We start from the raw sequence: 70,186 nt of genomic DNA on the forward strand, positions 1-70,186 counted from the left end.
GCTTCACGCGTAGCATTCTCTACCATTCCACCCACACAGCGCATGTGAATACATAGGAGATGCTATTATTTTAAAGTAACTGAGGCGGACCATTTAGTACCGGGCCATGACCATTTAGTACCGGGCCATAACACCAACCAATATTAAATGCCACCATTTAGTACCGGATGGTGTTATAGCCCGGTACTAAATGGCTAGGGGGCCCGGGAGCTATTTAGTACCAGCTCGTAACATCAACCGGTACTAAATGATGACATTTAGTACCGTGTGGTGTTACAAACCGGTACTAAATAGTCCCAGGGGGCACTGTGCTATATAACCGGTACTAAATTGACATTACTACCGGCTCAAAAGCAACCAGTATTAATTGAACGTGGACGAATGACCTTTTTTTTTAGTAGTGGCTGACCCTCCCACGTGCATTTAGTCTCTTTTTCTAATCTTAGTAAAACTCCACTTTCAATTTTCAAAAGTTCCAAGTAGTTCCACGCCCGGCCATTAAAAAAACTCTTCATGGTGTCTTTGCAGCCGCATACAGTTTGGTATTTGTTGCTGCTCGCCTGGCCCCACCTTGAAACCTCCGAGTTGACCCGTCTGGGCTCTGTTGGTGCTTGCTGGCCACCCATCCACACCCATCCTCCCAACCGCCGCCATGAATTCTCCAGCCCAGCCGCCGCCGCGCCCCTGCTGCCGCCAAGAACCTGCAGCCAGCCAGGAGCCGCCTCTGCTCCTCTGCTTGACTCCTTCCCGCTGAGGCGCGCGCGGAAGCCGACCTCCTGGCCTGGCCCCCGGTTAGTTGGGAGCTCGCAACCAACCGCCTCGACCTCGACCGATCCGGGGAGGGGTCGGGGGCTGCTTCTGCCTGCTCCCGCGTTCCGACCGGCCGGAGCCTGTCGTCGGCGTACCACGCGATGGGTTCCAACCGACGTGGAGAACCGTGGAGCGGTGGCGTGACCATACTCACCGAAGTTCCCGGATCGAGAAACGAGAAATACGGAATGGGGTACGGCACTTGGATGTATTTTTACACTGCGGAAACGAACCGGAACAGTGCTTCCGAAGCATCGTTCCCGTTCCCAGGTGACTATGGATGGACCCGACCGGTGTAGGTTGGCTGGTGGTATTTGGAGCTGGAAACGCAGGTTTCGGGCGATGGTGATGATTCGGGAATGATGGGTCGATGAACAGTGCACGTGAAGGGTCGGAGATGGCTTCAACTTCAGTCTTCAACTCCTCACTGATGCCGATGGCCATGGGAAGGATTTAATTGAGCACGCATCTGCTATTTTGAACGATAAAACAATTTTGAACTTGAAGTGGTTCACGGTACGGTGCGTATCTCACCTCGGAGGCCGTTTGAGGTGCCGTCATGTGCTCTCGCAGTCTTGCGCTTGGATGAGTGGCAAAGCACATGCCCTTGTTGTTGTTTTTTTCTTTTTGATAAAAAAAATAAGGCGGTAATAAACTATCACACGTGCTATAAGATAGTTTTTTTTAGCAAGTGCTATAATATAGTTAGATGTAAGAACATGTATTCCTCCCCTCTTGCGTGTACCGCCAAATCCAGTAGAGGTAGAATCTTTTTGTAATTTTCTTTTCTTGCAAACACGAGAAAAGATGGAATCTTAGAATCAGATTGTAAATCATATCAGACTTACTTCGTACTATAACAAAGAAAATTTATTAACAATTAAGTATGCAGTGTTGATTTTTGATAGACTCTAGAGGGAAAAATTTAGAACTTTATTACACGCGTTCATGCCGACTTCAGGTTGACTCTGTTTTCAAAATGATTTAATGTAGTAATTAATCACATAAGAGGTTCTAGCCATTAATTACTACATCACTTATGGTATCACAGGGTCAAAGGATGTCAGATTAGAATGAGTAAACTTTGATATGCTTAAAGGTATCATCCAATTTTCATATGTTGAAAAAGCTATCAGCACGTAGATTATATATGTAGTATGATCTAGCATCTTCATAGGATTGTGAAGGATCCTAGAGTCCACACATGGATTATAGGATTATAGGATTCTAAGGTACATACTCTCTCCATTCCAAATTATAAGTCATTCCAAAAATATTGGAGAGTCAAACCATCTCAAAGTTTGACCAAAATTATAGAGACAAACACAAAAATTTATGACATCAAATAGATATACTATGAAAATATAGCTAACAAAGAATCTAATGATATTTAATTGATATCATAAATGTTATTATCTTGTTATATAATTTTGGTCAAATTTAAAAAACTTTGACTCTTCAAAATTCTTGGAATGACTTATAATTAATTTGGAACGGAGGGAGTACCCAAGCTCTTGGTGGGAATATAAGAAACCGAGGGCTTGTGGTTTGTTGGGCATCTAGAAATGTAGGACACCCCGTGTACACAATGAATGCCACACCCTGAAATGCATGTAGTCAAACTTGGGCATGCAATTTAGATTTGTTGTGCCAGGATAGTACATGGCAGTGATATATCTCATCATCAAAAGAACACTCATTTACGACCCTTTACTGTTCTACTTAGAGCAAGGCTAATGCATTTCGCCGACCGCCGGCTGCAACGCACGCCGGGCCCCGCTAGATTCCATGCACAGCAGCGGGCACAGCGTCTCTCAGCCGGCTGAAGCGGGCGCGTCGCCAGACGCCTTCTCTCTCTTCCACGGGAGATTCAACCGGCTCCCAGCCGCCTATTATACTTGCTCTTAGAGAAAACACAATGGCTGAAGATTTGCACTGAAGACTATACACATGTCCTAAACAACTAGTAATCAAAATGGAAGCATATATTGAACCATAAAGGCATGGTTGGTGAGAATGGACTTGTTTTTGTTACATGAAGCTGTGTACAGAAATGGTACAAACAAACGAGATCAGGTGTGTAACCCGCATTTTCGTGGGCAACATTTTTCTCCATCTGCTAGCCACCTAATGCATATATAAAAATACCCATAGCTATCATGACTTTGACTCTGATATTGTTTCATGTATGTGTTCAAGAAAAGCAGCCATATCACAGTCGTTCCTGAATCCTGATATAGATGGCCAACCACAAACTGATAACCAATCAGTCCAACTGATCTCCAGTTTTTCAAAGCTGATATCAGTTACCATCAATACCAAACTCTTTAATACAGAGGAAAAAAGTTAATCGAAACGATTCTATAAATTCAGAAAAACAAGCAACATAAGACCAAATCAGGTCAAACAAATGGCAAAAGAAAGTAGAATGTGGTGTATTTCGTTGAAAAGATGGGTATGGAAGCAAGTGATCAACTGATCATCCCTGGGTATAGTGGTAGAAGAAGAAAGTCACATGCACATGGTGCAATTGTTGCAGCTACTACACCAAACTTAGCAGCTGCTTTGAGTGCAAGGCATATCAACACTTACGTCTATGTAGATAAATAGCCAGATAATGAAAGGGTTTACATAATGATGAGGTCATAGTTTGGTGAGAGCACTATAATTGCCACAATAATTTCATAACCACAACAGCAGCAGATAGATACGGTTATTAATGCTGTAACCACAGGCTGTTGAAAAACACGCAACAAAAGAAACATTTTTTGCATACACTGCGTGAAAAACACAAAAAAAACATATATATGTATAATGCTCAATTGTGACACAGTATTTACACGATTATAAGGCACCCCTCCTAGAACATAAGTTAGAAGAGTTTAGAGGGTTGCACAGTAATCATACACTCAACTCCTGCAGTGATGGAAAATTGCAAGCTCGGGCAGCTTTGGTATATTGGAAGCTTGTTTGCTGAAAATGCTTCCATGAGATGTTTTTACTATCAACATTTGAACAAATTTGTTTCATCTGTACAGCTTGGTGTATCCATTAACACATTCTTCACTCCAAAAATTCCAATGTGAGGATCCAGGGGAATGTCATTCACAGTCCCAAGTAGGGACCACATACAATAAATGATTGACATGCAAAATCGGGTATTTCCATTAGAGTGGAAATGATAGTATTTGTATCGTATATTTCTATGGTCCATTTCTTTCTTTCTTTCTTTTTCTATTAATAACAAAACAGAGCGCCCTGGGTGTCATTGTGTGGGTATACCAAGCTGTTGCATTGCAGACCTGATGTCAACACTGCTGAAACCCTCAATTTCAATGATATTTGAGCTATCAAGAGCAACAACGTCCTGTAAAGGGTATCTTCTGACTGTATGGATCCTATTTGCAGGAGTATTGAATCCACCCTTAAGGATGATTGTCTTATGAAGACCTCCAAACAGTTCTTCATAATCAGAATCACCGGATTCGCCAACGATAACAATAGCATCTGGCAACTCCATGCCCCAGCGAATAGACAAATACCTATAATAGAAAATTGTGTTACTAGGTTTGCACACAAGTTTCGCTGCAAGGTGCATATGGAAATTAAATACATAAAACATTCACCAAAGAGACCACACAATCAAAAAGTACTGACGATTTTTGGTCTGCAGCAAATATAGAAAACATTCCTTTTTTAAGGGGAAAAAACCCTTGTACCATCAAGGTCTGCAGCAAATATAGAAAACATTCCTTTTTCAAGGGAAAAAAAACCCTTGTACATCAACTCACTCAATGCAGCCAGTAGCACTGGAGTTCTTTCTGTATTCAAGGTTGCACTGATAGTTCTTTTTTTTTTGCAGGTAACACTGGTAGTTCTTACTTAGCTAGGCTTATAGTCGAATTGCTTTTCACCCATCTGAATTTTAAACTGGTTCACATATTAAACACCTATTTATTTCTGATCCTGACCCATTTTGACCAAGTTATAGGTTCCCTATTATATTCTTGTAACCACCCAGTTCCCGATCATTTTCCATCAAACCGGTGGGTTATGAGACTAAGTAGGTAAGATCCACCCCCAGTTTTGGTATAACCTTGGTTATAGATAATCAGCTGGAACCCAAAAAAAGCGCTAAGTTTAGGTTTCACACTCCCACTATATCTAATCTTCTATTGAAAACGTTTATCATTGGAAATTTGGAATACACCATCCAATGTGGAGAGTATTGCTCAGTGCCATCACAATGGTCACCAAGTTCATAAATAGAATCCAGTGTGGCCTTGAAATGTGGTCTCTGGCGCTATAGGTCATTGTCACAGTTGGTGCTATCTTCAATTGGCACCTTTTATGATGGCAATGCTTCAATTTTTCTCATAAAAAGGAAATAAGAAATTCACATCTTGAAACAGATTTTTAATAAAAAAAAGTCTTTGCATTAAATTATATTGCAACTAATTTGCGACAGAAGATGATTCCTCTAGAAGAAAAGGAACATTTCAATAATAGAAGAATGAAGAAAAATCAAGCACCAAACCTTAGAGCCTGAGATCGTGATGCATGAATTGGAATTACGGATAGCCTGGTAGCACCATGGTTATACAGAGCATGACAACGTAGTGACTGTATTCTCATCAACTTTTGCAGCTCTTTCAAAGGAGGCAACTACAATATATAAACAAAGTTAAAAACAAAAGGTTGTATAATGAACCTTAATAAAGCAATGAATCTGAATGGCCGAAATAATGAATGAGTAAATTTGAAACCAAACAAGAAAATTCTGGAAAGAAGCTTACATGATTTGGATTAACCACTCTAAATGCTAGACAGTATGTTGAAGAGTGTTCCGAATCTTCAAAGATGACTTGTTTTTCAGTTCTTCCCCTTCTCTCTACTACTGAAGAAGCCCACTTAACCAAGTACTTCCTTAAACCCTCCCCTCCCCAACGATACTCGATATGTGATCGGTAATTATTGTCCAATGCAAATGTAACAAGAGAATTATTTGGCACATCACTAGACCGTGAAGGATAATATATATCACTCCCACAGTTGCATATGAAGGCATCAAAATCTGTAGGGAGCATGCCTGTGTATTTTATTAGCGAACGTATCTCTGCTATTGTCAATGAAGTTGACAGCACGAAACCTGTCGAACCCGACAAAGTTCCGGTGCGAGTAGCCTCGATAGAATTTCTGATAATTTGAATTAAATCTTCCTTGCTAACAGAGTCCACAGCAATAACAATGATATGCCTCCTGCTGTTCACACGTGCCTTCTGGTCTTCTTTGTTCCCAAAAGCAGGATGCCTTGGGCCAAGAGTTAATATCCTTGACAAGTAATTTTTGCAATATTCAGGCCAAGAAAATTGGTGTATATTTTTCAGACCATTCTCTCGACATCTTGACCAAAACTGCTTTTCAGAAAGCATCTTATAGAGGGCATCTGCGATTGAATGCTGATCATGGGGATCAACGAGAAGACCATTGTCCAGAACCTGCGAGAAAAGATCCAGTCTGTTACAGCTGTAAGTTGGTAAGATATTAATTCAAGAAATGGTGCAATGTTATTCATCAACCTGATGGATTTCAACAGGAGCCCCATTTTTTGTTGCAATTACAGGCAACCCATGCATGGCAGCCTGCTCACCAAATGAACAGATAGGTGGTAAGGATACAAAAATGATATGGGGTACAAAAATGAATTTCGATTTCAATAGTTATGACCTCTATCAATGTGACACCAAATTGCTCAAAGTAAGCAACATTTACAAAAGCGCCCTGCAGATGTTCAACAGATGATGTCAGCATTGACATACATATAAAAAGAAAACTTGTACTGGTGAATGCCATTTACAATAAGAAAATACCTACTGTATTGCACAATTGTGCATAATCATGAATACTTGTTGGAAGAAAATTTTAAAAAGATAGCTATCAAAGGCAACTACTTCAAGCTTTTGGCATTCAAAAGGAGGAGGGAAAATATGGCACCACCAATTTTCTTCGCTAAAAACAATATACCTTTGTTCTTGCTGCTAAACGATAAATATCAGGAACTTCCGAGTGCTTGTGATGCTTTGGGTATGCCACTTGACCATATAAATCATATTCATCAATCAATGTAAGCACCGATGTCAAAACAGCTGCACTGACTTTATTCATTTTGGAAATTGCCTCACGGTTACCCATTATCAATGTCTGGAATGCAAAATCAAAACGTGAAGGAAGAGAATGTCAAAATTCTAGATAATTGACAGCTTTAATACTTATGATATTGGAACATGATATGTCCGAAACACGAAAATGTTAGGTTCTCAGTCTTATCTTACAAGGTTAGCAAGCTCCCTCAATGGATGGCATTCACCAAATGCCTTCACAAGCGTTGTAATATTCTTTTCAGCATATGGACGGGCAATAGCCAGAATCATAGGTTTCCTAGGATTTGTGAAGAATCGCATTATCTGCCATCACAAACATATCATCAGCACACAAGCTTTAAACATAACATAGGATTAGTAGGAATAAACAAGTCACTGCTAATATCAGTTATTGAATAAGTCAAATAAAAAGTGAAGTCTTGCGAGTACAAATCTGAAGATAATTTCACAACCTCAAACCAAATAGATGGATCCTCAGAGGCTGGAGATGGGCTATCTTCATCTCCGTACAAATCAAAATCATGAATTATGTGGCCGAATTCAACACCTGGAGGAATTATCTGCAGAGCAAGTAATAGAGAACTGAAGTGTTTTAAACCTCTATAATAGATAAAAACAACAAGCATCGAAAGAAACACAGTTCGCGTAAGTGCTACTGTGCTAGTAATAATTGATTGTTCAAGAAAACATAGTAATAGTGTTTACTCACAACCATACGAGGCATGTAGCGACCAAAACAGTTAGCGCCGCGCTTGACTAGTGCACGGAGCTTCCTTGCAAGCATGACCTCAAAACCGTCATACAAGTTCCACTGCTCTTCTATCTCTTGCCTTGTGCTTGCGATAACTATTTCGGAAGCATCGAGAGACAGCTCCTCTGCCTCAATTCGGCGCATTATTTTATATGTCATGTTTATTTGTTCCCTTGTTTGTCTCCCTTGCTTGAGAAGCCCTTCCAACTTATCTTTCCCAAGAAAATGCCCTGTAAACACCATAGGAACATTAAGTGCTCCAGATAGTAGAGTAGCAGCAACTCCTGCACTGGCATAATGACCATGGATCACAGCAGGCCAAACAGGACACCCACTGCCAATTTCCTCGCCTATTGTTTTTGACATCCGCACTACATGACCCAGTGCACCATCAACAAATTCTTGAATGAAAGGCCAGATATTTTCTTTAGCTAGATGCTTGTCTTTGGGGCCAAATGGTATTCTGATGATATGTGCACCACTGTTCTCTCCTCTTTCAAATTTTAAGTTCTTGAAGCTTGTCGAAGCCAGCATCTCATCTGGCTCACTGTAGCCACGATCGAAATTTGGGGCTAAGATTTGTCTTGTCAACAGATCAACCCGGTAAACTCCAGGAGATGAACTTAATGCTTTAGCAAGTTCCACAACGTATTTGACCTATGAAAAAGCACATAGTAGATGCAAGTGAAATCAGCACATAGTGGATGCAAGTGAAATCATGCCTTGTATGATATTCTTTTAGTGGATATTTTCGAAGCATAAAATGCAAGTGACAGCCGCTCCACTTAATTATAGGGTATGGCTTGAGTTACTCATTTTGAAGAAAGGAACAAACATTTTACTTGATTCCATAATTAAAAGCATTGACAATACTATTACCTGGCCACCAGTATCTGAATCACGGCCAAGCTCCATATTCTCTCCACGAATCAGGCCATGAAGGCTACAGTGCAATAGATCATAACACAAATTTAATGGCAAATAGATTACATTAACAATACCAACTAGCCAAAGGATTACATCATATTTATACCAGGATATAGGGACACCATGTGAAACCAACAATACTAATAGTATAAACACTGTGCACTATTCAGGTTAGGAAGTTGGTTTCCTTGCGTGTTCTTTGGGGCCATAGATGGAGGATCTCTTGGCGCGCAATAGTATAAATTTATTAACCTTCTTCAATTTACTGTATATCATTTTGCAATAATTATGAATAGCATCTCGTTAGATGATGAATAAATCACATGCAACTTAATCAATCTTCAACATGTACTTTACATAGAAGTACAAAAAATATACAGTAAAAAGTTGCTAAATAAAATACTCCATACCTGATCAGCACTATGTATAGCTTGTCAAATGAACTAATCTTAGGTGTGTTCCCAGTTGTGCTATCACCATAGGCAACAGAAGGATCACCAGCATCCTCTCCCTTCACTCCTTCAAAAAGATCTTCAGACATATCTGCAGTAGCATCATTTCGTTGCTTCTCAGTCTCTAGACGGCGTTTTGACAAGCGACTGGCTTCCTCTTTCTCAAACTGAATATTTAAACATTTATGTAACAAAGAAACACTACATTAATTGGAAGAGATAGAAATTCAAATATAAGTGATGATGTAATTATCATATAAGGTGGAAATGTGAAAGTAAACTGGCATCAAATCTACATTTGATGCAATATATCCGATTACAAGTCAAAATACCCAATGCGCCAAGTGCACAAAAAATATCATGCTAATAGTGCTTAATAAGGTTGTCATCAAGCCATCGGATAAGAGCACAGGAACAATAACAGTTATCTTGTATCTATCAAGGTTTTAAATAGCCAGCTATTGCTGCTAGGAAGGGCAGCCACTATAGTGTTTAGAGCCCGCTAAATGCCGGCTATAGCCCGCTAAACGCCGTAACGGCAGCCTGCTGCTAAACGCCTTAGCCAGCGATTTAAAACCTTGGTATCTATATAACCCAAGAATTCCAGACTGCCCTTGGTGTCTGTACTGCAGGTAACTACGAGTAACTGCAAATTCTAAGAAAAAGGAGGGAAATGGCTTTGTAGCGTCTGAAAATGGACACTTCAGTCAAATACCACAAGAAAGGTTTGTTACAGCATTGAATTTTTTATTCGTTTGACTCTTCATCCTTTCTACAAATATTTATGCAAATAGATAAAACTACGAGTTAAATATAAATTGCTTTTGATGATAGACGTACTGGTACTTATTTTACCTTTTTTTTAACTAATTCATTAAATAAATATCGTTGGTCAAAGTTTGAGTTAAAAAGTCAACAGTGCCATATATATGTTTGTGCGTAAAAGATAGAAATTTAGTCTTGAATAGCTGAACTTCTTGGCTTTCGAGTTTCGAGGTTGCAGTACAGAAACAACCTAAATGGACCCTCCACCTGACAAACACATTGTCCAGTGTTTTTCTCCGCCATTATCTATTAGCAAAAGAAAATTTTCCTTTTCAGAATATGAGGGAGAACACGTGGCCTGCACTCTGTTAACCAACATGAGTATGCAATTATTACAGATTTTCCAAAGGAAAAGCATATCATTCCATCGCCCCTACCATTTTATCGTGGATTTTATTGACACCGATAGCAGTAAAACACACTTTTGCTCCATCTTTCTAGCTAGATCTATAGTGTTTTCAAGCTAACTTTCACCAGTCTCACTTTATCTGTTAGTATTGTCGCTGGTGAAAATAAACAGACTAATATGAGTGGCTGCTTAGTAGAAAACTTTGCAGTCAGTGCATCCATACATCTATAAGGCAGGTGATGTATGCATTTATGTTCTTCACATTATACCACTTTATCAAGCAAATTAGATAGTGTGAGAAGTTACCAAGGGGAGAAGATGACGAACAGGAGGCCAGGTGATGATAGAGCTAACTCAAATAATCCGATTACACATGAAACTTGAAAGGCTGGCATAATGTTCCACATCATTGGGGCACTTCTCAGTTCTGGCACAATACCGCTCATGGAGAAGGACCATAGCTGGATGAGTGTTTGATTGTTGCATTCTATCGAACAGATCCTGGTGCTCTCTAAAATGCACCACTAACTGCTAATCGAACCCACTGCTCCTCTTTCCGGAGCCCAACGTGTGGATTGAATTATCGAAAACGGATGGGCACACATCCTCTCGTACCGCATCAGAAACAAAACAAGCAGCACGAAGAGAGAGAAGAAACGAACCAAGAGCGAAAAGTCGCACCTCCTTCTTCTTCCTGGCGAGGTTCCAGATCCTCCAGGTCATGTTCTCCAGGCGCGTGTTCTTCTCCTGCGGGCTCCGCATCGCGTTCGCCTGCGCCCACCCACCACGTGCACGCGCGGTCACACACATCGCACAGATCAATCAGCACATCCCGCGGATCAACAGCCAAGTTAGAACGGCGGCGAGCAGGGGAGCCAAGTATTCGGAGCGCGTGCCCGCCCTCCGCCCGCAGCGCACGCCGTGGGGGAAGGAGCGGAGCCGCGCCGCGCCACGAGCACGTACCCGGAGCCAGGTCTTGTAGAGGTCCGTCTCGTCGTACCCGGTGATGACCTCCTCGACGAAGTAGCGGGCGGGGGAGAAGTGGCCACGCTCGCGGAGGAGCAGCGAGGGCCGGTCCCCGAACCAGCCGCCGCCGCCGCCGCCCCGGCCCCTGGCGGCGCCGGCGCCCGCGCCCGCGCCCGCGGCGCCCTTGCCGGCATCGAGGATGGCGTCGAGGTAGCTGTTGATCCAGTTGTCGTTGCCGTACATCGCCGGCGAAATCGAGGTGAATGGGGGAGGCGCGCGGCGGGTGCGGGCGGGAGGGGAGGGGAGGGAAGTGGTGGTGGTGGCGACGAGGGCGGCGACGAGAAAGAGAGAAACAGAAATGGAAAGGAAATGGGCAATGGAATATTGGAATTGGAAACGGGTTGTGGTTATTGCCTTGCCCCCGACAGCTCCACGGGGCCGGGCGCGGGGCGATCCTGGCCGTTGGGTCCAGATCCAACGGCGTACCCCGGGTCGTATTCGTATCTCAGTGGCAGCCTTTTTTGTCACCGTGCTGTGTGGCGCAATTTTTTTATGACCGTGAAATTCTATAGCCGCATTCGTATATGTCAAAATCAAGAAAAATTTGTGCAAAATTGTCATGCCCTAGCCGGTGTTGTGAGAAATTTATGTGATGCCAATAGGGGTGCCAATGGATATTCATTAGGTGCCCCTCCAACTCTCCCTAGTTCAAAATTTTGTACTAAATCTCCAAAATAAAACCATATCTCAATTTGGAAAATTAGTACAAAATTTGGAACTAGGGAGGGTTGGAGGGGCACCTAATGGATACCAATTGGCACCCCTAGATGCCAATATGTTACTCCGCTTACTCTTCATGCTAATGTTGAAAAGATTCACATTTCGCCTGTAATTCTTAGTGTTTTCAAGCAAACAGTTATTTCTTTACTCAAATTCACAAGAAAACCAAACAGGTGAAAAGATTACAAAAACTCAGGTTTGGTCATAGCTTTTGTTTTTGGAAAGACCGGCCGTAGCTGGGTGGCGTCCACTCCACACTCAATAATGCATCCATATGCCATACGATCTCCACTCGATCTCCTCGAGCAAAAGAGATTCTTGCGTTGCTTGCTGGGCCAGCTGGATTGGTCTAGCTACTATACTAGACGAACATTCATCAATTCATACCTTTTTCTATTTCACAAAAGTCTATGCCCTGCTCCGTAGGAAAAAGGCACCACTTGCTCCTCTGCATAAACATCACGATATATTCCGAAACGGGAAATTCAATGCGCGCCTGGCCTTGGACGCTTTCTCCCCCAGCTTTGTACGGATTCGGAAAGGTATGAACCAATGGGCAGTGGGCAGCACCGTTTTCCTTTCCCGCTTGCCAAGGCAATTGAATTTGACCTGCATGCAGCAGGAGCAGGAGCAGGGGCTCCCTCGCCGTCAGAGAGACCCAGACGATGCCACCAGCAGGCAACAGGGGGATGGGAAGACAAGTCCGTTCGGCAGGGTACACAAGGCCCCGTTTGGTTGCGGGTCTAAAAAATTTTGAAAAGACATTTTTCTATATTTTAAGTATTAAACATAGACTGATCACAAAAATAATTACAGAACTCGTCTGTAAATCGCAACACGAATCTAATAAGTCTAATTAATCCGTCATTAGATGTTGTTTACTATAGCATTATTGTAGCAATTTAGCGTCTGATTACAGCCTAATTAGGTTCATTAGATTCGTCTCGCCATTTACAGACAGCAGTCGCAATGCGTTTTTTATTTCGTCTAGATTTAAGTCTTCATGCAAGTGCCGAATTTTTTTTTGGAATTTTGAATTTTGGAACTGAACACGGGCCAAGCAATTTTACGCGTACCGAGTGGTCAACTCTGAACGACTAAATATACTTAGACAATACTAAGGCCCTGTTTAGTTCCCACTCCGTAAACGCAAAAACACAAAAACGCAAAAATTTACGAAGGAATCTTGCTAATTTGAAGTACTAAATGAAGTCTATTTACAAAACTTTTTATATAGATGGGCTGTAAATCGCGAGACGAATCTAATGAGCCTACTTAATCCATAATTTGCAACAGTGATGCTACAGTAACAGTCCGCTAATTATTGATTAATCATAGATTAATTAGCATCATTAGATTCGTCTCGCGATTTATAACACATCTGTGCAAAATGTTTTGTAAATAAACTTCATTTAGTACTTCAAATTAGTAAGATTCCGTCGCAAAATAATTTTGTGTTTACACGGAGGAACTAAACACGGCGCACATAGTTTTTGTCTCGTTGATGTTCTTTCGTGGCTTGAGAGGACGTGTTGTTTTTTTAGCTCAATTATCATTCCATGGAAAATATTTTTTTCAAAAAGGAAATCCTTGGAAAACACTAGGGCAACGTCTGCACATCTGTCAGCAAATCAGTGGACTCGGAATACTACCATGCAGACGTTAAAGGGAGGATAAAAGCTCGAGAAATTTTTTATAAAAAAATTAAAAAAAGGGTCAGAGCAATTGAATTGTATCCTGCCGTAGGATTCCTACGGAACAAAAACCACACTCTTCTGCACGGCTGCATGCAGCAACCTGCCAAGCCATGATCCCCGCCGGTCGCCGTCGCCGGTCTCGTTTATTGCCCCACTTGCCGTTGTCCGGGCGCGGCCCTCTGACGCGGCAGCAGTCGAGGGCTTGTTTAGATGAAGGCCTCACCCAGGCAGCAGCTGCCAGGCATCGATCGTGGCCCCAGGCGCACGAAATCGATGGCCTGGATGAGTTGCCTGGCCCAGGCAACTTTCCCAGGGTACCATCCAAATAAGCCCCCTGTCCGCCTGGCCCGCGGCCGCGGCAGCACGGCGCCCTTACCCGTGCGCCAAGCGGCGGCGGAGCCGGCCGCCGCTGTCAAGTCCGCCTCGCCGGTGACGCGATGCTCCGCCCGCGAGGGCACTCGGCTCCTCCGGGGCGCGCCGCGGCGAGGTGACCGACCGTCCCGGCCCGGATCTGAGTCACCATGTGGACCTGTGCGGTGGTACGAGCTGAGCTTGGCTAGACCACCGCCTGACCAGGTGGGTGATTTTGTCAATGCCGGGGCTTATCCTGGGGGAGTATCAGTGTGACGGCGCGGGTTACTGTAGCGCACGGCTATTGTAGCACCGCGGCACATGACCTTTAGTCTCACACTGGAAATGATGAGAGAGTCGAACCAGCTTAAATAGTCGGTTCCTAGGAAGTTAGTAACTCCGGTTCGAACTTTTTGCGCGAAGCGAGGACGAAAGCACAAGAAAATTATTTAGTAGGTGTGGTTTACTCAATGTGTAGAGTAGATAGCATGTTGTGTGCAAGAGGAGATCCTGCTCCTTTGTCCCGTATGGGTAAGCTGGTTTGACGGGAACGTCAAATCCTAACAGAGGGAGATTGTCACGACCCACGGGCCGACTGGACCGCGCGGGTTAACTTTTTGCGCGAAGCGAGGACGAAAGCGCAAGAGAGTTATTTAGCAGGTGTAATTTATTCAATGTGTAGAGTAAATTTTAGCCGTTATTTCGGGCCGGGTCGTTACAATCAGCACAGTTGTTTAACTGCTATGCATAGGAGGGTAGCCTGTTCAGGTGTGATCTCTTGTGCAGCTCGGATCTAGCGTAGTTTAGTTTATCATCTCCGTGTCAGTTGGATTTGTCCTTGGTAACTCTCTCTTCTCGTGACACTGCTTGTTGCGATGGGGTTTCCGTTCTTGGGAAAGTCGCTCTCCTGGCGCGAGCTTTTGGCTACGTCGATTGCGAAGCGCACTAATCCACTTGCCAGTTTTAAAATTAACTTCTTTGGACCAAGTTTTTGAACCACTGGTAGGACTGAAAATCCTTTGCTTAAAACAGAGAAAACCCACTGGTAGGTCTGCTTTTGATCTTTTTTTAGTTTTCCGGAGAAGAAAATAGGGCTATCTTTTGTGGCATGAATTTAACTGTTCGAATCATAAAGCCAAGAACAGTAGATTCCGACTGTGATGCGGACGATTCGGAGAAACGTCAGTAGATTATGACTCTGACGTGGCGACTCGAACGAAACGGCAATGAACTGCTCAGGTGACGCGTGACCATTATAAGAAAGAGAGTTGGCTGGGCAGAGAACATACTGATAAGACTATAAAAAACGACGCTGAAACTCGAAAGCAACTGGTCAGGCAGGACTAGTCATTGGGCCAGGCCAGTGGATTTAAGAACGGTCTAGTTGACCTGCTGCACTTGGCACCTGCCCGTTTCTCGACGGGAAGGGGGAATTCATAGCGCCAGCATGTGTCCACTGTCCACATCACGATCATAATCCCGTGACGAAATGGAGAGGGATTCATCCACAGATAACAAATTCCCACAGGCGACGATGCCGACAAGAGGAAATGGTTCCGGGATAAGGGTGGAAATAATGTTCATTGTATGTAAAATGATCACATCTGTACCGACGACAAACCTCGTATTATTTTTCGCTATGTTTATACAGTCCAGCATACAGATCCAGCATGACTCCTTCGGCATGAAATCGGGTAGCTGGACTTGCAATGGCCAGTCCGATCACCGGCCCTGCTGCTCCGAAGAGCAATGGACGCTAGCAGCGGTGCTATTCTGCCATTGCTCCACAAAGGTCGTGCTGCCAGACCAGCTCTCCTAGAATAGGGAGATCAGATCCTCGAGGTTCTCGAGATGGAAATGGTTCTTCTTCAGCCTCCTGCGACGCGTGCTGCTTGTCCTGCAGGTAAACAATGTCCGTTCGATCAGATGGACGGCATCAGCAGTTAGAGCTTCGAAAAGCAATTGCAAACCACGATAGATTATATAGCCTCACTATCAGGACAAACTGACAGGGTATTAAGCTCATAAAAGAAGCAACCGATGAACATTACAGTTAAACAACCTAGATAAAAGCAGTTAGCAGGGCACCCACCAGTATTGGTTATGAAACACAACGGTGTCTGCTGGAACGTTATTCCCATCGTCATTTCTATTCCACCGGTAGACAGCATGAGTCCTGTTTTTCAGTTGTAAAATTGAATGGCCGTAACTGGCCTCCCTGAATGCAGAGTAGTCCGGCTGGGGGTCATTAAACCTGCATCATGGTGGGTTAGCTCATCAGGCAAGCCTCATAAGAGTTTGCTAAAGAAGAAGCAATAATGCGCAGGAGGAACTGTGTATCTCCGATGCTGAGGTGAGCACGAACTTGAAAGTTCAAACCATGGCCTCAAACACCACCAAACCTTGTGGCTGCTAGGCCAGATGGGTGTAAGAGTTCAATAAACGAAATAGTACCAATAATAAGTTTGCTGGCTATTTCCTCTCACCTTGAAGCAAGTCCTTCCTGGTTGCCTCCATCACCAACAGTTATGTAAACAGGAGCAGATTTGTCTGGCACTGGATATCGATTCCCCGATGTTATGTTGTAGTTGACATTCGAAATGCGGTACTGCAAGTAAATTATACGGTACCCATGAGAAATTAACATTCAAATCCCTAATTCAACTCCAAAGGAACAAATTCACGATATCCGGACCATGCTCAGCATGTCTACCGCGCGAAAAATCCAATGGAGAACACTGTGCTGAATGGAAGAACTTACTGATCTCTCATAAGCATGAACATGACCTGCAAATACCAAGTCGACCTTGTACTTCACAAACCATTTCTCAAAAGCAGCCCTCATACTCTCACCCTCCATATAATGTGCCTCATTGCTGTTGTACATGGGAGAATGCATGAGAACTATAAGCCAAGGTGTCTTCTCCCTGTCCACACGCTTGAATTCATTTTTCAGCCACCACCATTGAGGAGTGTATTTTACTAATAAACATCAGAAGCAAGTTTAGAAGTTAGGACACATACTTGAATCGGAATATGCCACAAAAAACTAGCAAATCAGTTAACTCAGTAAAAAGTTATGCAGCTGCTAACATGCTTCTGAAATCTAGCAATATATATGATGTCAATATAAAGGGATTACTGTAGACTTCTATTCATTAAGGAAGCATCAAAACCTGTTAATACACAACACTAAAAGTTACAGGTTCCTATCACTTAATTGCAGTTTCAAACTTTCACCAAAACCAAAAGAAATCATAGATATAGAAATCAAAGTATCAAACTGTAACAGAAAAATAACTTTAAATATCACAATATGCATGGAAGAAACAAAAGAAAGAGAGCTGGAAGAGCATGTTACCAAATGGTGAGTAGCTAGACAACACGATGATATGAGCAGATGCACGCCTGACAGCATACCACATAGGAGAACTGCTCTTTGATGCCAAATATGGAGTCATATATCTATGCAGATATGGCTTGAATGTAGAAGTTTCTCCCTGAAATATCAAATAATAATAGAGATACAGTCGCTGAACAAAAAGACAACAAGCATCCATAAAATTTTCCTTTTAAAAGCAGATTTAGGCAGTTATGTTCAAATGGAAGGTGTTGCTCTGGTCATGTGACAATGTTATAAGAATAAATCCTTAGCAAGGTATGAAACCACATAGCAATAATAGGTAGCTACAATTGACAACCTAACTAACAAGAACATCATTACAATCTATATCGTGTCCTCTCTACAGTGACCTTTTAGTCGCACTTGCCATCGCTTGAGCATGCTTAAACAAGAAACAATAACACAGAAAAGCTTCCAGAGGATAGGCCATAAATGTCGGGAATTCTGCCAACTTCTTATCATTGTCTGGGGTTTTCACTAACAAAAAATTGCAAAGATGTGAAGATAAATTACCAGATCAGGCCTGTATTCTATTTCATGGTTTCCAGCATTCCAAATCCATGGCTGGTATGCAGTACTGCGTTCAACAAGTCGACCCCAAGAATCCCAACGAATGCCATCATCATGTTTATATCTATCAGCATATGACAAGTCCCCAACAAATAGAACAGTTTGCCCTCCTGTTTTCTCATAATGTTGAAGAGTTGAGAGAGAATTAAACGTTTGCCCCAGATCACCTGGAACAACAGAGACAGGGAGTGTTGAGATAAAGCTGCCCAAAGCGCTGAACAGCTAATACTATGGAAATATCATTCACCTAACTTCTGTCCATGATAACTATTTATTTTTCTATTCTCCCCGAATGCTTTTTATGGAAGGACAGAATGCATTTGGGGAGTGATTTCAGGATACAAACTCAGGTAAGATTGTAAATATAGCCATTAGCCATGCTCAATCATTACATAGTTTAAACTGATCAAAATCATCATATGCTTGTTGTGCTCAACTGCAGATCTGTGACTCATGCACCCTAGGGCAGGAGTTGTTCGAGTTCCAATGCAAACAGCAATATGCAGGGAACCAAAATTAATAATAGTTAAATAAGAAAAGACAAACCTATGATGCCAAATGTGTATGATGCATCTGGATCAATTGCTGGAGGTGTTTCAAACCAAAATTCTCGAGCTGAATCTCCGCTTCCAATCTTATAATAATATTTAGTGTTATACTGCAAAGTGCAAACAGTAAAGTTACAGCGTTCGGAAGTTTACATAGGAACCGACAATGTAAAGAAAGGGCTAAAGACTAGCTCTGCAGAAATCAGAAAATGTCTCAAATCAATTTCAATAGCTGCACGTTATGTTCAAATAAAATAACCTTGAACAACTGAATTTCGATAAAGAAAAATTATGTGGCCAGGACTAATAATAATTGAGTGATAGCTGCACAAATAGCATTGTAGTTGGACTAATAGATTTTATTTAAACAAGAGATGCCATCTCTATCTAGAAGCGTTGCATTTCAGCTATCACATTTAGCAGGGTGAACAGTGTGCATCGCAAACATTTTGAATAAGAATATAACATAAAGCCTTAAGTATATGAGAAGGAAAATGAAGCCTGTTAGCATATTACCTCAAGGCCATCAACAAGACAGTGGTGTATGTATCCAGATTTGTAGTCGTAAAACGTATAATTTGTTGTTGTGCCTTCTGATTTCTGGTCGTATTGCTTCTCCTTCTTGCCATAAAACACTTCACTTGGCCCAGGTTCTTCTGGAGTAACCCAAGATACGATAACTGCCTTTCCATCATAGTCACCTTGAGTTATATGAACCTGAAACATCATGATGTAAGCACTAAACAGAGTATACAATGATAGCACTGATAATTAGCTGGAGTCTGGTGACAAAGCTATTTACCTGCTGCGGAGCATTGTATCCCTTTGGAATTGCAAACCATTCACTTTCTAGTGGTATATCCGTAGACGGGAACTCTGTACGCACGTAAGAGCTTGTGTGACCAGAGGCGACACCACTAACTAGGCATGATATAACATGTAGAGATAACAACAGCAAACCCCAGCCCTTCATTGATTTAGGATAACGTTGATGACTCAGCCTAAAATTACAAAATCAATTTGTAAGAATACTTAAGAGATTAATGGGATTGCAAAAATGACCTAGTTTTTCTAATCACTATTGCACATCATAAATATATACTAATGACCTAGCAATATTGTATTGCATTTGCTACTACACAAAGTACATGGCGAAAGAAAACTAGAATTTTTATATTGTGTAAGCGCAGTTTGATATTTTCCACGATTAGCTTGGCATCACCATTGCGCTCTTAGATACAATGCCAGAAGAATGAGCTAAAGAAAAACTAGCCCTGCCTCATTACTTGTCAAAGTCAAACAACCATGGCAGTATTGTCCTCATATGCAAATACGAACACTCATCTATTACATATTAAAAGTAGATGGCAGGCCTTTTACAAGCACTAAGGAAAGAGGAATATATGGGAAAATCTCACTAAAAAAAGAAACATCTGATTTCCTGTTATCAATCTTGTCGCCTACCCCATGACTATAGATCATATCTTTTGAGGTTACTAGGAACCTATTTGAATCCAATTGCAAAAGGATAGAAAAAATATTGAATAATGGGAAACAACTGTCTTAAGTAATAAATCTATAGCTTGTACTATAGCGAGAAAAAGAAGAGAATAAGATAACAGAACCAAACTACACCTTTATTACTAGCAGTGTCATTCAAGAATTATTTTTGAACTAATAAGAAATAATAAGAGCAAACAATAGAAGAGAGAAAACAAAGTATGAACCAGCATCAAGCGTACCAGTGAGGAAGGTCAAACAATGACAAACAAAGTCTTCTCAACAGGTTCGTTAGGGCGCTCAACCTGATAACAGGCTACTTCTCTGTACTGTTTTTTTTCCTTAATGAGCTAAAGATGTGTAGAAAATAGAAAATCTATTCTAACTCCTGGATTTATTTCAACCTGGGATTTGTACTCCTCACATTCATCTTCGTACGAGTACTAGGTTCTGATTGATTTTTCTTAATATATCAGTGCGCCATATAAGATAACCATTGCAAAAAGTGTTTGCCTTTTTGTTTATATACTCTCTGCATGAACGACACAAAAATTTGCGGAGTCCGCACTGGTTTCAGCTGAATCCCGACAATTTTGTTTGGAAAATAAGCTGCAGTGCACTGGCAAAAGGTCGAGTGTGTCGATCCTGAGCCTGAAGAAGCAAACGAACCTAGCCAAAACATGAATGGACGGATGGATTTGGACTAACAGGGCACAACGCAGTATAGAAATCCACAGCACACCAAATGAATATAGAGATAGAGATAGAGAGACTTGGATCTGGTTGAGAACTAAGACCGTACCAACTCTTAAGAACAACGGAGGCCATCCGAGGATTACCTGAGGAGACCAATTACAGCCGGATGAATGAATGGGCGGGCGGATGGATCTCCGCACCGTACGACGGAGAGCGGCGGCGGCGACAGCGCACTCCGGAGCGGCGGGTGGAGGGAACGTCCCCGGCGGTCTCGTCACCGGCGGCGCTGCCGCTGCGTTGGCAATCGGTTTGGCGACGAGCAAGGCCAAGCCGTGACGGAACGGGAAAGAGCCCACTCCACAGATGAGGCTCCATTTAGAGCTTGATTGGTTCGAGGGTTAAATTTTAAACTATGTCTTATTTAAGAGAATTTTGATGTTTATTAATATTAAATAGCATCTGATTACAAAACTAATTACAGAATCCTGGGGCTAAATTGCGAGACGAATCTAACGAGATATATTAATCTGTAATTAGTGAATGGTTACTGTAGCACTACTGTAGCAAATCTAATTAGGCTCATTAGACTCGTCTAATAAATTAGCACCCATCTGTCAAAAAAATTTTATAAATAAATTTTATTTGATATTTGTAAATAGTAAGATTCTTTTTGATGTGACAGGGGCTAAAAAAACTGATAGAAACAAACAGGGCCTTAGATTCCAATTTTTTTTCTACAGTACTCATCACATCAAATTTTTAGACACATGCATGCATGGAGTATTAAATGTAGTTAAAAAATAACTAATTATATAGTATGACTGATTCCATCGAGATAAATCTAACGACGTTAATTAATCAATGATTGAACATTAATTATCAAATAACAACGAAACGTGATTATCCAAACTCAAACTTTTCACCAACTAAACACACGCTGAACTAAGGCCCTGTTCAGTTCGCGAAAAGGGGATGAAAAGTTACTGTAGCACATTTCGTTGTTACTTGATAAACAATGTCTAATCATGAACTAATTAGGCTTAAAAGATTCATCTCGTGCTAATCAGTTAGACTGTGTAATTAATTACTTTTTTCAACTATATTTAATGCTCCATATATGTATCCGAAAATTCGACGTGACGAATACTATAGAAAAAATTTTAGGAAGTGAACCGGCCCAAGGGGGTGTTTTGGAATATAGACTTAAAAAAAAGTCTCAGGGACTTTTTAGTATTTAGAAGTATTAAATAAATATTAATTATAAAACTAACTGCAGAACCCTGTGGCTAAACTGCGAGACGAATCTAATGAGGTATTTTAATTCATGATTAGCGAATGATTACTATAGCATCAATGTAGAAAATTATGAATTAATTAGGCTCATTAGATTCGTCTCCGAAAAAACACTCAGTCAAAAAACATTTATAAACAGATTTTATTTAATATTATAAAATAGTAAAAAAAAATTTAATATGACAGGGACTCCTGAAAAAAGTTTAGAAACCTAACACTTTCGGGTCCGTGACTCGTAAGGCAGCCGTGTCCGTCACGATTCCCATTGGTTGGTAGGACGGCCCTGTCACTGTGGGCCCACTGTCCCTCGTCCCCATCTACGTCAGCACTCTCACAGATTCCATGGGCTTACGGGCCGGATCTGACCTTCCCGATTCACTGGCCCAACACAGGCCCCGACATAGCCCATGGAGTCGGAGCCCACCAAGAGAAGAGCCCATTATTCGCAGTGTCCTCGAAGCCCACGCCGAGAACACCAAACCGAACCGAAGCGAGCCGAAGGCCGCGACGAGCTTTCTCTTCTCTCACCTTCTCTTTCCGGCCTTCCGCGACCGCGGCGAGCAACGACGACCACGGCGAAGATGGCCGCTTCCTTTGGCTGCCACGGCCACCACCTCCTCCTACTCCTCGTCGCCGTCGTGTCGGCTTGCCTCGGCGCCGCTGCCGCTGCTGGGTAGGTGCTCCGCTGCCCTTGCCTCCTCTCGTTTCCTCCGTGATCCGATCGGCCGGATGCTTTGCTGACAGCTCTCCCGATTTGACTCTTGTTTCTGGTGGTTCTAGATCTGGCGATGGGTACACGATCGCCGGCCGCATCAAGATCGACGGTAAGGGATCCAGCTCCTATCCAATTCTTCCGGATGCGTATTTGAGTTGTTGCTAGGTTTCTAGCGTTCAGGGGTCGTATAACCGTAGCTCAGTGGCAAATTAGATGCGTCCGCTGTTATATTTAGGGGGCCGATTTGTTGGAATTTATATTCCTAGACTAGATTCTATGTAGCTTGCTGTGTACTTCATAGTTCATTCACGTCACGTTACTTGTCTAAACCTTGGCATTGAAACGGTAGTAAGCGTCCACAACAGTTTGGGATCTATTGGCCATTGCTTTGACGGGAACGGGCATGTTTTACCTAAGGTTATAGCTTACAAACTTAAGCACAATCCTTAATTGTTGAAGAGTGTGTGCTATACTGCTATTCCTGCAATTTGTTGTTTGGAATAACTGAATTAACAGTTGTGTTGTGTGTAAAAATAAGGAGTTGCTAAATGTGCAATCTATTTCAGGAGTTGATTTTTGCTACATCGGTTCAATAACCGAATGAACTAGAGATGAAATCTCACTTTTATTCTAGATTGATGCTGTGCCACCATGGTCTATGAGAAGTCGCATGAAATAAGTGTAGGCATTCTGATGTATTTCTGTTGAGTCTCTACCATGCTGCCCCTATCCCAAGCTATTGTTTCATGAATGTGTTGCCATGACGTTTGAACCAATATTTCTTGACCAGACTTACCGGAAGTAATCCAAAATTAATTGGTTTTATGTAACTTTTCCTTTTCTAACCAGTTGTGCGTTGTCCTCCTCTGAGTAGTTTTGTCTAAATATTGAATTATGGAAATCTGAGTTGGATTCACTATCTGGATCATTACTGCTCCTTGAGCCTAAAAGTTTCATGCTGGAAGCTCCTAATTACCTCTCTGCTATCTGTCTGTTCTCTGTTATCTGATGTTATTTATTTGATATGGCTATAGGTGCGAATGCGAAGGGCTTTGGTCTTCCAGCTAAGACATCAAACACAAAAGTGATACTTAATGGTGGTCAGAGAGTTACATTTGCCAGGCCAGATGGCTACTTTGCTTTGTATCCTACAAAATATGTGAATCCACAAGTTTCAGCTTTATCTTGAAACTCTGATGAACGCGAAATCACCTATTACACTGTCTCTGGTTACCATACCTTTTCAGGTTGTTACCTTGCTTTGAGGAAAAGAATACAATAGAATAGTAGTCTACTATTCAAAGAAATATTAGCTCTCAGCCTGTCATCAAATGCATGAAACTAGTTTCTTTTCTGCTCTTGTGTAAATATTTCTTTGTAGTTATTCTTTGTGCTGTGTTAGCTTAGCATACTATATTGCTTATTGTTGCTTCTTGACCATATATACTTAAGTCACAATGTGCCAGCTGGAACTCATTTGATTGAAGTTTCCTCAATCGGTTACTTCTTTTCCCCTGTAAGTACTTATTACATGATTTTTTAATAAGATGAGCAAAAATGAGCCTCTGAAATTTACTCCCTATTCTGTTGCATGATAGGTTCGAGTAGACATCAGTGCAAGGAATCCTGGCTATATTCAAGCAGCATTGACTGAAACTAGAAGAGTTCTAAATGAGCTTGTGCTGGAACCTCTGAAGGAAGAGCAGTACTATGAGGTATCTATTACTATCTTTTTTTTTCTAAATATGTTTCTTCACTTATTGATCTTGTTAAGTACCTCACGAAAGCCAACCTTCATAATTGTTTTTCTTTTTGACCTTTTAAGGTGAGGGAGCCTTTCTCCGTTATGTCACTTCTGAAGAGTCCCATGGGGTTGATGGTTGGTTTTATGGTCCTAATGGTCTTCGTGATGCCCAAGATGATGGAGAACATAGGTAAGTTTCAACCCTTTTACACCCATGAATTGGACAACCTTTAAATACTTAGTATATTGCGTATGCTAAGAAACTAGCACATGGCAGCTTGGAAGAGCGGTATTCTCTTAATAGTTTAGAGGTGCATTATATAACAGTAGACTTTGGTTGTATTTATTGAGCTTTGTGCACTGGATAATTTTTTATGAAGTATATTAGTTAGACTGTCACTCTTCTGGATTTATAGTTATAATTTTAGTCCTGATGAAGAAGTACTATGAAATAATGTTTGGTCATGATTTCCTTTATTCAAAACTATTTTTTATGCCTGTTAAATAATTTATGTTCCTTTACTTAATTATCTGCTACCTATACAGTTTTACATTGTCTTGTCTGTTTCATATTAACACTATAAGTTGGCAACACTAGCATTTTCTAATCATTTTTAGGCTTCATGATGCCCTCAAGAGAGCTTGTAGATTGGCTCATTTTTTGTGGGTTTTTTTGTTTTTGTTTTTGTTAATACTAAAAGTACAGTTATGTTTTAATTCAATACTTTCTTGCTAATGCATCAGAAATACTAGTGTTTATATGTGGCTAACTGACTTTACTCTTTGTGGTTGAAGATCCTGAGGAGATGAAGCAAGCTCAAGAACAAATGAGGAACAACCCTGTTTCATTCTCAAGCTTGCTTACCAGAACGCAGGGCTAGAAGTAGAATGTGGGGATGACGCAAAGGGGTCTGTCTAGTCGATAATGTGATGAAGCACTGTACTGGGGATGTGGAAACTCTTTCCCCTATTTTTACTGTATTTTAAGCTGTAATTTATCTGTGATGTAGAACCTTTTGAAACCTCTAGCTGAACTAGTCATGCAGTACATTAACATATACCCGGCAGGTTGAGTTATTTTGTTGAAAATATATGTCTTTTTTTGAATCAGCTGAATGTTTGACGCCTCACCTATTCATCAACCACAGCTGTAAGACATTCCTGTTTTTGAGCTGTGGTGCAGTGGTCCGTCAGAGACCTCGCCGGATGGACAATGGCTTGCCCATTCTTCTGTTTTTGGTGAAGTAGGATTGCGAACTTGTGTTACATTTATATAATCAGGTTCCTATCTCAGGTCAAGTAGATATTGAATTCAACTGAACAGTCTTGAGGATGTCTTTGCTGTACTTATCGTATTGAAACCTTACCCATCCTGCACTTTTTAGTAAGATTTAAGCTTTAGCAGGTAATGAACTTGGCTCCACAGAGATTGTGATCTGCCAAAGAAAGTCGACAAACTCTACCATTGTTCAAGATTAGCATGGAAAGACAACGGTGCCTATCCTAATCCATAGCAGTTTGGAAATTGGTTATGTGCTAAAGCAACGTACATGCATTGATTTCCTTGTTTTATAGAACTTCTGCATACCGTGTCTTGGCATTAGTGGTTCTTGATACTTCTAAGATGACTAGAACATGTGTACATCTCTGCTAGAGATAGAGAGGGGGATTGTCACCAACTACGTAGACTTGTGCGTCTCCTGGCTGCTGAAAATGACCATGGAGGAGTGAACTCCGTTGTGTGAATTCAGACGTTCACGACGTCTATGTTAGCACTTTATTTTATCAGACACGTGTATGATCATCCTTCCAGATCTTTCCTAGTGATGTAGCTGTACATTTCTTCATCTAGCCTTCGTATGAGTAAGCAAGTGTTCGATAAGTATATACAAAATAAAGAACTCTTATGGTGCTGAGACAATCAATCGCTTCGTGCAATAATCCTTTGAACTTTCAACGAAATTGTTAAGTGATTTCAACTATGATTTAAAAAATATATTTGGTCGACACTGTTGACATATTCTAGAGTAAACCTTGGCCAAAAAAATTATTCCTTAAAACACTTGAATTTACATCGCTGCAAAAGTGGAACCTGATGCAAAGAAAATGAAAAAAAAAAGCTATCAGGGGGAAGAAAAGAAGTGACAATCAGAGAAAAAATCCGGCATAATTTGACATTTGGCAACATGTTATCAACCAGAGAAGGCCATAGCCCACAGAACATGCTCTGCTCGAGTACAATCTATGCACTGCCTCACAATATCCGGTCACACTAGCAAGTCACAGGCTTACAGCCATGGAAATTTGTGTTCTCCAATGGCTTGAAGGAGATAAGAGACGCCAAGGAAAGCCGGACAAGGCCTGAGCCAGATTATGCCTTGGGAGCTTGACAGGGACCTGCTGCATCCACGGAATCATACGCCTTTTCTGTGCTGGAGAACGCACCATGCTGGCATGCTCCATGTTTTGAGGGGTTTCGGATTGGACCATTTGCCTCCTGGCGTTGTCTTCCCAAGCTGGCTCTTCTCCAAATTTTCGTTCGAGTTTTGAGTCTTTGAGATCAGAGGAGCCATGGTGCTTGGGACCATCACCAACAATCACCATGATGCCTGCCATGGTGGTCCGTGCTAGCTAGCACAAGCGGGATATTAATTTGGCATTTCTTTTCCTCTCCTTTTTCGCGTCCCAGTTTTGCCTTTTTCTTTTTTGCTGGAATATATTCTTGAGAAAAGGATCGGAATAATGTAGGGAAAGAAAGCCTACTTGCAGAGTAGTAAATGCTGTGATATAGATAGGAAAAGAAGGTGATAAATGGAGAAAGCGGTGTTTGAGCTGTATCAGCAGTTGCTTCAGGCCACTTGCTGTGCAATGTGCACACAGCATAAAACTACCAACTGGAGTTTCTATCTTTATGCCAACAACCAAGAACATGTCAGTTACACTGGCACCTTCTCTCTAGTTACACAGACTAGGGGTGTCAATTAGTGAGTCTCAGGTGCACCTCCAACCCTTTTTAGTTCAAAATTTTATACTATTTCTCCAAAATCAGATTCTATTTTAAAAAATTAATACAAAAATTTAAACTAAAAAGGGATGGAGGTGCACCTAAAGGTCACCAATTTGCACCCCAACACAGACACAAAAGCAACAGCAGGGATAGCTTGTCTTCTCTTCTAGTTCTAGGGCACCTCCATTTCAGATCCAAGATGTCCAACCAGGATTGATGGAAGTTGTTTAATTTAATAGCCTGCCGTGTTGATTCTCCTATGTGTTAACCATGGATTATTTATAGGTAGGTCTCGTTCCAAATCTGACCAAACTGATGTTCTGTACTCCCCCCCCCCCCCCCCCCCCCATTGTATCTTTTATTTATTCTTCCTGGTAGAGAAGAAAGTGTCGGCACCGCACCCCGGTGCATGGCAATAAGCTGCTCCCATGAATCTAGAGAGCACTGACATAGCGTCACTGTCAAGTGCCTCACCTGCCATTATCATCAAGACAAACACAGATTAATAATTTAATCAAATAGAAAAACCTCAATTCATTGAGAGAGAAAAAAAATCTGGACCAGCCTACCCTACATGCTGGTCATGTGTGTGAGAGAGATCTGCCTACCGTCCATCCATGACAGATCATCTGTAGACAAACGTAAGCCGGATGCTTCTCCATAACTGATTCTAGTATCATGTAGTGCCAGAATTTACTTTATGTTAAATCATGCGATTAAACATCTGTAACTGCTAATTACATCTCAAGCATATGCTCCATGTATTGGCAGGATCTCCCTGATCCCATTCTTTGACCCAACTACCCATGTGTGTATTCATTGTGAAACCAGTCATGCTACCTTCATGCACAGCTGCACTACAGATTTTTTTTTAGGACTCAGAATTGTTTTGAAGGAGCCATCAGGTCGCATTCGGATCAGATCCGTGAAACTGCAACTTACAACTCAATGCCAACTGCCATGAGAATGCACTCATGTATGTAACAGATCCACATCACAAAAAGTTCTAATTTTTAAAATCGGTTACTACATAAAGCGTTGCAGACAAGATCTCCTACAATTATTTTTTCTTATCACCTTGGCTTTGGTCGCAAAATTAATCACTCTTCACAGTGGAAATTAAATAAGTGGTATTTACATTGTAAAGAATGTAAATGTTGGTTTTGGAAGATGAATTAGCATGGTAGATCCACAAAATTTTGCCAGAGCATAACACAAAACATGTGCTAGTTATAAAATTTGGCCCTGGATCTACCAACTGTTAGGACAGCTGTTGCTATTGCAGTGATGCAACTGATGTTTCCCCCAAACCAACAAAGCAACAGCAGCCTTTGCAGAATAATTAACTCCTCACCACAATTTGATTACATCCTCCCATCTCCTCACAGTACTACTACTACTTGACAACTGCCAGCTGATTAATCCTACTACTAGTAATATTTTTTAAAAGTAATCCTCCAGCAGCTAGTCCATCAGGCTGCTGCTCTTCACTGAACATAGAGCACATGCATTGTGTAGTAATACTAGTATTATTAGTATATTTGAGTTGGCGTGATTTGTTTTTGCTCTTCTCTGACTTAGCCATTGTTGTTATGCTCCTGTAAGATCTCCAAATCCAGCTCAAGTCCACTCCTGTAGGGGTGGGAACGGATCGTGGCCCTAATGATCTCTCCACAAACAAACTTGGTCCTTATATATTTTTAGTTCGAAAAAAAAAACTCAACCTCCAGGCATTGCATGTAAGAAGAAGACTTACACAGGCCGCTTGACACCCGAGCCGTATATGATTAGAGTCCAGCCCTTAGATTATCTAGGCTAAATTTTAAGACCCTTTACCACCTCTGCTCCACTGGCTGGTCTGAGCCATATGAGAAATCGAAAATGGAAACCACTGCAGACGCCCAGATCCACTGGAGCTCTCCCAAACATATTTAAGGTATCATGCAAAAATAGTTGTCATCACTTGAAATAGGAGCACGGTTTTGAAATAAAACTCATTGTGACAATGCTGGCATATGGCAGAATATATATGCTATAAAATTTGCACTAAACAAATAATGTGTGTCAACAGAACAGATGCTGATAAACCATTTTGCAGTTTTCTACTTGACTTTTCTATTGTAGTTGGCATGATACAATAGGCCGTTTGAGTCCATTTTTACAATGCATGTTGCCATGTTGGACATGCTACTGTTTTGTAAGTTGTATTCTGAACATAAATTTATGTATGAACATAATGTGACTAGTTACAGTATTACAACTATAGAAATTTCCACCATTTTTGTATCCTACATAATGTGAGCAGTTCATGCCTAACGACGAAAAGCACTAGTACAAGAAAAATTAGGGGAAATAAACTACACATTTATTGGGTTGAAGATCGAACATGTTCATTAGGGTTCTTGTAGGAGAATCGAAAAAATTTGAAGACAAGTGCCCCTCCTATTGAAGCTTACTGTTTCTACAAGTTGATATTGAAGTATTTAAACAATAATGGAAATAAATCAGTAAGATTCTTGAGGTATGTCCTGTTGGAGATGAACTAAGTGATGTGAAGTGAGGCAGTAACTAAGTACATGAAATCCTAAAGCACATCAGCAGGTGGTAGTAACTAACTGGGGAAGGAAAGGATCAACTTTTGTATGGTAACCACGACATTAAGGGTGTGTTTAGTTGGTGAAAAATTTTGGGTTTTGGTACTGTAGCACATTTCGTTATTACTTGACAAATAATATCCAATCATGGACTAATTAGACTTAAAAGATTCATCTCGTGCTAATCAGTTAGACTGTGTAATTAGTAATTTTTTTCAACTTTATTTAATGCTTCATGCATGTGTCCAAAGATTCGATGTGATGTGTACTGTATGAAATTTTTTGAGAACTAAATGGGGCCTAATAATAATTAGATTTGCAAGATCAGATCGGGCAAGGTGTAAAAAAGAGCACAATTAAGGTAACCAGCCCGCCCTATCAGTTTTTTATTGTGCATCTATCTATGTAAGATCGAAATTAAAGAGCAGGAGGAGTAATAAACAATGTTAATCAGGCAGGACATACCAATCTCACCGAATGAACAACAGTCCTGGACGACTCCTCTGCCAATCGGTTGACGAATGTAAGCTTGGATTTGCAAGCAGCATCGTCACAAATCTATATAACATATATAGATGCAACCCACTAAATATCATAATTGTATTTCTCTCAATCCTTATGCTGCTCTGTCATTAACTCACTAAGTATCATACTACAACGTCATAAACCTACTAAGTATCATAATTTCTATTTCTCTCAATCATATTTTTCATATATTTTCACTATGCCGCAGTTTACCAAAAGTATAAATAAAAAAGACACCCAACAGCCAAATTTCTTATTTATCAATTAAATATTACTCTATGTAACATACATGATTTTAAATCCCCTCTCTTTATTTCCTTTTATTATTGCCTCATGAACGTTATTTTCATTTATCAATTTATTTCTTTTTATTATTGCCTCGTTAACATTAATTTTATTTATCAATTAAATATTAGTCTATTTAATATTAATAAATAAATAAATTCACATTTGTTACCGAAAATGCAAAACAATTCTTCTCCTATGGTCTTTTTATTTTCTAATAATGATGCATCATACTAGGAAACGTTAATTTATATTTCTCTCAAACCTTGTGGAACCACTAGCCATGGAAGAAAGACCCCTTCATACACCATCTGGTCCTGTCTCTTCATCTCTCTCATATTTGTAACTTAAAATTCTTATATGTACATCGATTTAATTATTTAAGCATATCTTATATACAATCATATCATATATCTCCAATATTAAAATTAGCTGCAATTTTCAGAGGCGGAGTCAGGATTTGATCATTAGGGGGGCCAAGCAGTGATTGAGGGGGCCAACAGTCTTGCCGCAGGTCATCGTTGGAGTGCAGTATACTCAACTTCAACCTTTTTGTCTAGAAATCCCGCAACAACACACGGAGTACTCAACTAATTTTGGGTATGATGATGGTTTCCCAAATACAATAGTACTACAGTTGTAATCTGGATTGGATTCTTTACTACCCTAGGCCCTGTTTATTTCTCAAAAAAATTCAAGATTCCCCGTCACATCAAATTTTTGGACACATGCATGAAGCATTTAATGTAATTTAAAAAATAACTAATTACATAGTTTAGCTGGAAATAATGAGATGAATCTTTTGAGCCTAATTAGTATATAATTGGACACTAATTACCAAATAAAAATGAAATTGCTTTAGTAGCCAAATCTAAAAAATTTCACGAACTAAACACGCCCCTAGTAGTAATAGCCTGATCTAGTAGTAATAGCCTGATCCTGACAAAGCAGATTCAGATTTCCTGAAGAAAAAACCATCTGCGTAGGCCCCATTTGGTTTCTTACTAGAAGATCTTAGAAAGCACTTTGACCATTAATTAGAGACATTAAATAAAAAAAAGTTCACAAAACCAACTCCAAAACCCTTCGCTAGAAACCCTAAAAGATCTAATGAGATTTTTGACCGCGTAATTAGGAAATGATTACTAACCCTTGCGCTAGAAATCCTGAAGGATCTAATGAGATTTTTGACCACGTGATTAGAAAATGATTGCTGTAACATCACTATGGCCAATCATCAATTAATTACCATTATTGAATTCATCGAAAAAAATTACACCCATCCCATCTGTGAAGAAATTTTACAAATACACTTCATTTAATACTCCATGCATACAAAATTCCTTCCTAGAAGCTGGCAGAAGAGGTGAACCAAACACGGCCTATCTCTCCACAGTTGGCACCAGGGTTAACCATTTCGTTTTCCGGTCAAATCCCGGTGTTTAGCGGAAACGGAATTCCGTTCCGAAATTTCGGCGAATTTCGTTGAATTTCGGTCGAAATTTGTTGAATTTTGAATTTGAAAACGAAATATACCGAAATTTCGGATCCCGGTAACTAGCAGAAATGAAAAATTTTCCGAAATTTCGGCGAAATTTCGCCGAAATTGTTAACCCTGGTTGGCACTCACTTTTCACGGTACTCGCAATAAGGTACAGGACCAGCTGTGTGACTTTTATTTCCCATAATATAATAATCAGATCGAAAGGGGGCTGCAGGCCACGAGCACCCCAAGCCACAGCAATAACATCACAAGTTCTACTGCTTCTCAGTGCATCCATGCAACATGGTCGGTCCTACTGCTACTACACAACCCCAGACGTCATGCAATACCCTCTAAACATCCACACCGCTTGGTTGCTCCCCGCCGCCTAATCTGATCCTTGAGCAGCTTCCCACCCCTACTACTCCACGGTGTTTCCTTCCTTCAGGCCCCTTCCTCCAGCAGCTTCTGATCGAAGTGCCACACCCCTGGCACCCAAACCATATGCATATCAACAAGGGATTAGTCTATATGCAAAGGCATAGTGGCAGATGAAAGACCACTGGTCAACGACAGACAGAATAACTAACCGTGTCCCTTGCCCACTCTCCTCAACTGGGCAACATACTCAGAGATCTTCTTGATGCTTTCAACCTTTCATGAAAGTACAAAATTTCGTAGTCAGAATTACGCAAGTCTAAAGTACAGTAAAGCCATTGCAAAATACACACAGTCCTGCATGATTTGTTCTGCACTGAACAGATGTTTAGTTGCTTTTACCTGCTCCGTGAGAAATTCACTCTCGATGAAGTCTGTCAGCTGAGGATCGTTGCACCTGGTCGCCACCTGTTAAGTATGTGCAAATGTTCATTATAAACTTGGATTGACTCTAAATAAGACTTGAACATATTTTCTAACTAGTAGTATTTCTTAAGCCTAACCCCACAATATTCTCAGTAAATCATGTCAAAGCAACTTACAGCATGCAGGTTGTGCAGCTTCTCATTAACCAGTTTCTCCAGAACCAGAGCCAGCTCCATGGCTGAAATCAGACCAAAGGCATGATCAAAAGAAGCTATCAGATTAGCTTTCGAATTGGTTGGACATGAATGGAAGACAAACCAAGTAGCTTATACCCAACTAAACATTTCCTATAAATAATCAGCCTTCAATTGTAACATATGTCATGTTTATCACTATCAGTCTTCCAATCTTATCAAAAATTCGACCTGCAAGCAAGGTTTTAAATCGCCGGCTAAGACGTTTAGCGGCAGAGCTGCCGTTACAGCATTTAGCGGGCTATAGCCGGAATTTAGCGGGCTATAGCCGGCTTTAGCGGGCTAAATGCCATAGCGGCCGCCCTCTCTAGAAGCTATAGCGGAAGCTATAGCCGGCTATTTAAAACCTGGCCTGCAAGGGGCTAGCCCCCCCCCCCCTCCCAGCATTCTTATAAGAAGGCGACCTTCTAACGCAGGCCGAGAAACCCCCGAACCCCAGCTCTTTCTGACCTTGGGTCTGGTGCCATTTCCTGGAACCGTTACCCCGGCCGGGACCGTTACCCACGGGGCCGGGAAACCGTGACGCCAGGCCGGGCCAGGCTGACTACACAGTCCAAGCTATCAGGAGCACCGCGAGGGGTTTTTTTCCCACATGCGGGGAAATTCGCCCCGGTGGGGGTTCGAACCCCCCACCTGTGGAGTGCCGCCGGTCGCTTCGCACCACTCGGGCTAACAACCTTAGGCGTCTTCCAATCTTATCTGTATGCTGAAAGTTGTGGTTCCTACAGTTGCATCAGTTGCAGAATAAAACTCAATCCTTTTTTTTTTCAGAAAACAGCAAACTTTTGTAAGTTTTCCTGCTCTACCCCAGTATGCAGCCTCCTCTAAGGCACCTACTATTTGAGATCGCACCATAATTTACCAAATAGGCATGCATGGCAACTCACCGTACAAAGCATCGCCTTTCTCAGGGTGGTCAAACTCTGTTAAGGGTGTGACAATGGACTGGAGACTGACCCTGCCTCCACGTGTGTTCTGACGGCGGCACAAGAACATGCACACCATCAGCATCACATCACAGTACAATTAGAGAGTCAATGGAAGTACTAATAGTACCTGGTACTTCATGAGCTTTTCAGCATGCTCTCTCTCCTCATCACTTGATTCCTTAAAAAACCTGTAGGTATGGAAGAAAATTCCTAATTGTAGGGGGGATTACTATGCCATGATGTATCGCTCACTGAAACTGGAGAAATGATGATTTACTTGGCAAATCCTTTGAGCGCCACGTTGTCGCGGTCGAAGTAGGCGAAGAGAGAGTGGTACGCATAGGAGGCATTGTACTCCACACTGCATGATAAAGAGAGTCGGAGTCAAATTGAATCCGAATCGAACTGCCTATACAGCTGGAATGACCGGTAATTAACACTAAAATTAGCACTAAAATTAGGCTTATCTACCAAAAAAAATGCGTCCACTGGACTGAAACAAAACAACAATAAGAAACCATTGCACAATTTAGCAGACACAACACATTATAATGAGGCGTGCATCAGGAATGGCCGGAGCAACAGATTAGGCGAGGTAGGAAAAGAATCACCGAATCTCAGCATATTGCGCCGAAATGTAAACAAGCCTAGAATCAAACCATACAACAGAATCCGAACACAACAGAGCAGAGCAGAATGAGGACGGGTGCCCAGTAGTGAGATGAGTGAGCAGAGCAGGGAGCGAGACGTACTTGATCTGCTCGTTGATGGCGGCCTCGCATTCGTCGACGAACTTTTGGCGCGCGAGGGACTTGTCCGCGGTCTGGGGCACGAGGGAGAGCTCCCCCTTGATCTCCTCGAAGGGCTGGAAGACGACCCCGGTGAGCACCTCCTTGCCCTTGCCCGCCGCCCTGCACGCGGCCGCAGCCGACGGCGAGACGCGCGGCGCCGGCACCCGGACGGAGGAAGCTGGGGTCACGGCAGGTCGAGAGGCATGGTTGGCGGCGGCGGCGGCGGCCGGTGACGGGGAAACCCTAAGCATCGCCATGTCGATGTGGATCGAAGAGGAGGGCGAGAAGCGTCGCGTGATTTCTGGTGTGGGATGGATGGGTGGAGGAGATGAGTCCGGAAAGGGATAGATAGATATAGGCGCGTGGGGCTGGCGGATTGGTGCCACGTGGACGGCTCAGGTTGGGAGGAGCGCGTGGCGGGCGAGCGCTCTCCACGCTCGAGCGATATTTCTCCAAACCTTTTTGGTCTCAGATTGGGAGGAGCGCGTGGCGAGCGAGCGCTCTCCACGCTCGAGCGATATCCAATCCCTCGGTTGGTTGTCTGCCTCTGCTGGTGGGTCCGTCCAACATCTATTTTCGGCATTTTATTTTATTTTTATTACTATTTGATTCTTGTTGGCAAAATTCTTAGAAATTTTGAATCGTATTCCCACTACAGATTGGGTCCGTTCAAACCAGTTCCATTGTGCTTGCTACTGCAGCCCTAAACTGAAAGGATTAGCTAGATGGTACAATGTACAATTTACTAGTATTTACTCTGTTCTGCTGGGTTGTCAGCAAATCAGTCAGCAGTATTTTTCTCTCACACCGAATCAGCATCATTTACCGGTCATCAGCCTGTCAACAATATTTTTCGGTCACAATAAATCAGCATCAGCTACCAGCCAAATAGAAAGTAGCCAAATAGAATAGTGGTAGTGTGGGGAGCACGCGCCTAAGAATGAGGACGACCCACGCCAGTACACCACACCACATACAAGGTCACGGACAGGACACAGGAGATAAGATGAACACATACGTGGTTGGCTTTTTTTTTTTGGAACAACGTGGTTGGCTAGTTGCTAGGACTAGGAGTGGCGTGTGGAGACCTCACGCCTAGCGGAAGCAGTGTAGTCATCCATCCACGTCTGCATCTGGACACAATGCTAGTCCAAATGCCAATGTACGTACTACAAAGGTCTATGCGGGTGCGTTTAAATCAGACAATCAGATAATAGTATTTTTTTCTCATAACAAATCAGCATCATCTATTAATTATCAACTAATCAGCCGTTCTGTTACAATAAATTAGCACCAACTATCAACTATATCTAGTCTAGCCAAATAGAATTGACGAATGATCGCGGGGGGAGCACGCGCCTAAGAACGAGTACGACCACACCAGTACACCACACACCATAGGAAGGTCACGAACAGGAGATAAGATTTGCGAGGACTAGGAGCGGCGTGTGGAGACCTCACGCCTAGCAGAAGCAGTCTAGTCATCCGTCCATGTATACATCTGGACACAATGCAGTCCAAATGCCTATCGTGGCCCCGTTTAGTTCGCTCGTGCTATTTTCTAGCTTAATTTTTTTCATGCACGGAGTACAAAATAAAATTTATTTGCAAAAAATTTTCACGGATGGATGTAATTTTTCGCGACGAATCTAATGACTACAATAATGCGCTTGTATTCCGCGTGGTAAGTTTGTAGTTCATGGTATAATAATTATGATATACTTCAGGTCTTTAATGTCTCGCTTGATTTTTTAAGTAGTTGTCAAATCGAATGTTTGGATGTCAATTCGAATGTTCGGATGTCAATGTTCGAATGCCAACTTAATATAAAACTAATTGCATAAGTAGCAATTAGAGCTCTAGATGAATCTATTAAGTATAATTAGTGCACAATTAGTCGATGGTTACTGTAGCGATTAATGGTCAAATTTTGGGCTAATTAGACTTAATAGATTCATCTCATGATTAAGTCACGACTTATGAAATTAGTTTTGTAATAATTCGATATTTAGTACTCCTAATTGGTATTTAAACATGCGATGTGACGGGTCTTACGACTTAAACTGAAAAAATGAAACGAGGCTTCGCGATGCTATCTTTAAATAGAATATTATTTTAGGTATCGAAATAGGCCTATGATCAGGGCGGATCTAAAGGGGGGCTAGGGGGGCTCCTGATAGAACCCGTTGGGGCTTGTTCCCGATCTTTCGATGAGAGTGGGGGATAACTTGATTTGAGGAGGATTGACGTTGTGCTGCCCGACTACAACACCACAAGGGCTGCGCTGCGTCTTAGCGACAGTTACACCGTCTCGGATTTGTATTGTTCTTGCTGCACCAAGAACAACCTTGAACCTGCAAGCAAATCAAAGAACTCGCAAGAACAAGTAAACAAGCACTGAAATCTAAAGATATGAATCACGAACTGAATTTGGATTCAACAAGTTGGGGTTCTGAATACAACAAGACAGGCGGTAATCGCTACACGCGTGCTTCCAGGAAATTGCAAATGACAAACTTACATCTAAACAAAACCCAAGTGTTTTCTGGTGGCTGCTACTGGTTTATATAGGGGGAGAGCAGCCAAGAGGGTGCTGAACACGAAACCCTAACTTAAAATGGGTCCCTAGTGGGCTGGATGAGATACAAAAGACTCAGCCCAAGTATGGACGTCCGAACATCATTTTGACGATAATTCTTAGCTCCATACGAATCTGATGATGATGTTGGATCCATCTGAAAGTAGACTTCATAAGCTTTCCGTGAAGTACTTGAACGCCCCAAACAAAGTCCGGATGAAGTCGTGGGCGCTGTTACAAGTTGGTGTTGTCTTGCTGTCCGAAACCAGTCCACGCAAAGCCGCTCCCCTTCTTATCCTCTCCATCATTCCTAAGAAAAACAAAAGTACGTGCATTTCCATTGTCTAAATATAATGGACAAGAGATTAACAATGAACTTACTTGATGATTGAGTTGACGGGCACGAGCGCAAGTAATAGGACCAAGTGGTGGGGATGTCACAGCTGCCGGTGTTGGTGGTGGTGTGGATGTATCATTGGTGTTGATGTCCTCATCAGCTCCAGCCCCCCTGCAGACATGAAACTCCATTGGAGCAAGAGGTGAAGGGGGGAGAAGAAGAGAGGAAGAAGAAGGAGAAGAGAGGAAAATGAGGTGAAGATGAAGGTGGAAAGGGAAGGGAGCCCCCTATCAGCTTGTGTTGCATCCGCCACTGCCTATGATAGTTTTTTGCTGTATTTATTAGGGTGAAAGGAGGGGTAAACTTATTTATTAGGGAGGGAGGAGCACAATTAGCTGGAAGTTTAATGTATTTGCGAAATAAGGAGATTTGGACTTTTAATCATGTGGCAATTAATTGGTGTGGTGGTATTTTTAGAAAAGTAGTGGTTATATTAAAATATGCCACATTATTGTGAGGAAGTATGAGAAACCATAGAAGAACGGCGGTACAGTATTATATTTTTAGCAAAAAATATTTTTATGTTTAACGAGTATGAAATCTCTTTGAGTTTATAATTTTGTTGGGTAGCGAAGCTTTAGGTTTCTAAAATTCTGAGCAACTTTTATATTGCACATTTTAATTTGAAGATGTTTTTGTGTCCAAAATGTGGGTAGAATGTCTCGCATGTAAGTATTTGTGCAAATTAATTGTGACATCGCAAAAAACTGTTCTGCAGTAAAGTTGTAGTTTCCAAAATTTTAATCAAATATTATATTGAACAACTTTTGATTTTGATGCATTTTGGTGTTAAAATATAGTATTGCTCGTATTGCTCGTGAAAAATAACGAATGGAACATGTTGTGATTTGGTTTAACGAATATTCGAACTGTTGGTGTTATGTATCACCGGCTAGTAAATTTGTGCCCGCGTCACTGGTTCAGATGGTAATGCAAGTATGCGACATAAGGTTTATACTGGTTCGGACAGAATGTCCCTACGCCCAGTTTGAGCTCTTATACTCTTGCACTCAGTTCGTAGTAGGGGTTACAAACAGGCGAGAGAGTGAATGGGCTCCCAAGTCTCTGGTTGCGTATGCGAGTGTGTGTGAGCACGTGAAAGTTCGGTCCCGTACTCAGGGGTACCCCTCTCTCCCTTTATAGTCCTAAGAGGAGAGGGGGTCGGATACAAAATGGGGCAAGCGTAAAAAGGAGGAAGTCGTGGGGGTCGTATGTGATCCGACCCCCTTCCTCATCTGTTCATCAAGGAGGGGTCCATGGTCCTTGACTCCTTGTTGATGGTCCGAGGCATGGGCAATCGGTCACGTCCGCCCACATAGGTCCCATTTTGACCGGCGACAGTCTCCGTACTACAGAGTAGGTGGGTTGCCACGTGGCGGTGCCCCCCGCCCTACGAGGGTCGGGCGAGATAGTCTCCCCATGGGGCTCGGGCGAGGCAGAGGCCTCCCTACGGGGGTCGGTCGGAGAGAGGCACTCCCACAGGGGTCGGGCGAGGCGGAGGCTGCTGCCGATGGGCCACCTAGTCTCGTCTCGGGCCGTGTCTAGTGGGCCGAGGTTGACTCGGGCCAGCCCTATGTCGGGCCTTGTTGGTTTAATCCTTCTGGTGCTTTAGCACTGACAGGCAATTAGGCGGTACTCGTTACTTTTACCCCATCACGAGGGTTTTTTGTTTTAAAAAAACCCTGAGAGAGGACTAGTATGGTGGGTTGATTTTATGAAAACCAAAAGTTTTATTTGCAAGTTTTTTCTGAATCGGGAAGGGCTGGACTGTGGGTTCGTTTTGATAAAAGTGATGAATTTGTTCGCAAAAATAACTAAGAAAGGAGGCCGGAGTGCACTTTGATTTCGCTAAAAGGGAGAGAGCTTTTCGCAAAAAAATCTAGGAGACGAGACCGGATTGCTGGTTGATTTCGCTAAGGGTTGAGCGTTTTTTCTTTTTTGCAAAATGATCTGAACTTGCATGATCTGAACCGTCCGCTGGGCCGATCCGATAGCCGGGAAAAAGTTTGACCATCCTTTGGTGCAGCTTTCGTATTGTAATAACTGTAAGATAAATAAATTAGCAAGAAAGAATTGTGCATTTATAAGTTAGCACTGACGGTTATTTGTTGCCTATGGCAAGTCCAAATAATCGCTGGGTTCGCTTGGCTTGTCAGCCAATCAGCCAACAATACTGTTCTCTCATACTAAATCAGCAACAGCCACCAGCTATCAGCCAGTCAGCAGTACTGTTCTCTCATAACAAATCAGCACCAGCCATCAGCCACAGCCAAGCGAACACAACGAATGTAGTACAAGGCAGGGTTCTGTTTGGTTCTTCTAGATCTAGATTTTAGATCAAAGAATCTTGCCATTTAGAGTATTAAAATTAAAGTCTAATCATAAAACTAATTGCAGAACTCTAGAGCTACTTTGCGAGACGATTATAACGAGATATATTAATCTATGATTAGTGAATAGTTACTGTAGTGTTACTGTAGTAAATCATGGTTTAATTAGGCTCATTAGATTTGTCGCACCAAATTACACTCATCTGTAAAAAAGTTTTACAAATAGATTTTATTTAATACTCCTAAATGGCAAGATTTTATGGTCTAGAATTTTAGATCTAGAGAAACAAACAACACCCAACAACAACAACCGATACACGTGCATGGAGTTAGATATAGATTTCCGAAGAGCATTTGGTGAATGCATGCAAATGCAATCATAGATAGCAAGGTTGTTAGCCACTAGCAGGCTAGCCAGGACCATGCATGCTCCCAGCACTTGGGCTTAATTACTCCCTTCGTTTTTAATTAGGAGTATATAAGTTTTGAGACAAGCTGCTTTGTTTAAAAAGTATATCAAGAGCACATAGATTATAATTTGTAAATAGGAATAAAAGACACCAAGGAACGCGAAAAAGGCTTGTAGCCTGTTTGTTACTAGAGCCTTAGTAGCACCTGAGGTGCTGGGTTCGACTCCCTATAGAAGCGAATTTAAACACTTAGGGGATTAGTAAATTAAACTGAGGTTGTGGATATAGTGTCAGTCCTTATCTTGGTGTTGAGCTTGAGGATATAGTGTCAGTCCTTATCTTGGTGTTGCGGCAGCAAGTTACTTTTACAAAAGTAAACCTAATGGATGGAATTATTGAGGAGGAGCGCCATGTGGAATTCGCTCTGCCGGCTCGCCTTATATATCATGATGTGTTGTCTTTCACTTTTTCCTTCCGTGTGTGTGTGTGTGTTTTGATTAAGGAGGTAAAGCATCATGACTCCCACAAACATTTTTACCCAATCTTTTCTTTAAAAAATCATATTCGGGCACTTTTAATTTAATCCAAGGGTGCATTTAGAAAGAGTTCCACCGAGTCATATTTGAATATTGCGTATTTCTTTCAGAAAATACGCAATAACCGGTATGAGCATGGACGTTAACATTTATATGCTTTGTTTCTAGAAAGTTGAGTAGTTGAGGCCTCGCTTGCCCAGACGCAACGCAGCTGACGTGGATCGGAGCAGTACGAGCCAAAGCCGCCTTCCCCCAGGGGTTTGCTCCACGTCAGCGCCATGCCAGCAGACAGCCGCGGAGTATCCATTTCCCAAATACGTCGGCGCTGCTGCCGTTCTCCGTCCGCGGGGTTCCGCCGCACCCGCCCGTACCAGACCTCCATGTCGGATGCCCTTTGGGCTTGCGCTTGGGGCAGAGAGAGAAAGAGAGGATCAGGCATCGCGGCCACACGCTACCCCATGAAACGGATTGCCGTTTGCTGCCTCCAAGTTATTGAGCTGAGCCGCAGTTGTGGGAGTTGCAGTGAAAATATTAGCACTAGGTTATTGTATCAGTATTTAAATAATTATTTATATAGTAAACGGCCATCATATACTTTTGGAGGAGCATGTAACTTTAAATTAAGAAAAAAAAGTACGCACCAGAATTCGAAATTTTTGTATTGAAACCTAACTGTAGTTCCATAAATCTGTAGATTGCGTCATAAGTTCCAGCAAAATTTGTAGTGTTTGAAAAACGAAAAAAACCTAAATTTGTAGTAACATTGATAATATTTGTGAGCTGGACCATTTCCGGTGTCCTTTTTCTTAACAATGAAATTTGTACATACCAAAAAGCCCATTAAATCAGCTGTGTTAATTGGTAGTTAGGAAACGAGATGGATGAGCTCAGTCAAGAAGGTTTCGCATTGATTAATAGTACGTGAGTATAGGCGATGAGTCATCGCCCCTTTTCGTTTAAGCAAGTGTCCAAATATACTACTAAACACCAATGGTGTGCGTTATATTTTTCTTCTTTCTTCGGGGGTCTTTTTGTAAAAGGGACCGGATAACAAAGCTCCCAGGACTCCCAGCCCCTTCGCAAAAAAAAATAGTGGCAGTCAGATCATACACAGTTGTAGATCACGGTGTTAATTAAATGCAGTAAAAGACTATATATATAAATATATATATATATATAAGTCATTCTCTATAGCCTGCTACAGAATAAATAATTCTGTGTCGATTCCGCCCAGGCCTAGTCCACGACTCCACTCGCTTGTATGGCTCGGCTCATCCAGCCGTCCCCATCCGCACGCGGCGTTGGCCCCAGGCTCGGCTTCAGCTGATTGCGCTCGAGCGAGGATGCTGCCCCAAAATGCGCATGAGCAGAAAACACTCCCCACCACCTGCTTGGACCGGGATCAGGTGCAATCGTAGTAACGACTGCAACTTTAGCGGTCGCGGCATAGATGCCCTCCAAATGTGATCCAACGTCTCCGCGGAAAAGGGCACTGTTTGTCTTCTTCGTTCGTCTTCTTCTTTTCTCCCGCACTGTTCTCCATTCTCCTAATCCCTCGGCGCCCACGGCCCTCCGACTCGGACCGGGCACTGCTGCTCCGCTTCAGCGCTGGGCCGCCGCCGCCACCAGCCCCAGAGCTCGTCCGTGCCGAGGACGAGGACAGCTGCTACGCCGGCGGCGCGGCGTGCCGCTATTTGATCACGCCGAAGAAGGACTTGCGCTGCCGGACGGCGGCCGCAGCGAGCTCCTCATCGTCCATTAGCTTCTCCTGCTCGATGCTGCACCGCAGGGTGGTCGCTGTGCCGTGCTGGTGCTATTGTGGTGGACCTGGTCCTGGTGGTAGCCGCTCTTGATTTGACCGAACGGCGCCTTGCAGTTGCAGCAGCTGCTCTTGTCTTCGCCAGATGGCGTCTCCCTGGCCCTGGGCCGGACGTCTCTGGCGCCGCGGCATTGCTCGTCGGAGCATGATGTCGAGGCGAACAGCAACCGGAAGAAGGCCCGCGACGCCAGCAGCTTGGCATGATGCAACGTCCTCGCGGCCTTCCTGCGCTGGGAGCCCTCCTTGCGCAGCCTCAACACGGGCGACTGCGCGTCGCGGAACCCGGCGGAGTGCGAGTGCTGCAGCGGTGCGACCATGGCGGCGCTCCTCCTGCCGGCACCGCCACAGCCAGCATCAACGTCCTGCACCTTGCCGCCCGGCCTCGGGGGCGCGGCCGCCAGCCTGCCCCGACAGAGCAGCTCGTCCGCCGCGCCACCGCTCCGGCGCACCCAAAACTCGAACTCCTTGCACGAGCTGAGATCCAGGTCGATGTACTCTTCCTCCACGAACGAGCACATGCTAGCCATTGCGGGGCCGTAGTGCTGAGCCGTGTGGCTCGAGGGCACATTGCTTGCTCCGACAACAGGCCGAGAATAGTGTGGGAGAAAGAAAGAAGATGAACAATGCCCTTTTCCGCGGAGGCATTGGATCACATTTGGAGGGCGTCTATATCGCGACTGCCAAAGTTGCAGTCATTACTACGACTGCACCTGATCCCGGTCCCACCTGCTTCCTTCTCGGCCAGGCGCACCGTCGTCGAATCGGCGATGATCTGGGTCTGGCCGCCCGCTCCGCCACAACGCAGGACAGCTACCCCTCTCAGCTCATTTGCGACCGTGGAATTCCACGTGCTGCGGCTGCTTCCGTCGGTGGGAGCGGCGGCGGCCCGGCAACGGCCCTTCGGCGGCCCCTTCCATCTCCGCCACCGCAGCACCCTCCCACAGCGACGTTCTCGTCTAGACTGGCCAGCTGCCGATGGCATCAAATCCCGGCGGCAATCCATGGAGAGACCCTAGGTCTGCGCACGGGATGGGGCTTGACCAGCCTTCCACGGCAATCTGACCTCTTGCTCGCGGGCGTGACACCAGAGAGAGTTACTGCATACGAGCTTCCCTGCAGGTAAGGTTCCGATTCCATAATTTCCATCCGATAAGTTGCTGATTGGATGAATTTTCTTTACTACCGTTCCTATTATTGACTTTTCCATGCGGCAACTGCAGATGTGCGTGATGTGCAGATATCGGAACCATTCCATGGTAAATCAATCTCATCATTATAGTAGTACTGCTTGACACCAATTTGTGGTAACTCTGGATTCTAGTTTTTGTCTATTAAAAGGGGCACAGATTCTAGTCAATCTCACCATATAATTTACTACCTTTTTTTTGGAATTACGTCTATTTCACCAGGTTACAAGGGGCACAGATTCTAGTACCCATTTACAGAAATTATCAAAATGACATACAAGGGGCATTGATTCTAGTAAAACATTTAGAAAAACTTTCTTTAACAGATTCTAGAAAATCACAATTTGGTACATCTATTATGTTAAATGTAGACTCATGCGTTCTTGTAACATGCAATTGTTTTTGTGGATATGGTAACCTGCTCTCAGTTTCCTAATTTCAGCCTTTTTCTTTCAAAAGAGCCAGCACACTACTATTGTAAATGCTACTGTTGAAACTTGATGATACCATTGTGGTAATTGTCTCAAATTACAGTAGCAAATATTACAAATCTATCGGAAATCACATACAAGGGTCACATATTGTAGTAACCATTTGGAAAAGATTACCATAATCACATACATGGGACATATATAGATTCTAGATTTGTTATGCAGAAATAGATTTTCCCAAAAGAGATCATATTATCTTAATTTTATTGTTATTTTATACGATTTTGGTAGTGTGATTAACCATTGAATAGACCAATATATTCTCATTGTGAATCAGTCACTACCCAATAATTCCTTTCTGATTTTATCCTTGTATTATAGCTGGGAAAATTCGCTTCTGCCCGTTGGCAAATGTGCATTATTGCTTCATGCATTGGCAACCAAGTATATGAGAGAAATGCAAATATGATAGATTCGAGGTTTTTACTAATTGATGTGTCCAATTTTTATACTTCTACGCAGAATGGCTGAAAACAAGCACTCCACCTGGTCCAGCAGAAGAATAGAACCTGTATTGCCTGAGCCAGGTTCTAGTTCGTGCTATACCACTCCCTCAATAAGCTAGGGAGTAGGAAAACTGAAATGTGTTCTCAAGAGCAAGAGCTTCAGCCCAGAAGAACAGTTATGATGCCTTTGTCGCCAACTTAAGCTGGTTGCATTTTGGAGTAATTTTATTTGTCAAACATGCACTATGAGATGTAAAAATACATACAATTGTTATCCACGTTGCCAATCACTTTGGACCATGTAAAAGAAAACCATTCCTATGTTGCATCCTTGTTATACATGTCTATAATTTCTGATAAATTATTATAGGGATTGTCATAAATTGTAAGTGATTTGGGAATCATTTTATAGTAATTAACTTGATCGTGCCACTTCGGTAGTGTGTAATGCCATGTATGTAAGTTCTCGTGAAAGGTTAACCACAGATAAGGGCATAATGTCTAGTAAAGACACAATTTAAAAACGGCAGCAAGGCATAGATTCTAGTAAAGACAGATAAGGGCGTTAATTGATTCTAGTAAATCACTTACAAAAATCTTCTTTTAAAGAAAATATAACGAGATACAAGAAGTATAAAATCTAGTAACTTGACCTAGGCCATTGTGGTAAATGAATTGTTATTGCTTTACAAATTTTTTATATTCTCAAATAAAACTAGAGAGCCAACCTAGTTTTCTATTCTCGTAATCTACATCTGCACATACGTGTAAACAAAACTGCATCTCGGCATATGGTAGCCTGCATATACTCTGCACATGCATGTATCTGGACGGATCGTCGCAATAATAATGCCCCCCGCTCCTCCTTGCCGCTGATTACGTCGTGAATTAATTACCGTCGGCTCCACCATTCATCCGCTCGGCTCGCTCGGTGGGCTTTCCTACGGGCCTGGCAGGGAGGTGTGGCCAATTGGGATGCGCCATGTAGCCTGGCTATAGAATAACCTATTCTATGGCCGGCTATAGAATATACTCTCCTTTTATATATATATATATATATATATATATATATATATATATATATATCGTATAACGATGCATCAAAATCATCCATCATCCATATCCAAGTTTGAAAGTAAGGAACAAACATAAAAAAATACTTTTATTGAATTTTGTCGTGATTTTTGTTAGCAAATAATGCGAAAACAAGATCGAACACGAGACACGATTTTTACGTGAAAAACCCTTGCAGAAAAAAACCACGGGCCCCAACCGGCGATTTTCACTATAATGAGGATACAATGAGTCGTCAACTCTTCCCGCACGACTTACAAGATGTATATATAGGGCGGACTGAACTGACTGCAGTTAAACACGGAAACAAATCCGTTAATCACATAACCCGAACCGTGAGCCCTCCAGACGTCCCCACAAGACACACCTTATAATTCGGATCATATCCAACAAACTCCACCTTAAGACGAATTCCATCTTGTAGCAAATGAAGTATCATCAATTAACTCACTTCAATAATAAATAATCGCCGACACCAAAAGTCACTAGGACTTAAACTTTAACACCAACCAAATTTAGCTACAAGAACAGGTTTAGTCATCATATCAGCAGGATTGTCATGAGTACTTATCTTGCATACTTTAACATCACCATCAACAACAATGCCTCGAATAAAGTGATATCTCACATCAATGTGTTTTGTTCTTTCATGAAACATATGATCTTTAGTAAGACAAATAGCACTTTGACTATCACAATATATAGTAATGCAAGAAGAAACCTGCAAAGTTCAGAGTATAAACCTCTCAACCAAATAGTTTCTTTACAAGCTTCAAAAATAGCCATATATTCAGCTTCAGTAGTGGACAAAGCAACAGTAGCCTGCAAACTTGCTTTTCAACTAACAGCACAACCACCAATGGTAAAAACATAACCCGTGAGAGACCTCCTCTTATCCAAATCACCAGCATAATCAGAATCAACATAACCAACAAGTCTATCTCTAAATTTCCCAAACTGCAAACAAGCACTAGAAGTACCTCGCAAATATCTGAAAATCCACTGAACAGCTTTCCAATGCTCTTTGCCAGAATTAGCCATGAATCTACTGACAACACTCAATGCATTAGATAAATCAGGACGAGAACAGACCATGGCATACATAAGAGAACCAACTGCACTCGAATATGAAATTCTAGACATGTACTCAATATCACCATCTGACACTGGACATAAAGCTGAAGATAATCTGAAATGTGCAGCTAATGGAGTACTCACTGGTTTTGTATCATACATATTAAAATGACGAAGAACCTTTTCAATATAACCTCGCTGACTGAGGTATAACATACCAGATTTTCCGTCTCTGATAATTTCCACACCAAGAATTTTCTTAGCTGCACCCAAGTCCTTCATCTCAAATTCTTTACTCAATTGTGCCTTTAATTTAGCTATTTATGACTTATCTTTTGCAGCAATCAATATATCATCAACATAAAGAAGCAAATAAATAGCTGAATCATTAACTGTCTTCAAATAAACACAGCTATCATAATCAGACCGCTTAAAATCATGAGAGAGCATAAATGAGTCAAACCTCTTATACCATTGCCTAGGAGATTGTTTCAAGCCATAAAAAGATTTCTTTAATCTACAAACAAGGTTTTCTTTTCCAGAAACAACAAAACCTTCTGGTTGGTCCATATAAATGTCCTCTTCTAACTCCCCATGTAAGAAAGCAGTTTTAACATCTAATTGTTCAAGTTCATAATCATGCATAGCAACAATACTGAGTAATATGCGAATAGAACTATGCTTCACAACTAGGGAAAATACATCATTGAAATCAATACCTGGAATCTGACTGTAGCCTTTAGCAACCAACCTAACTTTATACCTTGCTGGCTCACTTGGAGACATAGCTTTCTTTCTTTTGAAAATCCATTTGCAACGGATAGGTTTTTTTTATCCTTGGGCAATTTGACTAAATCCCAAGTACCATTCTTTTCAAGTGACTCTATCTCATCTTGCATAGCGATCAACCAATTGTTGCAATTAGCAGAAGTAATAGCCTTAGAATAATTGGAAGGTTCTGCAACACCTTCGATCTCTTCTGCAACACTCAAAGCATAGGCAATATTGCATTCTTCGACCAACCTTTTAACTGGTTTAAGAGCCCTTCTGGCCCTATTAGCTGCAATAGAACGCTGTAGAGGCTGCACAACTGGAGAAGAATGCTCAGCAACAAAAGAATCAACAATAATTGGCGGATCATCAATAATAGGTGCATCTTGAACAGCAACATCATCATTATCTAGTGTATTATCAATATCAAGAAAATGCTCCACCTGCACATTTGATTTCTCAACAGGAGCATCAGTAGATAGGTTGTCAGGTAACATAACAGACTCATTAAAGATAACGTTCCTACTAATCACAACCTTCTGAGTTTGTGGATTCCACAACTTATAGCCTTTAAAACCAGATTTATAACCAAGAAAGATGCACTTAATAGCTTTAGGCTCTAATTTACCATTATCAATATGAGCATAAGCAGTGCTACCAAAAACTCTCAATTGCGAATAATCAGCTGGAGAACCAGACCATATCTCAATTGGAGTTTTCTTATCAATAACAATACTGGGTGAACGATTAATAAGATAGCAAGTAGTGGAAGCAGCTTCCAAAAACGTCTATGCAAACCAGCATTAGACAACTTAGAGATGATAGTCCTGTTCATACGCTCAGCTACACCATTATGTTGGGGTGTATAAGGAACAGTGTAGTGCCTAACAATGCCTTCAGATTTACAATATGCATTAAATTCTTTTGAATAGAATTCCATCCCATTATCAGTACAAAGTTTCTTAACCTTCTTTTCAGTTTGATTCTCAATCATAACCTTCCACTCTTTAAATGCAGAAAATGCTTCTGATTTATCTTTCAAGAAATAAGACCATACCTTTCTAGAATAATCATCAATTATGGTCAATATATAACAAGCACCACCAAGAGAAGGCTTGCGAGATGGTCCCCATAAACCAGAATGCACATAATCAAGAATACATTTACTTGTATGAGTAGAGGTATTAAACTTCACCCTCTTGTGTTTGCCAAAACACAATGCTCATAGAAATCCAACTTGCTGATGCTATGCCCATCGAGAAGTCCTCTCTTGCTTAACACTGCCAAACCAAGTTCACTCATATGCCCAAGACGCATATGCCAAAGATTATTAGCATCAGAATTGGATAATGAATTAGAAATTACAGCAACATCACCTGTAATTGTAGTACCATGAAGACGGTACATGTTGGCAGATTTCAAATCACCTTTCATAACAATAAGAGAGCCTTTTGACACCTTCAAAACCCCATCTCCACCGGAGTACTTGTACCCTTTGCCATCAAGAGTACTCAAAGAAATAAGATTCTTTCTCATATCTGGAATATGCCTCACATCTATAAAAGTTCTGATAATACCATCATGCATCTTGATCTAAACAGAACCAATACCAATAATCTGACATGGACTATCATCACCCATTTTAACAGAACCACCATTGACAGAATCATATGTGATGAACCAATCTCTATTAATGCATATATGAAAGGATGTAGCGGAATCAAGAATCCATTCATCACCACTATTTGCACATCCAGCAAAAGCAACAAGAACCTCATTACCATCAGAACTACCATCGGTAGCAACAGAAGCATTACCTTCTTCATTGGGTTTACCTTTCGGTCTGTATGTGCCAGCTCTCTTTTCTTCGTTCTTCAATTTAATACACTCAGATATGAAAATGAGTGTTTTTCTTGCAATACCTGCAGAATTTCTCATCCTTGTCTCTTGACTTTGAACGGCCATGGTAGCCATTCGAACTCTTGCCTCTATAACCATTATTTGATTTCTTATGTGACCTGCCACGAACAGACAAAACTTCTACACTGGAAGTTGGACCTTCAGAAGACACCATTTGTTTCATCTTTTCTTTAGCTTGCAAAGCCTCATAAACATCATTCATAGTTAGAGTATCACGACTATACAATATGGTATCTCTGAAGTTTGCACAAGAACCAGGCAGTGAGCACAAAAGAATAAGACCTAAGTCCTCATCATCATAAGTTACATCTATAGACTGTAGGTCAGTTGAAAGGCCCTTGTTTGGTTTTGGTAATTGAGTGACAACTTAGGTGGACTAATAAGTGTTTATGTTGAGATACACAGGAAATTAGTCCACACAAAGACACTAGTATGAGCAACATGTGCCATGGTGGAGAAATGGCTAAGGGATTGATGCTATGCTCATATAGTGTGATCGAGGAGCTCATTGCATATGAGACATGACATGGAGTCATGTGACCAAAGTAGAGAAGATCAAGACAATGCTTGGCTTGATGGACCGGTTGCAATGGAGAAGGGCAAGTCAAGGCTTTGAAGCGATGGACCGCGAGGCGGTGAAGCTTGGGCAAGATTTGGCGCCGATGGACCGAGGCAACGGTGAAGAGCGAGCAAGGTCAAGATCGATGGACCAAAGAGGTCATGTGATGATATGGAGTGGATCATATCATTTAAGAAAGATCAAGCCAAGTGTTGACTCATGAAGATGATCAAAAGGCTTGATGGAGTTTGGTGCTTGTGTGGCATCAATATTTGGAAAGATGAAATGGAATGCGCAAGGCAAAGGTATGACTTGTAGGGCATTTCATTTCACCGGTCAAAGGTTGTGTAGAGAAGTGCATGACCGGATTTAGGATAGATGGCCGTTCTATCAAGAGGGGCAAACTTGTTTGCATATCGGTCATCTAGTGCCACTTGAGCGATCTAACATTGCAATGTAGCTAGGATCGAGTGGCGTGGTGAGATCAAGTGAAAATCCTTTGAAAATGATTGTGAAATGCTAACACACATGCACATGGTGTTGTTCACGTGGTTGTGTTGGCACATTTGCAAAGGAGAAAGAGTTGGAGTTGATGTTGATCAACATTGGGAAGTAAGAAAGGTTTTTCGGTGTTCTCCGGAAATTAGGTGGCTCTTGGAGTGGAATACTACTTTGATCCATTGTGTTTTGGATCAAGTATTCAGTTGGGTTGTGTAGCCCTCTGAATTAGCTTTCCATAGAGTCCAAGATCACCTAATTTGGACATCGGAGCTAAGAGTTATGGCCGTTTTACCGAGGTACATTTCTGCTGGAAATAGACCTGCGGACGGTCCGCTAGACCTGCGGACGGTCCGCCCTTGAGTGGCGGACGGTCCGCCGTTATCTCGGTTGAGCTCAAACAGAACCGTTTTTGGCTCTGTGGGTGGTCCAAAATGACCTGCGGACCGTCCGGTCCATGGGGGCGGACGGTCCGCCTTTAAAAGCTGAAACGGGCGCAGAAACTTGGTTGTTCTGTCTTGGGTGCCCAAAATGACCTGCGGACCGTCCGGTCCTTGGGGGCGGACGGTCCGCCTCCTACTGAAATTTCTGGGACAAAAACACTGCGGTTTCTGTGTGTGCTCACGTTTTGAACTGCGGACAGTCCGCCCCTGGGGAGCGGACAGTCCGCCGGTAACTTCCAGATTTAGTCAGAGACGTTTGCAAATCGGTTGGTTCGAAGTTTTGAACCGCGGACAGTCCGCCCCAGGGGCGCGGACAGTCCGCCCGGGGCTCTAACGGTCGACTCTGACACATAATCATTGCAGTTCTAGCCGTTGGTTTTAAATGGCGGACGGTCCGGTTTTTGTGAGGCGGACAGTCCGCGAAAACTCAGTTTTCACGGGATTTGAGTGTAACGGCTAGTTTGGGGCCTCCCTCTATAAATAGAGGGTGTGGCCGGCCATTTGAGAAGGCTGAGCACTTTGGGGACTTAGTGTCCATGTGTGAGAGTGCTTGAGAGCCCTCTACTCACTCTAACTTGATAGTATTCATCCGATCGAGTGAGAGAGCGATTCTAGTGAGATTGCTTTGAGAGATTGCATCGAGTGGCACTAGGTGATCGTGTTGCAAGCTGGTGTGCTTGTTACTCTTGGAGGTTGCCACCTCCTAGACGGCTTGGTGGCAAGAGACTCCGTTGAAGCCCGCAAGAAGTTTGTGCGGTGCTCCGGAGAAGAGTTTGTGAGGGGTATTGTGCTCACCCCGCGGGAGCCGCGAAGAGCAACTCTAGTTGAGCGAGACTTGAAGAGCAACAAGTGGTTCGGCCGGATCATGTGCTAGAGCTCGGTGTGAGCACTCCACGTGGGAGAGTGTGACTTGAGAGTCACCACTAGCAAGAGGATCGGCGGCAACCTTGGAGCTTGTCTCAACGGGGATTAGCTTGGTGGCAACCAAGTGAACCTCGGGATAAAAATCACCGTGTCAACTTTGTCTACTCTTCTCGGTGGTTTGCTTTCTCCAAATCACAAGCATTGTATTTACATTCTTCTATATCTTGTGCTTGTGTAGTTGCTCTCTAGTGATTAGTTAGCTTGTGTAGCTTGCTAATCAACTTCTTGCTTGTGTAGCTAGAAGTAGAGATCCTAGTGTAACTAGTTAGCTTGTGTAGCTTAATTAGTTGCTCTTGCTTAGATTGTGTAGCTAAGCAAGTTGAGCACTTGGATTTGGATTGTGTATCCTTGTCCTTGCGCATCTAGTGAGCTTAGGTTTGGTTTTGTGCTTTTGCTCATTAGATTTGTTTAGGAGCTCCCCCGGTTTGTGAAGTACTAGTGCTTAAGCTTGTGTGACTTGGCATTAGAATTGTTAGGAGAGCTCTTACTAGCTTGGCACTCCATTTGCTTTGTGTAGGATCCTTTTTGGAGGTGCCTTAGAGTCATAGTTAGAGGGGTGAAGTCTTGGCTAAGCGAATAGTTTCAATTCCGCATAAGTTTCGGTTAGCCGGCGTAATTAATTTTAGAAAGGACTATTCACCCCCCCTCTAGTCCGTCATCTCGACCCTACAAGTGGTATCAGAGCCGAGGTCTCTCATTTGTGGTCCTTACCGACCCGAGAGGATGGCGACTTATGGGTTAGATGTTGAGTGTCCACACATTTTTGATGGCACACACTTTGCACGGTGGAAAACTTGGATGATATGCAATTTTGAATTTATTTGCCCTCAAATGTGGTGGATGGTGGATGTAGGATTTTCTCATGTGTTAGATGAAGGAAATCTAACTCCAACACAAGAGAAATGCCTAGATCTAGATATCCAGGCTACTAACATTTTATTTAGATCTTTGCATAATTGTATACTTGATGAGATCATGGATATGAAAACCGCACACGAGATTTGGAGTTATCTCAATAAGAAATATGGGGCGGCCTCCAATGATGATGATAATGATCTAACTACAACAAGCTCACTTGATATAATTGATGGTGATAATTCAAGTGTTGCAAATGATGATCCTATTCCAACCACACTTGTTAATAAAGGTGGTTCATGCATGGATGATATTTATACTTCAAGCTCATCTCCATCATCACATTGCTTCATGTCACAAGGTGACACAAAGGTATCAAATTGCAATATGATTGATCCTAATTCATATGATGAGCTCTTGAATAGATATGCTAGCATGACTAAATTATTTGAGGAAGTGTTAGCCAAAACAATCAAATTTGAAAAAGAAAACTCTTTTCTCAAAGACACATGTGAACAACAAAAGCATCTACTTTATGTCATAAGTTGTTCACATGAGGAGCTAAAATTGACTCATGAGGAGCTTAGTGTTGCTCATGAAAATTTGGTACTAGATCATGCTTTACTCACTAGCAAGCTTTCTAATAAAGAAATTAAAACTAGTGAGAGCTCATCACATGGGTCAAAGGATCAATTGCAAAATGTTGCTAACCCTTGTGATGTAGGTAAAAAACATGTATCCACCTCATGTGATGATTTATTGTCTATGCCATGTACTTCACATATAGATGCTTGTTCTTCTTCTACTATGCAATATGAGACTAACCTTGTAGAAGAAAATAAAGAGCTCCAAAGTCAAGTGAAGTATTTGAGCAACAAGATAGAGAGATGGACAAAATCAAAAGTCACCCTTGAAAGCATAATCAAAAATCAAAGAAGCTTCGGTGACATGAGTGGCATTGGTTCCATCGAGAGCAAAGGCAAAGGCAAGAAATGGAGCAAAAATAAATATAATAGAAAGATGAAGAAGCAAGAAGAAATGAAGCTATCTCATTTCATGTGCTTTCAATGCCATGAGATGGGACATCTTGCAAATGGTTGCCCCAACAAAGAAAAGCTAAAGTTGAAGAAGGAAGAAGAGAAGCTTAAACATATCAAATGCTTCAAGTGCCGCACTTGGGGTCACCTCACCTCAATGTGCCCAACCAAGCAATTGGTGAAGCAACAAGAACCTCAACCAAAACCACAAGTTGAGCAAGAGAAGGTACCCCAACCTCAAGTCAAGATCAACCATGATGATCAAGTTGATGACTTGAAGATGATGAAAAAGAGAACAAGAAGGGGTGGCAAGGCAAGAACAAGGCATCCAACTCACATTCAAGATGCCAAGAAGTTGAGCAAGAACAAGATTCAAGAGAAGAATCCACATGCTCACATCAAGTGCCATAGTTGTGCAATATTGGGTCACCTAGCTTCGGGTTGCCCAAACAAGTTTGAGAAGAAGGCTCAAGCAAACAATGAGAAGCAAGGCAATGAGAAGCATCAAATGAGTAAGGAAGAAAAGGCTCAACAAAAGAGAAGATGCTACTTATGCCGGGAAAGGGGACACATGGCTTATTCATGTCCCTTAGGTAACAATTCTAAGCCTATTTCAATTGATGCAAATATTATGCTTAGAAAGGATGGTAATGGTACCTCATTTGTTACTATTGCAAAACATCCCGCTATTCATACTAAGGCATTGCCAAAGTATGTTGCTCCTAACTTGAGAGGACCCAACCTAGTTTGGGTACCATCAAAACGTGGATGAATGTGTGTAGGTACCAAAGGCATTGGAGGCTTGATTCAAATAAAATTCATATTCTTGATCTTATGATTGAATCAAGGAATTCAAATTTTCTTTGCATATATACAACCCAATGCCAAATCAAAACAATGAAGTCCAGGTGCTACAACATACAAGTTTCTTTTTCTAGTTGTGAGAAATTCATTGGAAATATTTGTTGGCTTGCTAACTTATTTGTGTTAAACCTTGCTTTTGGATGAACAATCTTTTTGCAAATTGAAAAATGAGTTAAAAGTCATTTACTTCTCAAATGTGGCTTGAAAACTAGTTCTTATGACATTTGGTTCTTTTGTGCACTCCTTGGTACAAAATTCTGAATTTTTGAGGCTTTTATGGGCTATTTATGAGTTTTCTTGATTTTACTTGATTTATTTTTGATTTCTCGTTCTTACTCACTCATATGAGTCTTTGGATGGTGTTCATGCTAGTTTTGAGATTTTTGGAATTTTATTTGAGCAATGATCCCAATTCAAAGTTGAAATTGTGAAATTTAGAAAAATTCTGGGCTGTCTGAAATTTGGTAGTGCGGACAGTCCGCGGGTAAGAGGCGGACGGTCCGCAGTTAATGAGACTTGTTTACCAGAGGCTCTGATCAGCAGAAAATTAAAGCGCGGACAGTCCGCCCATGGATCGCGGACGGTCCGCCAGATGCACCGGTAAGCTTCGGTTACACCGATGATATGCCCACTATGCAAGCGCGGACGGTCCGCCAAGTATACCGCGGACGGTCCGCCTGAGACAAGTTGAATCTGCCCAGAAAATTGACAAATATTGGATTAATCTTGAGTCACTTAAATTGAAAGGTCCTCAAGTTGATCATCTTTACAAGTGGTTGAGGAACCTAGGTTTGGTTTTGAAATAATCTAGAAGCATGACGAGTATTGGGTACAAGGCCATTTGATTGTGAAGTATTTTTGGCACACTTTTAGTACTCAAGTTGAGAATCAAGACCAACCTCAAGTAGAAAGAAAAGGACTTAGAGCAGACTCCAAAATTACTCATCATAACAAGTCCATTGTCTGATCAATCAACTAAATTCATCTCAAATGAGTGTCAAGAATGGTTCTTGGATAGATCACTTCTCCCTAGAGAGGGACCAAGCCGCCCAACAATGGGATTGACAAGCAAGGTGCTTGGAAGGCCAATATGGAAGTGGTGATCTAGAGTCATTGGAGATTCTTAGTTGAAAATATCAAATGAGTTGATCAAAAAAAAAAAAAACAAGCAACACCCAAAGTAGAGAGATTCATGAAAATTCAAGTGATATTCAAATGGTATTCTCTCATGCAAGCAAGGATCAAAGAGATGAAGCAAGCCAACCACAACAAGATAGTGCATTTGATGATAAGGGATATTTATTTCATATGGGTGAAGAATGGTTTTCATATTGACATTCATTGTCTTCACCAAGCTATTATAATTGGACTTCATGATACTAGTTGGAGAGCTAAATTGGAATCTAATGACTATCCTCTACTCCAACATAGCAAGGTGAAATTGCTTGACATATGCATTCATACTATGCTAAGGACATGATTAATGCATATAGTCATATATAGTGATCATTCATGAAAAATAAAATAAATTTAAATGTTTTATGATGCCACTATTGCTTCTATGCTTGATATGATCTAGTGGTAACATATGACATGTTCATGAGCTAGTAAACCCAAGTAGTTGATCTAGAAAATGAGCTTTCAAGTGTTTAACTCAACATTGTCAAGATAACCCTTAGAATGAGGTGTGAAGAAGCTTGTCATTGGTTCAAACCGAGTTGAATTTTTTGGGCAAGTAGTCTAGATCAAGTCAAAAAGAAAGAAGCTCATGGAAACAATCTAGTTCAAGAATTGGTTATCAATGTCAAATTCCACAAGGTGATCCATCATAATTTTACAAATGATACTAGATTCAACAAAAGGTATATCATTATATCTCTACAAGTGATATACATGGTCATACAAGTGGTACTCATTCAAGTAGATCTAGTACAACAATGGTGGTTCCACAAGTGATCCTCAACTTTAAGTGATCAATTCAAATCAAGAAAGCTATCCTCATCAAGAAGAGCTCAAGATTCAAGTAGATTGACAAAACTCTTTGACATAGGGGGAGGAGCCCCACTACAAAGTATCAAGGTCAAGGATCCTACTAGTATCCTACATGTGGCATTTCAAGGTGATCTTCATGCTTCCACATGTTGTTGTTACAAGTGGTGTCAATTCCAATCAAATTGAAAGTGTCCATCAAAAATGAAGATTCAAGACTCAACCATCTACCCAAGTCCAACTCTTTGTATCAAAGCACAAACGCTTCATATGATTGCCTACAAGGGGTATTCAAGTGGTAACCCTATAAGTACAAGAGGTACAACCTCAAGTGGTAGCCATTAATCATCACATGGCCAATTTCATGTGGCTTCGGCCCTTTTTATGGTCATTGATGACAAAGGGGGAGAGAAATGAACAAAGATATGAATTATCCTTGGATGACAAAGGGAGAGATGAGATGAGAGTACGATCATGGACATGGATCAAGAGGGGCAATATTGAGGAGGATCAATATTCTTGGACAAGAGGAGCACACAAGTAGGGGGAGCAAGCTCATGAACTTAGTTGTTTGCATTTGATATGTGCATATTCATGTGCTTGCTTGCATTTGCATAAGTTTTAAAACTTTATATATGCATTGCTTGTGTGTGATGTATGCTAGTCATAGAACTTAATTGATGATTTGATAACTAGCATGCATAGATTGTAGCTAGACATTTTTTTTACAAATGGATCAAGAGCCTTGCTAATATTGTTGATCTCATGAGGTATCTTGAGTTTTTGATGAATGTCTAGTTACTCATTGATGCTAAGGAATGAACTCCAAGGATGCAACTCAAATTGGTATCACGCTTCAAAGGTTTATCCTATATACCTTAGCATCACTTAGTAGTGATAACAATCCCACAAATTTCATATTTATGCATGTGTGTGAGTTTAAAACCAAATCTCTTGAGCACACATGTAGGGGGAGTTATCACTACCAAGTCGGATTTTTATGGTGCTTATCCAATCTTTACAAGTGGTCTTAATGGTGGATAAGAAACATAAAATCCAAACCAAGTTAGCTATTTACACATGTGTGAAGTGCTAGCTTGGAATATGCTTAATTTCCATATCTTTGTAGAGTTGTCATCAATTACCAAAAAGGGGGAGATTGAAAGACCCTTGTTTGGTTTTGGTAATTGAGTGACAACTTAGGTGGACTAATAAGTGTTTATGTTGAGATACACAGGAAATTAGTCCACACAAAGACACTAGTATGAGCAACATGTGCCATGGTGGAGAAATGGCTAAGGGATTGATGCTATGCTCATATAGTGTGATCGAGGAGCTCATTGCATATGAGACATGACATGGAGTCATGTGACCAAAGTAGAGAAGATCAAGACAATGCTTGGCTTGATGGACCGGTTGCAATGGAGAAGGGCAAGTCAAGGCTTTGAAGCGATGGACCGCGAGGCGGTGAAGCTTGGGCAAGATTTGGCGCCGATGGACCGAGGCAACGGTGAAGAGCGAGCAAGGTCAAGATCGATGGACCAAAGAGGTCATGTGATGATATGGAGTGGATCATATCATTTAAGAAAGATCAAGCCAAGTGTTGACTCATGAAGATGATCAAAAGGCTTGATGGAGTTTGGTGCTTGTGTGGCATCAATATTTGGAAAGATGAAATGGAATGCGCAAGGCAAAGGTATGACTTGTAGGGCATTTCATTTCACCGGTCAAAGGTTGTGTAGAGAAGTGCATGACCGGATTTAGGATAGATGGCCGTTCTATCAAGAGGGGCAAACTTGTTTGCATATCGGTCATCTAGTGCCACTTGAGCGATCTAACATTGCAATGTAGCTAGGATCGAGTGGCGTGGTGAGATCAAGTGAAAATCCTTTGAAAATGATTGTGAAATGCTAACACACATGCACATGGTGTTGTTCACGTGGTTGTGTTGGCACATTTGCAAAGGAGAAAGAGTTGGAGTTGATGTTGATCAACATTGGGAAGTAAGAAAGGTTTTTCGGTGTTCTCCGGAAATTAGGTGGCTCTTGGAGTGGAATACTACTTTGATCCATTGTGTTTTGGATCAAGTATTCAGTTGGGTTGTGTAGCCCTCTGAATTAGCTTTCCATAGAGTCCAAGATCACCTAATTTGGACATCGGAGCTAAGAGTTATGGCCGTTTTACCGAGGTACATTTCTGCTGGAAATAGACCTGCGGACGGTCCGCTAGACCTGCGGACGGTCCGCCCTTGAGTGGCGGACGGTCCGCCGTTATCTCGGTTGAGCTCAAACAGAACCGTTTTTGGCTCTGTGGGTGGTCCAAAATGACCTGCGGACCGTCCGGTCCATGGGGGCGGACGGTCCGCCTTTAAAAGCTGAAACGGGCGCAGAAACTTGGTTGTTCTGTCTTGGGTGCCCAAAATGACCTGCGGACCGTCCGGTCCTTGGGGGCGGACGGTCCGCCTCCTACTGAAATTTCTGGGACAGAAACACTGCGGTTTCTGTGTGTGCTCACGTTTTGAACTGCGGACAGTCCGCCCCTGGGGAGCGGACAGTCCGCCGGTAACTTCCAGATTTAGTCAGAGACGTTTGCAAATCGGTTGGTTCGAAGTTTTGAACCGCGGACAGTCCGCCCCAGGGGCGCGGACAGTCCGCCCGGGGCTCTAACGGTCGACTCTGACACATAATCATTGCAGTTCTAGCCGTTGGTTTTAAATGGCGGACGGTCCGGTTTTTGTGAGGCGGACAGTCCGCGAAAACTCAGTTTTCACGGGATTTGAGTGTAACGGCTAGTTTGGGGCCTCCCTCTATAAATAGAGGGTGTGGCCGGCCATTTGAGAAGGCTGAGCACTTTGGGGACTTAGTGTCCATGTGTGAGAGTGCTTGAGAGCCCTCTACTCACTCTAACTTGATAGTATTCATCCGATCGAGTGAGAGAGCGATTCTAGTGAGATTGCTTTGAGAGATTGCATCGAGTGGCACTAGGTGATCGTGTTGCAAGCCGGTGTGCTTGTTACTCTTGGAGGTTGCCACCTCCTAGACGGCTTGGTGGCAAGAGACTCCGTTGAAGCCCGCAAGAAGTTTGTGCGGTGCTCCGGAGAAGAGTTTGTGAGGGGTATTGTGCTCACCCCGCGGGAGCCGCGAAGAGCAACTCTAGTTGAGCGAGACTTGAAGAGCAACAAGTGGTTCGGCCGGATCATGTGCTAGAGCTCGGTGTGAGCACTCCACGTGGGAGAGTGTGACTTGAGAGTCACCACTAGCAAGAGGATCGGCGGCAACCTTGGAGCTTGTCTCAACGGGGATTAGCTTGGTGGCAACCAAGTGAACCTCGGGATAAAAATCACCGTGTCAACTTTGTCTACTCTTCTCGGTGGTTTGCTTTCTCCAAATCACAAGCATTGTATTTACATTCTTCTATATCTTGTGCTTGTGTAGTTGCTCTCTAGTGATTAGTTAGCTTGTGTAGCTTGCTAATCAACTTCTTGCTTGTGTAGCTAGAAGTAGAGATCCTAGTGTAACTAGTTAGCTTGTGTAGCTTAATTAGTTGCTCTTGCTTAGATTGTGTAGCTAAGCAAGTTGAGCACTTGGATTTGGATTGTGTATCCTTGTCCTTGCGCATCTAGTGAGCTTAGGTTTGGTTTTGTGCTTTTGCTCATTAGATTTGTTTAGGAGCTCCCCCGGTTTGTGAAGTACTAGTGCTTAAGCTTGTGTGACTTGGCATTAGAATTGTTAGGAGAGCTCTTACTAGCTTGGCACTCCATTTGCTTTGTGTAGGATCCTTTTTGGAGGTGCCTTAGAGTCATAGTTAGAGGGGTGAAGTCTTGGCTAAGCGAATAGTTTCAATTCCGCATAAGTTTCGGTTAGCCGGCGTAATTAATTTTAGAAAGGACTATTCACCCCCCCTCTAGTCCGTCATCTCGACCCTACATCAGTAACGATCTCCTTAAAGACCGAAAGATGGTTAGAGACAGAACCACCTTCTTGCAACTTGTGCGTGTATTACTTCATCTTCAAATACATTTTACTTGTCAAATCTTTAGACATGCAAATTGACTCCAACTTGAGCCATAGAGCAGTTGTAGTTTTCTCTAGCAAAACCTCTTGCAAAATATTATTTTAAAGATGAAGATGAATGTGAGACAAGGCTTTACGATCTTTCCTCTTCTCCTCTTCGGTCCAAGACTTAGAATACTTGTTACCGAATTTTTCAAGAGCATCATCCACTTCAGTCTAAGTCAGAAGAGTCCTCATCTTGACTTGCCATAGAGCGAACCTTGTGTCGCGATCCAAAGGTGGAAGATCATACTTCATCGCAGCCATTAGGAGAGATAACCAGAAAAATAATCTGCAGTAAATATTCTAGATATGAAACTGTGTAACCCTAGAAATAACTTGCAGCTTGTGTGTACTTACGTGTACGTTCAGCGAAGAACTGAAGAAATCCTGGTAGTCTTCTCGTGTGCGTTTAGCAAAATTCTCCAATGAATTTTCACGGGAGAGAGCAGCCGCGCAGGTGCTTTTTTCTTTTGTCGATCTCCGTGCACCAGCGGTTAGCAGATTCTTGACCTGCGCTCCACCACGGGAGCACCTACCCCTTAAGTTGCAAAGTTTAAAATTTTAAAAAAAAATTCCGACACCTCGTGTAGATTTAAATCTAGACGAAATAAAAAACACAATAGATGAATCTAATGAACCTAATTAGACCTGCGCAAAAGTGCTACAGTAATGCTATAATAAACAATCTCTAATGACAGATTAATTAGGCTCACTAGATTCGTCTTATGATTTACAGACGAGTTCTGTAATTTATTTTGTGATTAGTTTATATTTAGTATTTTAAATATAAAAAAATATTTTTTAAAAAAATTTACAACCTGCAGCTAAACGAGAGCAGGTGTTGATGCGTGCACCGGAGACCGCTCCTCGATCCGCGTGCGCAGCAGCACCACAGATGAACTCGGCGACAGCAACCAGACGACCGTCGATTGATGGAACCGAAACCCCGCCGATAGCAGGCTTTAACGGCGGCGGCGCACGAACAGGGGGAAACCCTAATATTTTTTCGATCGATCTCTTGGCAAATAATACAAAAACAAGATGAACATGAGATACGATTTTTACGTGGAAAATCCTTGCAGAAAAAAATCACGGGCGCCAACCGGCGATCTTCACTATAATGAAGAGAGTTACAATGCAGGGAATACAATGAGTCGTCAACCCTTCTCGTGCGGCTTACAAAATGTATATAGGGCGGACTGAACTGACTGTAGTCAAACACAAAAACAAATCCGTTAATCACATAACTCGAACTGTGGGCCCTCCAAACATCCCACAAGACACGTTATAATTCGGATGATATCCAACAATTTTCTCATCAAGGGCAATCTAGGCATCTCGAAACATTTGCGCGGCAAAAAAAAAAAGATTCCGTAGGGTTTATCCACCTTTTATCCTGGATTCGAGGTAGATGGATAGAGATGAGGAGAATCCAAGAGACTGGTCCATGTGCAAACCAGTCACACAGCCGAACTGGTGGAACAAACTCCAATAGTACGGGGCTAGTCTAAAAACACAGTTCAATATGAAGCGCTTCAAGTTTGTTCTTCCCCGTGCAAAATCATGTGTTTATGACTTTATTTCAATAATACTCATCAAGTACCTCATGTGTTCATATCATGTGTTCATATTAGCCGCCGATAATATGAACACACCTAGTAAAATTATGTGTTTATGACTTTATTTCAATAATACTCGCACCAGATTATACCTCCCTTTAAACACGATTGATCCCAATCCTATAACATTGCAACACTTCGCGAATTTTTCACTCTCGTAGCCATACATCATGAGAAGGCATTTATAGTGAAAAGATCAAATTAAACAAAACCAGCATCAAGATAAGCACCAAATTTACCAGAAAATTAAAAATCAGCATCATTAGACCTAATTTAGCTGGGTACTTGGTCTTCTGTTGTGGTGCATAGATCTAAAGATCTAGTTTAGCTAGGTTTGCAACCACTTAGTGTGTGTTTTTTCTCAGTTTTTTCTAACTACCTGAATGATGTACGCTTAAGTCTCATTTCACTTAATATGATGAAGCAACTTCTTCTTAAATGATATAGTAATGCTCAAAATTACCGAAACACCGTCGTTCTCATCGGCTCATCGTCTACACACCCTCCTCCAGTGGTCTCGCCTCCCTATAAAACGACGGCGACTCCCACCTGCCACCGCCCATCTCCTCTCCTCTCCCTCTCCCCTCCCTCCCTCTCCGTGCGCTCGAGCGCATTCCCGTTCTCCGCGGTAGAGGAACCCTAACGCTCCCCGGATCCCGCGGCGGGGTGCAATGGCCGCGCCGGCGTTCCTGCCCGAGCTGGCCACGCAGGTGGTGGTGCCCGTCGCGGCCGTGGTGGGCATCGCCTTCGCGGTGCTGCAGTGGGTGCTGGTCTCCAAGGTGAAGCTCTCCCCCGACCCGCGGCGCGGGGACGGGTCCTCCCCGAAGAGCGGCGCCGGCGCCAGCGAGTACCTCATCGAGGAGGAGGAGGGGCTCAACGAGCACAACGTCGTTGTCAAGTGCGCCGAGATCCAGAACGCCATCTCCGAAGGTGAGGCTGAGCGCCCGCGCCCGTGTTCGTGTTTTTTTTTGAATTTTAGGGATCTGAGGGCGCTTAATCAGTAGATCTTGCGCTCCTGGCGGTTTAGTGGTTGATGTATTCGGAGTTTGGTGGTAATTTTGCTTTGTTTTGTTTGCTTGCGGCGTGAGCCTGAAAAATTGCTTTACATACGAGGCATGAGAAGGGGGTCAGTTTGCTGCAGTACATAGTCCCAATTAGGCATGTGAATAGATTTTTACTCGTTCCTAACGCAATTCACTCTTAAGCTATGCTTTGGATCAGTTGGTGTTCTGTGTTCTGCGTTTGTTAGTTTGTCGCATGGTCCTCAGTATTTTTTTTCTGCCGTGCGTCCTGCGTTCTTTGTAGCTGTGTGCCTGCCTTCCTGGTTATAGATATTTACTGTTATATTACTCCCTAGTTGTAAGTTGGATCTAACAATAAACTGCTGATGTTCCCGCTTTACCCAGCACATGTTATAATAATCCTTGGTCCAGAGTGTCCTAACAGCAGTAGATAAATTTTTATTTGCTCCCCCCGTTAGATTTTGGTGAGATATTTGTGGTGGGGGTAGTTTTCAATTTTCATATAGAAGTGGTAGTGCTCTGTTCTTAAGAGGTCCCAGAAAAATCCCTGCGGTGACCATGCTGTGGGGATAGGATAAGTTACTGGAGGTGGCACATACATCGTTGCTGCACCTGTGGTCCTTGCTGTCCGATTGTAGGATAAGAAGATAACAAACTTTCCGTGCTTCCGCATTATTGTAGCTGGTAGGAATTAGTTTTGTTTTCGACCACATCGGCCTAGCTTGGAACTTGGAAGGAATCCTAGAAATTACGCACATGGACTGGATCCTGTGGTCCACTCAACAGTGTTTCATGTAAGATAATTATTGGAGCACAGTCTCCATCTGAAGGTACCTGCTAATTCAATTTGTCCTGTGCTGGACGCTGCATTGCGGGCTGATTCATATTAGATTGGCTGGCTTCTGTCCATGTCTTCGGTTAGGATTCTTTCTAATGAGGATTGGGATGCTCTGGTTGTGCTTTCTTTGTGGCACCATACTGTGCTCATTGTCTTTTTCACAGGAACCAGCATAGAAGACATAGAAAGATTTTTTATGGCTCCTTTTCCTACAATATGTGGACCTGCTTGCTTTGCTTCCCTTTCTCGTGAAACAGGAAGGAAGCTTTCATTTCACTGGATTTTGAGAAGATAAAGATTACGGTCCATCATTTATTTTTTACTTACGATTATTCATTGTCCGTTTTGACGCTGTGTGCTTCTACAAGAAGATAGGATAATTACTGCTCATTGTCCAATTGCAAATTTTTACTGCTATGTTGTTGATTAATCTTCAGTGTTTGATATTTCTGTCACCATTTTTCTAATTGTTAGGCCTTGTATTAGTAAACAGTTATTCTCTGATTGTGTTGTAAAATTGTATACACACTTCTATCTCTAAATGGCATTGCTTTGTTTTAACAGGAGCAACTTCTTTCCTTTTCACTGAATATAAGTATGTTGGACTATTCATGGGTATTTTTGCTGTCCTGATCTTCCTCTTCCTTGGCTCTGTTGAGGGGTTCAGTACCAAGAGTCAGCCTTGCCACTACAGCAAGGGCAAGACGTGCAAGCCTGCCCTTGCCAATGCTCTTTTCAGCACCATTGCCTTTGTTCTTGGTGCAGTCACCTCACTTGTTTCTGGGTTTCTTGGAATGAAGATTGCGACATATGCAAATGCCAGGACGACTCTTGAGGCAAGGAAGGGTGTCGGAAAGGCATTCATTACTGCTTTCCGCTCTGGTTCTGTGATGGGCTTCCTGCTTGCTGCCAGTGGCCTTTTTGTTCTTTATATTGCAATCAACTTGTTCGGAATTTATTATGGTGATGACTGGGAGGGCCTTTATGAGGCTATCACTGGTTATGGTCTTGGTGGTTCTTCTATGGCTCTTTTTGGCCGTGTTGGTGGTGGAATATACACCAAAGCTGCTGATGTTGGTGCTGATCTTGTTGGGAAAGTCGAAAGGAATATCCCTGAAGATGATCCAAGAAACCCAGCTGTAAGTCCTTTCTTAAGAGTCGCATCTTAAAAAGCTTTAATGATCCGTTGTGTTAAGTTTTGCAGTGACCATGGTAGTTTCATTTTGATGGATATTTGTATCGAAATGTTACAATGAGCATTCCTTTTGCTTCTTCAAGGTTATTGCGGATAATGTTGGTGATAATGTTGGAGATATTGCTGGAATGGGGTCAGATCTCTTTGGCTCCTATGCTGAGTCTTCATGTGCTGCTCTAGTCGTTGCCTCAATCTCTTCTTTTGGGATCAATCATGAATTCACTCCTATGTTGTACCCACTTCTTGTTAGCTCTGTGGGTATCATAGCTTGCTTGATAACCACTCTTTTTGCAACCGATTTCTTCGAGATCAAGGCTGTCGACGAAATTGAGCCGGCTCTCAAGAAGCAACTTATAATTTCCACTGCTGTGATGACTGTTGGCATTGCACTTGTCAGTTGGTTAGGGCTCCCATATACATTCACAATCTTCAATTTTGGTGCACAGAAGACGGTGTATAACTGGTACTGCCATTTCTTAAGTGGATTTTCCATATTTTGATCCGAATCTTTTTAATACATGATCTCACTTTGATATTAATTTGGTAGGCAATTATTCCTCTGCGTCGCTGTTGGTCTGTGGGCTGGACTAGTTATTGGATTTGTTACAGAGTATTACACAAGCAATGCGTACAGGTGCTTTTACAGTTTTGTTTATACTTAATAGCGGGTATAATTTGCAGAATTTTTAAAAGCATCTGACAACTTGAATTTCTTTTTTTTCGCAGCCCTGTGCAGGATGTTGCTGACTCCTGCAGAACTGGAGCTGCTACAAATGTCATCTTTGGCCTTGCTCTGGGATACAAATCAGTCATTATCCCTATTTTTGCTATTGCTTTCAGTATTTTCCTCAGCTTCAGCCTTGCTGCAATGTACGGTGTTGCTGTGGCTGCTCTTGGAATGCTCAGCACAATTGCTACTGGCCTTGCCATTGATGCATATGGTCCTATTAGTGATAATGCTGGAGGAATTGCTGAAATGGCTGGCATGAGCCACAGAATCCGTGAGAGAACAGATGCTCTCGATGCTGCTGGAAACACTACTGCTGCCATTGGGAAGGTAAATGCCAATCTCAGCGTTAGTTGGAAATGTGCCTCTTTAAGAGTTGGGCAAACTTTTCATTTTCGAAGTACCAAATTTTCATCGTCATGATTTTGTGCATGTAGGGTTTTGCCATTGGTTCAGCAGCCTTGGTATCTCTTGCCCTCTTTGGTGCTTTTGTGAGCCGTGCTGAGATCTCAACTGTTGATGTTTTGACACCTAAAGTTTTCATTGGACTGATTGTTGGTGCTATGCTTCCATACTGGTTCTCAGCAATGACCATGAAGAGTGTTGGCAGTGCAGCACTCAAGATGGTTGAGGAAGTCCGCAGGCAGTTCAACACCATCCCTGGGCTCATGGAGGGCACCACCAAGCCTGACTATGCAACGTGTGTCAAGATCTCCACTGATGCATCCATCAAGGAGATGATCCCCCCAGGTGCACTTGTCATGCTCACCCCTCTTATTGTTGGGATCTTGTTTGGTGTTGAGACCCTCTCTGGAGTTCTTGCTGGTGCTCTTGTTTCTGGTGTCCAGGTTGGTATTCTTTTCGTGACTGCTTTCATTGTTGTAATCTCTTGCCATGTCGGTAGATTTCATCATTACTAATTAACTATATTGTTTTGGTTCAGATTGCCATCTCTGCATCTAACACTGGAGGTGCCTGGGATAATGCAAAGAAATACATCGAGGTAAAGACAATAGCACTTACCAATCAGAAGGTTTCTTCCAATCCATATTTGTCACACTCGACTAACTTTGGTTCTCTCCATGGTTTTACAGGCTGGTGCATCTGAGCATGCAAGAACCCTAGGCCCGAAAGGCTCAGACCCACACAAGGCTGCCGTCATCGGTGACACCATTGGTGATCCCCTCAAGGACACCTCAGGCCCCTCACTGAATATCCTCATCAAGCTCATGGCCGTCGAGTCCCTGGTCTTTGCTCCCTTCTTCGCCACCCATGGAGGCATCCTATTCAAATGGCTTTAGAGGAAGATTGATGGGTCGGCTACTTTAATTTTGCCGGGGAGAGCACTAGATTTATCTATGCCATAGAGAAGTTTCAGTTTACCCATATAGTGCCTTTCTTCATTTGTCTCACCTGTACTGTATTACGTCATGTTGAAACCTACAAGACACCAAGTTTTCGGGTGTAGTTGCAGTAGCCGAGTGGAGCAAATCTCTGGCCATTCTACAGGTTTGGACTTTGGACATTTGGTGTATTGGGACGTTTGGTATTGCCTGTAGATATTTCCATGATGATGATGATCAAGGAATGCACAATTCGGATTTCCTGTCTTAGTGAAACACTGGAGTTTCAGTTTTTTCTGTGCGATTATAATTGGATGTCCGTTTGCTGTGTCTGCTGCATCTTTTTTTGTTTTGTTGGGCTGTTGGTAGGTTTATGTCATCGTGAAAATATACATCGGTCAGTCCAATATTGAAACAGGCGTCCCATCAGCAATTGGATTGGGGAAAAACTTGAAGGTTTGAAATGGAGGATAAGTTGGATGTGGGTTCCGCTGCACAGGTAGTACTGGCTAATTGTGGGGGACGTTGTCGTCTTATCGATGGCAAATGAGGAGTTCTCTCTCATTCGCTGCGTTCGGCTGGTATGATTGGCTCCAGCGCTACAGTGATTCCCCCTGACATTCCTCCAGCCACCAGCTAGTTAATAGTGTTTTTCTCTCACAGTACTCCAGCTCTAGCCTCCAGCTCCAGGCTGCCGAACGTAGTGATTATTGACTAGTAATGACATCCATCCATCCTGCATGTTAAGGATAGAGATGCTTGTAATAACAATAACACGACGACCCCTCTTATTATTGATCACTTTTATTTGTACATATATAATATACGTCCGAGCAAGAGCAAGCATGCAGTAGGAAACTGAAACTGGAAGGCCGCGCCATTGCCTGAAACAGCATGCGTCCACGCATAGCGTAGCGACGCCTCCTTGAACGATTCCGCGACGGATCTCGATCATCTCCCTGTCCGGAAAGCAGAGCCGCAGAGGCATCTCATTTCTGATTCCCATCCCATCCGGCGTTATGCTGCGGCTGTTTCGAGTTTCGACTACTGAATGATGCACACGGGGCAGTTGCCAACTGTCATCGGCGAGAAGCGTCGGCCACGGGCCACCATCATAAACAAAAACGCACACTTGGGCCGTTGGGTCCTCCGTAATTGGGCCTCCGCTTGGCACGCTTTACATCCAGCGGCCCAGATGACCTCTGGACGGTAAATGAAATATCGTCCGGGCCCCGGGCTCCGGGTAGACGGCAAACCAGATGCCGTTCATCCCGGCGGCCTGGCTGCCTGCCGTTGCCATTGCTCCCTGGCGGCGCCCTGTCCCCGTTCGCCCTCGCCGGTCGCGCGACACGGCGCCATGTCAAGGCGCTATCCCACGTCTACCGGCGCTCGTCCCCGCGGCCGCGACAACCGGCCGGCCTCAGCGGCGCCATCCTCTCGCCACTCGCCAGCGCCTTCATCCTTTCACTATTCATCTTCTTCCCTCAACCTTTTTCCTCTAAGCCCAGCAATGGAGATGGCCGGAGCCCAAACACCAACCCCGAACACTAATCTCGCTGGAGATCTCCCCGGAGATGGAGAGAGGACAGAAAAACGGGTGTGAGAGGATCAAGGTTTTAAATCTCCGGCTATAGCTTCCGCTATCTCCGGCTATAGCTGTTTGAGAGAGATTTAGATAAAATTTTTATGTACAACTTAGCTCTTAGCTGCCGCTATAGCCCGTTATAGCCAACTATAGCTTGTTTTTAGACATAGATTGCTAAATGTCTTAGCCGGCTATTTAAAACATTGGAGAGGATAGCAATATCCGGGCATGATTTAGCTTAAAACTTTACAGGAATAAGGAATGCACAGCCGCACAGGACGTGCGAGTCCGAGCTGAGGCCTCAACATGTCTCTTAAGATTGGCCAACACACCGTGTACTAAAAAAACTCTACCCCGGGAGGAAATGGCCCCACCGTTTTTTGAATAAGA

General features: G+C 42.5%; 5 protein-coding genes and 1 pseudogene across 10 annotated transcripts; 2 read left to right on the forward strand and 4 right to left on the reverse strand.

Moving 5' to 3' along the window:
* Positions 1 to 3,558: 3,558 nt before the first annotated feature.
* On the reverse strand, positions 3,559 to 11,572 carry LOC120671280 (probable sucrose-phosphate synthase 3). Of its 4 annotated transcripts, none has more exons than XM_039951573.1 (13): positions 11,239 to 11,572; positions 10,957 to 11,046; positions 9,060 to 9,268; positions 8,602 to 8,665; positions 7,681 to 8,379; positions 7,424 to 7,531; positions 7,143 to 7,274; positions 6,835 to 7,011; positions 6,538 to 6,591; positions 6,390 to 6,452; positions 5,607 to 6,308; positions 5,348 to 5,475; positions 3,559 to 4,352 (listed from the first exon to the last, which is right to left on the reverse strand). In XM_039951573.1, exons 1-13 carry the CDS (start codon positions 11,482 to 11,484, stop codon positions 4,076 to 4,078), a joined length of 2,949 nt encoding a protein of 982 aa, XP_039807507.1. In that variant the 5' UTR covers positions 11,485 to 11,572; the 3' UTR covers positions 3,559 to 4,075. The 4 variants fall into 4 exon arrangements, with proteins under 4 accessions (XP_039807507.1, XP_039807508.1, XP_039807509.1 ...); XM_039951574.1 differs by having other exon boundaries at positions 9,060 to 9,192; positions 10,938 to 11,046; XM_039951575.1 differs by lacking the exon at positions 11,239 to 11,572 and having other exon boundaries at positions 10,938 to 11,046.
* Positions 11,573 to 15,612: 4,040 nt separating this feature from the next.
* Positions 15,613 to 21,163, reverse strand: LOC120671282 (phosphoenolpyruvate phosphatase-like). Of its 2 annotated transcripts, XM_039951577.1 has the most exons (10): positions 20,930 to 21,163; positions 19,393 to 19,591; positions 19,107 to 19,307; positions 18,589 to 18,700; positions 17,986 to 18,209; positions 17,431 to 17,569; positions 16,831 to 17,051; positions 16,556 to 16,677; positions 16,162 to 16,323; positions 15,613 to 15,966 (listed from the first exon to the last, which is right to left on the reverse strand). In XM_039951577.1, the coding sequence occupies exons 2-10, from the start codon at positions 19,561 to 19,563 to the stop codon at positions 15,885 to 15,887; spliced, it is 1,434 nt and encodes a 477-aa protein (XP_039807511.1). In that variant the 5' UTR covers positions 19,564 to 19,591; positions 20,930 to 21,163; the 3' UTR covers positions 15,613 to 15,884. The 2 variants fall into 2 exon arrangements, with proteins under 2 accessions (XP_039807511.1, XP_039807512.1); XM_039951578.1 differs by lacking the exon at positions 15,613 to 15,966 and having other exon boundaries at positions 16,321 to 16,478; positions 20,930 to 21,161.
* Positions 21,164 to 22,549: 1,386 nt separating this feature from the next.
* On the forward strand, positions 22,550 to 25,648 carry LOC120671283 (ER membrane protein complex subunit 7 homolog). The gene is made up of 7 exons (XM_039951579.1): positions 22,550 to 22,752; positions 22,860 to 22,903; positions 23,829 to 23,937; positions 24,247 to 24,310; positions 24,393 to 24,509; positions 24,620 to 24,728; positions 25,334 to 25,648. Exons 1-7 carry the CDS (start codon positions 22,661 to 22,663, stop codon positions 25,417 to 25,419), a joined length of 621 nt encoding a protein of 206 aa, XP_039807513.1. The 5' UTR covers positions 22,550 to 22,660; the 3' UTR covers positions 25,420 to 25,648.
* Positions 25,649 to 32,588: 6,940 nt separating this feature from the next.
* Positions 32,589 to 35,539, reverse strand: LOC120671286 (ferritin-1, chloroplastic-like). Its single transcript, XM_039951583.1, has 8 exons — positions 35,172 to 35,539; positions 34,697 to 34,780; positions 34,547 to 34,607; positions 34,378 to 34,465; positions 33,413 to 33,474; positions 33,213 to 33,278; positions 33,023 to 33,086; positions 32,589 to 32,920 (listed from the first exon to the last, which is right to left on the reverse strand). Exons 1-8 carry the CDS (start codon positions 35,465 to 35,467, stop codon positions 32,877 to 32,879), a joined length of 765 nt encoding a protein of 254 aa, XP_039807517.1. The 5' UTR covers positions 35,468 to 35,539; the 3' UTR covers positions 32,589 to 32,876.
* A 7,162-nt stretch (positions 35,540 to 42,701) lies between these two features.
* On the reverse strand, positions 42,702 to 44,075 carry LOC120671285 (annotated as a pseudogene).
* A 19,453-nt stretch (positions 44,076 to 63,528) lies between these two features.
* On the forward strand, positions 63,529 to 68,504 carry LOC120671284 (pyrophosphate-energized vacuolar membrane proton pump-like). Of its 2 annotated transcripts, none has more exons than XM_039951581.1 (8): positions 63,529 to 64,016; positions 65,511 to 66,085; positions 66,225 to 66,604; positions 66,689 to 66,775; positions 66,868 to 67,198; positions 67,306 to 67,716; positions 67,812 to 67,871; positions 67,963 to 68,504. In XM_039951581.1, the coding sequence occupies exons 1-8, from the start codon at positions 63,758 to 63,760 to the stop codon at positions 68,167 to 68,169; spliced, it is 2,310 nt and encodes a 769-aa protein (XP_039807515.1). In that variant the 5' UTR covers positions 63,529 to 63,757; the 3' UTR covers positions 68,170 to 68,504. The 2 variants fall into 2 exon arrangements, with proteins under 2 accessions (XP_039807515.1, XP_039807516.1); XM_039951582.1 differs by lacking the exon at positions 63,529 to 64,016 and adding an exon at positions 64,785 to 64,938 and having other exon boundaries at positions 67,963 to 68,500.
* Positions 68,505 to 70,186: the final 1,682 nt, after the last annotated feature.

Source organism: Panicum virgatum, chromosome 4N (assembly GCF_016808335.1).
Source record: "Panicum virgatum strain AP13 chromosome 4N, P.virgatum_v5, whole genome shotgun sequence".
In the NCBI taxonomy this organism is placed as follows: Eukaryota; Viridiplantae; Streptophyta; class Magnoliopsida; order Poales; family Poaceae; genus Panicum; species Panicum virgatum.

Excerpts from the sequence above, each read along its gene's own strand:
- LOC120671280 (XM_039951573.1), bottom strand. The coding sequence starts at position 11,484 with ATGTACGGCAACGACAACTGGATCAACAGCTACCTCGACGCCATCCTC. Across the intron at positions 8,666-9,059 it reads CTATACATAGTGCTGATCAG|CCTTCATGGCCTGATTCGTG; the intron begins GTATGGAGTATT and ends ATTGCACTGTAG. Across the intron at positions 6,592-6,834 it reads GTTTAGCAGCAAGAACAAAG|GGCGCTTTTGTAAATGTTGC; the intron begins GTATATTGTTTT and ends GAACATCTGCAG.
- LOC120671282 (XM_039951577.1), bottom strand. The coding sequence starts at position 19,563 with ATGAAGGGCTGGGGTTTGCTGTTGTTATCTCTACATGTTATATCATGC. Across the intron at positions 17,570-17,985 it reads TAGAATACAGGCCTGATCTG|GGAGAAACTTCTACATTCAA; the intron begins GTAATTTATCTT and ends TTGATATTTCAG. Across the intron at positions 15,967-16,161 it reads GTGTTTCATAACCAATACTG|GACAAGCAGCACGCGTCGCA; the intron begins GTGGGTGCCCTG and ends GTTTACCTGCAG.
- LOC120671283 (XM_039951579.1), top strand. The coding sequence starts at position 22,661 with ATGGCCGCTTCCTTTGGCTGCCACGGCCACCACCTCCTCCTACTCCTC. Across the intron at positions 23,938-24,246 it reads CCAGATGGCTACTTTGCTTT|TCACAATGTGCCAGCTGGAA; the intron begins GTATCCTACAAA and ends TATATACTTAAG. Across the intron at positions 24,510-24,619 it reads AGGAAGAGCAGTACTATGAG|GTGAGGGAGCCTTTCTCCGT; the intron begins GTATCTATTACT and ends TGACCTTTTAAG.
- LOC120671286 (XM_039951583.1), bottom strand. The coding sequence starts at position 35,467 with ATGGCGATGCTTAGGGTTTCCCCGTCACCGGCCGCCGCCGCCGCCGCC. Across the intron at positions 34,466-34,546 it reads AAAAGCTCATGAAGTACCAG|AACACACGTGGAGGCAGGGT; the intron begins GTACTATTAGTA and ends TGCCGCCGTCAG. Across the intron at positions 32,921-33,022 it reads GAGAGTGGGCAAGGGACACG|GGGTGTGGCACTTCGATCAG; the intron begins GTTAGTTATTCT and ends TTTGGGTGCCAG.
- LOC120671284 (XM_039951581.1), top strand. The coding sequence starts at position 63,758 with ATGGCCGCGCCGGCGTTCCTGCCCGAGCTGGCCACGCAGGTGGTGGTG. Across the intron at positions 66,776-66,867 it reads TACACAAGCAATGCGTACAG|CCCTGTGCAGGATGTTGCTG; the intron begins GTGCTTTTACAG and ends TTTTTTTCGCAG. Across the intron at positions 67,199-67,305 it reads CTACTGCTGCCATTGGGAAG|GGTTTTGCCATTGGTTCAGC; the intron begins GTAAATGCCAAT and ends TTGTGCATGTAG.